The sequence below is a fragment of the Homo sapiens genome, chromosome 18 (genome assembly GCF_000001405.40).
Source record: "Homo sapiens chromosome 18, GRCh38.p14 Primary Assembly".
NCBI lineage: Eukaryota > Metazoa > Chordata > Mammalia > Primates > Hominidae > Homo > Homo sapiens.
The window spans coordinates 41,387,077-41,459,165 of record NC_000018.10 but is presented as its reverse complement, the minus strand read 5'-3'; the positions used below and the strand labels follow the sequence as shown (position 1 = coordinate 41,459,165).

General features: G+C 37.0%; 2 long non-coding RNA genes across 2 annotated transcripts, besides 1 other annotated feature; both read left to right on the top strand.

The window, feature by feature from the left end:
• The first annotated feature begins 21,510 nt into the window (after positions 1-21,510).
• On the top strand, positions 21,511-32,202 carry LOC107985168 (uncharacterized). Its single transcript, XR_001753427.1, has 3 exons — positions 21,511-21,795; positions 29,614-29,747; positions 32,130-32,202. It is a non-coding gene; the product is annotated as an uncharacterized LOC107985168 (long non-coding RNA).
• Positions 32,203-38,027: 5,825 nt separating this feature from the next.
• Positions 38,028-52,458, top strand: LOC105372084 (uncharacterized). The gene is made up of 4 exons (XR_935410.2): positions 38,028-38,073; positions 39,568-39,673; positions 50,725-50,797; positions 51,852-52,458. It is a non-coding gene; the product is annotated as an uncharacterized LOC105372084 (long non-coding RNA).
• Positions 67,396-67,445: a silencer, noted in NCBI's record as "silent region_9410". NCBI's record gives its function as "represses an Ori minimal core promoter by ATAC-STARR-seq in GM12878 lymphoblastoid cells {active_cell/tissue: GM12878}" and the evidence as "EXISTENCE:reporter gene assay evidence [ECO:0000049][PMID:35858748]".

Below are 72,089 nucleotides of genomic sequence, written 5' to 3'. Positions count from 1 at the left end.
CCATGAGTGCCTTGTAATCTCAGTCTTTACATGATCAGGATTCAGCACCTAGTAAGTACTAAATAAATCTTTGATGAGAGAGAATAATTGATCGAACTCCTAAAACAAATTAGAAAAGATTTGAGCGAACTTTTGATCTTACATCTGTATATATCTATTCATATCGATATATGTATAAACATTAAAACAAGGAGCGTTCCAGATATTTCTGAGGTTGAAGGAAATATTTTGTCCCTGATGTTGGAGGGGAAAAATCTAAAGTTTCTGCAGGTATAAAAACAAAGGCCATTTAAAAAATTGTTCTTAGCTGTACAACAACAGCATTCGCTTTATTGCAAGTGTTACTTTGCTTGGTAGCCATTCTTGTAAGGCCAAGAAAAAATGCAAATGTGGTAAAGGAAAAGAAGTCCCTGGCTTCATCGCCTCAGTGCACATTTTTAATCAGGTGGGTGATGCCAGTGAGGTGAGACTTTTACGGAGATATCTGCAGTGTAGCCCAGTCTCTGCCTCGTGATAGTTATTGCTTGCATTCACACTGGGTGGACACAGTACCCCAGCCAGTTCCTATATCCTCAGCTTCCCAGCACTGCTCATAACTAGCATATGCTCTGGCTGAATGACCTGGCTTCCTTCACAGCTAAATCAGTACTAAAGCAGTTTGAATGATAGATAGCAGCTTATCAATAATTGAAAAGAAAGGCTCAGAGATATCCCATTATCTGAATAATTAATGCTCCACTTGGGTTTTGTAATTCCTTAATAAAACTGACTGATTGATTTGCTTAATTAATTCCTCCTTTGACAGGCTTATTGCTTTCTTTGGAGACAGGGATGGGTAAAAAGAAAAAAAAAAGATAATTCAAGCCAAGAGGAAAGATTTAAAATCTTCATAAACGTTAACCCCCTCAGAGTATTATGGAAAGAAGTTCTCTAGCAAACCTTCTCCGGCAATCTCTGTTTTGCTGTAAAAGACCCCTATACCCCTGTCAACGGACAGCACATGGGTGTATTTGGAACTGCAGCTGATGAAACATTATGCTAAACTGTAAGGGCCCCAGCCACGTCTGTAGTAATAAACTCAGCTGAACCTTAAACACCTTTAAATAAATCCATCTGAATGAATGTTTAAAGCTGACTTCCATTTAACGTAACGAGCTCTGAGTAAGGCAGCAGCAGCTACCTTGATGCTGAGAGAGCTGCTGGCTCTGCCGGCACGGAGCATCCCTCTGGCTTCCGTGCACCTGCTCTGACTGAAGAACAGCGCCTGTCTCTAGAATTTGGTCCAATCCCCGCTCTGCTGCCGTCTTTGTTATGTTGACTGGGATCAACCGGAGAGGAATCAAACTACCACAGAAAATTAAACCAACAAATGGAAAGAAACAGGGCATATGGAGGGAGGACTGGAAGGCAGAGAGTGAAGTACCGAAGAAAGAGAAAAGGAAAACTGAGTCTATAAAGGGAATTCAGGCAGAAGGAAAATAAGGACATTTACCTGAATTTGGGAACTTATATACAATATACTGCTTGAAAAAATAATAAAATCATTCTTTAAAAAGCTTATAAAAATGTTTAAAAAACAGAAAATAAATTATGCAACTGAAAGAAGGAAACAAGTCTTACAAAAAGACATCCCAATGACTTGTCAATAATTTTTGTCAAGTGAAAGAATCAGGATATACAATGGAAGTTTCAGTACTGAATTTTATTTTAGTCATCTCTGGCGTCAAACATTGATTCCTGTGGTTTTCTCAAGAACCTAATTAAAGACACTTGATGAGGAAGAATGGGGGCCTCCTTCTCCTTGGTGATGAAAGGGGTCCTATTTCTAACCAGAGGTTTCCATGCAGGAACCTGGGTAATGGCAGTGTCTGTGGAGTAATGAGAACAGGTTTCTTTTCCCCAATTTTTTGTGAATAGAGGTGGAAACAGTACTAAATGAAATATGTTTTCTAATAAAGTAGCATCCAGTCCTGCAGTGTGGGCAACTCAACTGAATGGCTAGAGGACATTGAAATGGTCAGAGGTGATCCTTAGGTCCCTTAAAAATAACATTTCACAATTTTGACTTGTCACAGTGAAAGTTACAAGTTCTCATTCCAAGAATGAACAAACAAATGATTGAGAATATCTGAGCACGCATTCTGAGCACAGTTCCGGGAGCTATGACACATACCGTCTCAGTTAGTTTTCATAGCAGTCCTGTAAGATAATCCTCTTTAGTTGCATTTACAGATCAGAAATCTGAGACCAAAAAGGATCAGTCGCAGAGAAGTAAATGCCAAAATTGAGACAAGGCCTACATCACCATTTTTGACCCAATTTGTTTAAGTCTCATTTGTTTGCCCCAATTCTTTACCCTTTTACCCAACTTCTTTCTGTTCTTCTAGGCTGTTCTCTTCCCCAAAAACTTTACTGATTACACCAGTTTATATCAATCACTCTTCTCTGAAATGCTTTCATTCTTGGCATTAAATATCTTCAATTAAGTACTAGATTTTACTTTCTTCATATGTTTCTTTTTTACCTTTTTATCTAGTATATAAATACCTTTGCTATTTTGATTTCTCTGCAGAGAACAGAATGTTTAGTATGTTGTTGGTTACATAGATATCTCAAAATATTGTATGCAGTCAATCAATTGATAAGCAATTTTTAGATATTTCTCTTGCAAAAGGTAAAATTAAAATGTATTACCCGTCCCACAATACAATTGAGCAGGTTTTTACTGGAGATTCACTACATATTTGATCCTATGCTAAGTATTGTAAGACTTCCAAGAGCTTTTGTAAGAATAAGTTTCCACATTCCCATGTGTACTTTTATGTACTATTTTACAACTATTTCATGTGTTTCCCCATTGTATATACATATTATTGTGTGTTCCTATTCCTCTTTCTTTGGTATATTTGAAAGAACACTGAATTCCCATAGAATATCACTCTATTCTCAGGTAGCTGGTTTAAGATTGGCCATACTCCTAGCTCTAAGGGTTAGTCCAATCACAATAATCCAATTAGCATGTCCCATCACCTGAGCATGCAAATGTGCTTAAAGATGGGCATGTCACTTTTGCTAGAATCTCTTCTTCCTGACTATTTTTTAAAAAATATTTGATGATTTTATGTCTTACAATGCCCTGGGCAGAGCTACACCAAGATGAGAAACAAGAAACAACTCCTTAGCTGCACTGCTGACATTACCCACTATGTGGTCTTCCTGCATCTTATTTCTGCCTATACATGTTCAGTTTCCTTTCTAAAATCAAAAGCTAATCAAGTCTCCCCCATGCTTAAACACACTTGATAGCTCCCATTGTCTAAAGGATAACAACCTACTTCTTCAGCATGAGTTATCATTTCACATAACTCTAACTAATTCCCACAATACCCAGCCAGGGTTTCTCAACTAAGAGTGCTACTAACATTTTGGACAACATAATTCTTACTTTTGTGGGACTGTCCCCCACATGGCAGAATATTGATCATCCCTAAATTTCTAGCATTTAATGGCTTCAATGTGCCCCGTCACTGTGAAAACCAAAAGCACTGTAGACATTTCTAAATACCTCCTTGTGTTTGATGAAAAACCTTGCAACATCACTCTTCTTTCTCCAAATATGCTGGAGCCTGCATAGATTTGTCTTCCTACAGCACATTGAACAGTGCTGAACACACATTAGTCACTAAACCATTTACTTGATTGAGATGAGTTAAATAATCAAGAATTGACGTAAAGATATATCTTGACTACTTGTTATATATTGAATTGGACTGGACAAAACCCAATATCAAATAAATGTTGTTATATTTTATTCATAACTTCAAGTTACTTAAGTTCTTAAAGAAAAAAAATATCACCCCTATGCAAAGTGAATTGATTGTACAAGGGAATAATAACCCAAGACAATGATTTAAAATAACCCATAACTTAGTATAGGATTGAATGTCTGTTGGGTTAAAAAACTGAGTTTTTGAAGGGCTGTTTGAAGGCTCAAGGTGGCTACAAAAAGGTTTTAAGCCTAGAGTCCTCAGAATTGTTTCTGTCAAATAGGAATATGAGTCAGTCTTCCAAGATTTAAAACTAGGTATATATTTCTTATAATAACATTATACCATGCATGTTTTTTCCAAAATTTGCCAGTTCCATCAATATTGAAAACACAGACAGGAAATTTCTTTCTTCATGACATTTTGTAGATGTCATAGAAGATTCTTTCTCACTTTTTTATTTGTGCAAAAATATGCACAACATAAAAATCACCTTATAAACCATTCTTAATGTACAATTTGGTGATTTTAAATATTCATAATGTCAAGTAACCATCACCACCATCTATCACTGAAATTTTTATCTTGCAAAACTGAAACTCTGTACCCATTAAACAGTAACTCCAAATTCTCTCATACCTCAGCCTACATTTTGCATATTCATTCATCCTATAGATACTTGGGGTACTTCTACATTTTAGCTATTATAAATAAATGCTACTATAATCATGGGTATTCAAACATCTCTTTGCATCTTCTTTCAATTACTTTGGGTATAAACCCCGAAGAGCAATTTCTGGATCATATGGTAATTCTACCTTTAACTTTTTGAAGAATTGCTATACTGCTCTCTACAGTGGTTCTACCATTTTACTTTCAACTAACAGTGCCCAAGGGTTTCAAATACTCTACATCTTTGACAGCACTTATTATTATTTTGTTTTTACTTTTTTTTTTCCGAGTAGTAGCTATCCTGATGGGTGTGTGGTGGTATCTTGTTGCAGTTTCTTGTTTGCATTTCTCTAATGTTGAACATCTTTTCATGTGCTTATTAGCTATTTGCGTATTGTCCTTGGGGAAATGTCTATTCAAGTGTTTTCCCCATTTTTGAATCTGGTCATTTATTTCTTTGTTGTTGCATTTTAGGAGTTCTCTACCTATTCTCAATTTTAATCCTTCATCAGATATATAATTTGCAAATATTTGCTCTCATTCTATAAGTTGCCTGTTTACTATGTTGATAGTGTTTTTTATGCACATTTAAAAATTCATAAGTCCAATTTATCTATTTTTTTCCTTTATCGCCTATTTATTTGGTCTCATATTCAAAAAATAATTGACTATGTCATATTCAAAAAATAATTGAATCTAATTTTATGAAGCTTTTTTCCTGTGTTTTGTTTCTAGGGGTTATGTAATTCTAAGTTTTACATTTAGGCCTTTGATTCATTTTAATTTAATTTTTGTGTATGACATGAGGGAAGAGTTTGACTTCAATCTTTTGTATGTGTATCCAGTTTTTCCCAGCTCCATTTGCTGAAAAGATTTCCTTTTTTCCATTGAATGGTCTTGGCATTTTTATCATAAATCATTTGACCATATATGTGAGCATTTATTTCCAGGCTTTTTATTTTATTCCATTGGTCTATATTTCTGTCTTTATGTCAATACCACACTGTTTTAGTTACTTTAGGTTTGTAGTAAGTTTTAAAATTAGAAAGGTTGAGTCCTTCAGTTTTGTTCTTCTGTTTCAAGATTGTTTTGGCTATTTGAGATCCCTTGAGATTCCATATTGATTATTGGATAGGTTTTCTATTTCTGCAAAAAAAAAAATCATTGTGATTTTGATAAGGACTGCATGAAATCTGTAAATAACTTTGGGTGCTGTTGGCTTCTTAACACTATTAGGTCTTCCAGTTCATGAACATGGGATGTATTTTCATTTGTTTATGTCTTTTTAAATTTCTTTCAGCAATATATGGTGGTCCTTCACCTCCATTGTTAATTTCTAAGTTTTTTTTCTTTTTGATGCTACTGTAAATGGAATTGTTTTTATAATTTCATTTTTTCAGATTGCTCATTGTTAGTGTATATAAATGCAATTGATATTTATATGTTGATTTTGTATTCTGATACTTTGCTGAATTTATTTATTAGTTCTAACAGGTGTGTGTGTGTGTGTGTGTGTGTGTGTGTGTGTGTGATCTTTCTTGCCTAATTGCCCTGGCTAGAACTTCCAGTACTATATTGCATAGCAGTGGTAAAAGTGGTTATTCTTGCCTTGTTCCTGATTTTACAGGAAAAGCTTTCAATCTTTCACTATTTTGTGTGAGGTTTGCTCAGGGCTTTTCATATATGGCTCTTGTTATGTTGAAGTAGTTTTCCTTTACTCCTTTGTTGTTAAGTGTTTTAATGAAAAAAATGATGTTACATATTTTCAAATGCCTTTTCTGCATTATTAGAGATGATCATATGATTCCTTTCTTTCATTCTGTTAATGTGATATATTACATTAATTGATTTTTCTGTGTTGACTCATCCCTGCATTCCAAGAATAAATTCTACTAGGTCATAATGTATATAATCCCTTTAATGCTTAATTAAGCTTGCTAGTATGTGGTTGAGAATTTTAAAAATCAATATTCATAAGGCATGTTGACCTTCTCTTATAGTCTCTTGTTTGACTTTGGTATCATGGTTAATGCTGGCCTCATCAGATAAATCAAAAAGTGTTTCCTCCTCGTCATATTTTTGGAAAAGTTGAGAAGGATTGGTGTTAGTTCTTCTTTAAATGTTTGGTAAATTAACCAATAAAGCTAACAGGTCCATGGCTTTTCTGTGTTAGGAGATTTGATTACTGATTCATTCTTCTTACTCGTTATAGATCTATTCATAGTTTTTATTTATTTCTGGTTTAGAATTTGTTAGGAATTTGTTCATTTCATTCAAGTTATCCAATCCGCTGGCTTATAATTATTCACAGTACTGTCTTATAACCCCTTTTTATTTCTCTAGAACTGGTAGTAATGTTCCCATTTTCATTTCTGATTTTAGTAACTTGTGTCTTCTGTCTTATTTTTTCCTTAGTTTTGTTTGTTTGTTTGTTTGTTTGTTTGTTTTTGAGACAGAGTCTTGCTCTGTCGCTCAGGCTGGAGTGCAGTGGCACGATCTCGGCTCACTGCAACCTCTGCCTCCTGGCTTCAAGCAATTCTTCTGCCTCAGACTCCCAAGTAGCTGGGACTACAGGTGTGTGCCACCATGTCCCGCTAATTTTTTGTATTTTTAGTAGAGACAAGGTTTCACAGTGTTAGCCAGGATAGTCTTGATCTCCTGACCTCATGATCCACCTGCCTTGGCCTCCCAAAGTATTGGGATTACAGGCATGAGCCACTGCACTCAAACTTCTCCTTTGTTTTTACTAGAGAAAGTTTATCATTTGCTCTTCTGGCCTGCTCTGAATTGTAGTAGTGGCTCTACGAAACAGTGCTGCCCAAAAGAAGGCAAGAGAAACTCTGTTAGAGTCACTGTGCCAGGCCTGTTTTTCTTAGTTATATCTAGCTAAAAGTTTATCCATTGTGTTGATCTTTCCAAAAAAATCAACTTTTGATTTTATAATTTTCTCCATTGATTTTTCTACTGTATATTTTGTTTATCCTGCTCTATTACTTTTTATTTCCTTTTTTTTGCTTGCTTGTGTTTAGTTTGTCCTTCTTTTCGTAGTTCCTAATGTTTCAAAGTTAATTTGTTGGTTTGAGACCTCTGTAAAGCACTCTTGATTAGGTATCTAACCACTAACTGTGATGCTCTTACCTAGCACTGGGGAACCATCCATGACAAGGAACAAGGAGTTTACTCTCAGCCTAAAGATATATTTCTGCCTTTCTCAAAAACACAAACAAAGAAACAAACAAAAATATTATGTTAATTGAAATCCAATCTTCATTTATCCCTCAAATATTTATTAAGCTTCTATTATATGTCAAAATTTTATATTGGCTAGTGCTGGTGGGAGGACGGTTTCTCCAACCTTCTGGACCTTCAGCCTCCCTGCTGCTTTTTTTACATATGTGTTAGCCCTAATTCGTATATTACATTTGTTTATCCCTCTAATTGTTAGAGTGGCTCTGATTCCATGGCCATGACCAAACCCAGACTAATTCATAGACAATGGCCTGTATGGAAATTTCAAATGCATTTTTATTTGTTCAAGTGAAAACAGCATGGACATTATCTTAATCCATTTGCATTGCTACAAAGGAATGCCTGAGGTTAGATACTTTATAGAGAAAAGTGTTTTATTTGGCTCATGGTTCTGCAGACTCTAGAAGAAGCATGCTGCCAACACCTGCTTTTGGTGAAGGCTTCAGGAAGCTTCCACTCATGGAAGAAGGGAAAGGACAGCAGGCATCACATGGCAAGAGAGGAGGAAAAAGAGGGGAGAAGGTGTCAGACTCTTTCAACAACCAGGTCTCATGGAAACCAAGAGTGAGATTCCACTCATTATCATGAGGACTGTCATTAAGGAGGGATCCACTCTCATAGTCCAAACACCTGCCACCAGGCCCCAACTCCAACACTGATGGTCAAATACAACATGAAATTTGGAGTGGATAAACGTCCAAACTATATCAGAGGTTCAATCCATCCTGACAGGCAGGCATGTACCAAACAAACAATTTCCTGTGATGAAGTCGCTTCTTGGAAATTTTAGGAAAAGCTAATATGCAAGCATCCCTCAAAGAAGGCTTTCATTGGAGTGGCTAAGGCCTAAGAAAAACCAAAGAAAACCCAGCCAGGCTGGCTGTGAAATACCTGTTTTATAGAAAACTTACAGCGATTCAACTCTCATTTTTTTCAGCACTTCTGAAAGAACTAAATTGCACAGGGCAGAACTTTTTCCAGAATTAAAAATTAACTTAGATGTCAAAATAAAACCCTAGAATTTAATTTATCATAAAAGCTATATTCTCGAATAGAATCTAATGGACCAAAACAGATAAAGCAATTAAATGGGGAATGCTATGAATTAATCTTATTTAAAGAGGCAGTCAAGATGGAATTCATATTTTTAAAGATACAATAATCAGAAAAAAAGCCTTCCCAGCTCAGTTAGTGGTGCCATAATTTAAAATAATAAAACATTACAAGTGCCTAATTTATTCATTTTCTGCAGGTGCTATTTGTTAATTTTGACATTCCTTTCAGTTTTGATTGCTGATGACTTTCTTCTCTTTGGGAACATTTCACATTTTTTATGTTACTTGCTAAATTTTGGTGGTAATTGTGTGTATGCTAAGTAAAGTGGAAGGGTATTGAAGCACTGAAATAACTTCAAGCTTAAACTCAATGCTTTGAGAGGATTCTATCAAGTAGTCTTACTCAGTTCTCTTCAGTGCTTCAGTTTCTCCTCTTAAGTGGTGAAAATCTCAAGCAACAATATGTTGGTAAAAGAATTTGTAAATGACTATATAGAATCCCAATTATTCCTCTTATTGTTATTGATTAATGGAGTACCTATGCTTTGAGGTTTTATCTTGGATTTTGTTTACCATTGTTTTTGTGGCCAGATGACCTATGAGTCACAAGGCAGGCTGTCCAGGCTCTCTTCCTGATTCCATCACTTCCTAGTTCTGACATCCTTTACATATTCATTCTTTCTGTGTCTTGGTTTCTTCACCTGTAATGTAAGAACAATAATAGTACTTGTCTTATAGAGATTTTTGTGCTAATTAAATAAGATTTTATAAGGAAAATGCTTAGAATATTAGATGGTACATAGTGAATAACAATACATGTTAGCTATTGTATTATTGTTGTTATCTTAAAATCTTTTTTTGACTTAATCCTACATATGTCTTAAAAATGTAGATGATTATTTGTACCTTTAAAAAATTTTTATTCATACTTATAATAAATTGAAAAATGGACTAACAAAAATAAACAAGAAAAGTTCAAACTATTACTTAGCCATAGATCTTAACCTTCAAGAACTTCCCCATTGGAAAATATAATATATCCTGATATGGTTTGGCTGTGTCTCCAACCAAATCTTATCTTGACTTGTAACTCTTATAATTCTCAAATGTCATGGGAGGAACCCAGTGGAAGACGATTGAGTTATGAGGGCAGGTCTTTTCTGTGCTGTTCTCGTGATAGTGAATGAGTCTCACAAGATCTGATAGTTTTAAAAACGGGAGTCTCCCTGCACAAGCTCTCTTTTTGCCTGCCACCATCCATGTAAGACGTGACTTGATCTTTCTTGCCTTTCACCTTCTGCCATGATTGTGAGGCCTCCCTAGCCACATGAAACTGTAAGTCCAATAAACCTCTTTGTATTGTAAATTGCCCACTCTCAGGTATGCCTTATCAGCAGTGTGAAAATGAAATAATACAAACTAATTCATAACATTTTTTTTTTTGAGACAGAGTCTCACTGTTACCCAGAGTGATGAGCAGTGGTTCAATCATGGCTCACTGCAGCATTGACCTCCTAGGCTTAGGCTTAGGCTTAAGTGATATCCCCACATCAGCCTCCTGTGTAGCTGGAACCATAGGCACATGGCACTATGCCGGGTTAATTTTTTTATTTTGTTACAGAAACAAGGTTTCACTTTATTGACCAGGCTGGTCTTTAACTCCTGGGCTCAAGCTGTCCTCCCGTCTCAGCCTCCCAAAGGGCTGGGATTATAGGCCACTGAATCTGGCCATAAATCCTAGTTTATGAAATATCAAGGTATATAGTATGAAAAAAAAATAAACAGTGAGACGAAATGCTTTGCCCTCCCCATATAGAAAAATGCAAACCTGATGTACTTTTCTCCACCTACTCCACCCCACCAGGAAAGTCATGGAGATGAGGTCACACTAGGCAACCTTAGTTCTTCTCTTTCCTCTTTTTGTTGTCTTCCATAGTCTCTCTCTTCAAAGTATATTTGTTTTCCAAAAGTGCTATCCTAAAAGTGGTGCCTCCCCTGCTCAAACACAGAGTCTGATCTTTTGGACTTCAAAGCCATACACAGGTTTTCTGCACAAGCTGTCTGCACAAGCTGTCTGCACAAGCCACTTGACTACATCTGAGTCACTGATAACTCTATTTAGTATCAGTTCCTCCTATCAGCCTGATGGTCTTAATCACCTCCAGTCACATCAAATCTGTCACAGCCCCCATATGCTGTGGATCTTTCCCTTTCTTGGGTGTTACACCCTCCTCTGCATTAATCCAATCTTATCCATCTTGATGATGCTGGGGTACCTAACAATTTAGCAAAGCCATTTCTGGGCCTTGACTCTCTCAGAGCTTTCTTCTGTGAACCCATAGCAATGAAAAAGGGCAACCCGCTTGTTCACATTATTTTATCTCCCCCACTATGTTTTAAGAGCCTTTGGGATAGAGTTTATGTTTCATATACCTAATGAAACAAATTGCAGACTTATGTTTTACTGTTATTGTTGTTTAATTTGTGATGACTGATTTATTTAATTAAAATTTTTCCCTTTCCTTCTTCATTATACCCCCTCCTCAGATAATGTGTCTGTAGCTGATGGTAATGTGCTCTCCTATCACAATAAAAGTTTTTATTTATTGCAAGGAGATCTTAAAAGTTTTTACTATCAACATGTATTGACTTAATATTTACTCCTTGGAGTCACATTGAGTTAATGAAATTTCAAAGTTAACACTATGGGTAAATAGCAGCGTAACTAAAGTCAAATTTGTTGTTATGCAATAAATTTGACTTTCTAATCAGTTTGCTTCTGCTATAAGATTTAAAATGGTATTGAACAATGGTGAATAAAATAAATACATTGATTATGATAAGAGAACATTGACTCAATTTCTTTTCCAGAAAATGGGTAGAAATCTAGAAAATTCTATGAAGGCTAAATAACCTTTAGACAGTCATTGAAGAGACATTTCTGGGGTAACTAAGCCAAAAACATAATTACTTTAGCTTCTAGTTACAAGAGAAAATACTGGAACTGATTAGAATGATTAATGTTACCTGAGAATGAATGGTAAGTATTTACCTGAGAAACAAAGAAATAGGTAGCATAAAGTTGTTGGTCAGATTGTCAGACAATGTAATCTGAATAGACTCGTCTGAGTTGAATCATAGAAGATCCACCTCTTCATTAGTTAGATAATTATGGAGAAGAAGGCTTATTGGAATGAAAATAATTACCTTAAAAAATAAACTTACAGACTCAATACAGCTTGGTTGTCAACAGTGAGATAAGATTAAAATGAGGAAATATAGTTAAACCTATGAAACCTTGATTGAATTAAGTAGAAACATATATTTTATGAGAAAGCAACAGTACAGAGTCTCATTTCATTTGCAATATAATCAGATTCCTAATTATAATGCAATTCTTTTCGGTTTGCATGTGTCTGAGGTAGCCACTCTGTTAAATTGAACATCTGGAGTGTGGTTAGGAGTGAGGGAGTATTGTAGCTGCACCGTAGAAAAGTGAGGCAATGGTATGACAGAGATTGCCGTGTAAGCACATTTAATGGAGGGAGATGGGCAGACTAAAGGACTAAGTTTTTCATGCATGGGAACTTAGAAGACACAAATAGAGATAAATATGACCTATAACTCATTCTGGGGTAGGCACAGTTGGAACAACAATAGCAACAAAAATAAAACAAAAAATAAACAAATACGAATATCCAACTTAGTCCTTTAGAATCCTTAAGACATTTTTAAAAGTAGATATTTGTTTTATTATAGTAAAACATACTTAAACCATTTTAAGTGTACAAATTCAGTGGCATTTAGGCCATTCATAATGTGTGCAATCATCACTACTATACATTTCCAGAAATATTTTATTATCCCAAACAGAAACTCTATAGCTACTAAGCAATAATTCTCTACCCCTCATTTCCCCAACCCCAAGTAACCTTTCATTTTACTGTCTGTCTGTATGAGTTTGTCTATTCTGGGTACCTCAGATCAGTGGAACTGTACAATATTTGCCCTTTTATGTCTGTTTTATTTCACTTAGCATGTTTTGAAAGTTCATTTATTTTGTATCATGAGTTAGAATTTCATTCATTTTCTCAGGCTGAATAATATTCCATTATATGTTTATACCACACTTTGCTTATCCATTCATCTGTTGATAGACACTTGAGTTTCTTCAATCTTTTGGCTATTATGAGTAATGTGACCACGAGCATGGGTGTACAAATATCTGTTAGAGTCTCTGCTTTCAATTCTTTTGGGTATACACCAAGAAGTGAAATTTATAGATCATACAGTAATTCTATGTTTAACCTTTAAAGGAATCAACAAACAGTTTTCCAGAGTGACTGCACCATTTTACATTTCTACTAACAGTATACAAAATTTCTGACCTCTCCTCTGTTTAGCCAACAATTATTTCCCACTTTTCTGAAAATAACACCTAATAGGTATGAAGTGGTAAAATAACATAATTTTTAAACATTAATATGGAAGTCTCGAAGATATATTTTTAATATTTTGTCCGTGAAAAAAGCCAAGGTCCAAAGCAAGATGTGTTTTGTAAAAATATAAGCAGAATGCTCACATGTTATCCAGGGCCTTCTATAATTTGGCCTATCCTGCTTCCAAATTCACCAGAGGTAAGAATTTTTCATTAAGGAGTAGGAAACAACATATCTTTCGTATATTTATACCTTTACTCTGCTTCACATGTTCTGTGCTTTAGCTGGGTGGTTAAAACCTTTTTAATGCTCTACCACATAGAAGACCATGACACATTCCATCACTGTGATGATGATTCCCACAAAGAATGTCCTCTTGAGGAGGGTCATCAGATTGACACAGTGGAGACACAGAGGAAGAATGAGAGGACACAGGAGTTGTGTATGATTTCAAAAGTCCCCAGGTGACCTGACTTGAGGAGTCCCCATAGTCCTCAAGCATGGCTATTGCAGGGACTACACTGGTGCACTTGTCTACCAGCAGAGTCACTGCAGTAGACACACTTGAGAAGCCATCATTTTCTGGAATGAATTAGATAATCAATTAATGTCTCTGCTATTTATTAATAAATTTATACCTTGTGTCTCTTTTCTGGAGAGAATTCACAAGGTGTATTATCTGTACATTGGTAAAACTCACAGTCTGTGAAAGCAAGGAAAGTTGAACAACCTAAAATGACAACATATGATTACTCATTGGAATAATATGGTATAAACTAAGTACTGCACAAATTAAACTGAAAGGAAGGTGAATAAAGATGTGAGTCATGCTTCAATATGCAGATGAATATTGAGAGACCTTGAAAAATGGGAAGGATTCATTCAAGTGGAAGATGAAAAGGCAGGCATTCTGGCAGTGATGTAAAGCCTGAATAAAGACATAGAAACGGCAAGATGTGAAGGAGTGTTTGCAGGACTGTTAGAAGATAATTTTAAGGCCAGCCATGGTGGCTCGTGCCTGTAATCCCAGCACTTTGGGAGGCTGAGGCAGGTGGATCACTTGAGGTTAGGAGTTCCAGACCAGCCTGGCCAACACGGCAAAACCCTGTCTCTACTAAAAATACAAAAATTAGCCAGGCGTGATGGCACATGCCTGGAATCCTAAATACCCAGGAGGTTGAGGCACGAGAATTTCTTAAACCCAGGAGGTGGATGTTGCAGTGAGTAGAGATCATGCCACTGCACTCCAGCCTGAGCCACAGAGTGAGACTGTCTCAAAAATAACAACAACAACAACAACAACAACAAAAAAAACAGATAAATTTAATAGACTTAGAGTAGATACACCAGCAAGCTGAGCAAAACATATACAAGAAGTCAATTTATGAAGGTTCTTACTTATTTGAAATGATACAGCAGCAAACATGTTTGAGCTGGTGAGTTTTGGGTTGTGATACATCTCCAGTTTGCCTAAAATAGTGTTATTCAAAACTGCAGACCCTTTCTGCTTTATTCCTTGCTGACTGAGTGAATAAAACCAATTGCCATTCACCTGGAAGTGAAGATTATCTGATAAAAGAAATGAAAGTGGTATTTATAGCAATACACTTTGTTTTTTACTCTTTACTTATTTTTTTTTCTTTTGGTAACAGTGGGGTAATGGAAATGGGAGTTGTCCATTCTGAGAAGTTGACAGTGAAAGTTCTGAACATAATGTTTTGTTGCACTTTCTTATAATCACTTAAGAATGTTTTGACTGTGCACCACCATTAAGTGCTAAATGAAATCTTACTCTAGGGTCCAAAAGCTAATTGAAGATATATGGAAAAAAAATGCTTGGGTTTTTCTCATCGTACACACAAAAAACAACCTCTTCAGACACAAATTTAGAAAAACTTTGCTTTTCTAAGATAGATATTTTGTTCACTATAAAGAAGAATGATTAAACCCAGTCCTTGTGGAGGGGAGGTGGTGGGGAACACGCTAACCATGAAACCATAAGATAGGGGCTACCTTGCTTTCTCCTTAAACGCTTATTATCTGACAATAATATAGCCTTTATTATTTGATGACTTTTTAAATGAAACTCAGCTACCAAATAAAGCTGGTTTCTGGAAGAATAAATAACACAAGACTTCCCCATACACAGATGTGCCCTCCTTTCCACACATCTCAGGTATTTAACTGACAGTAGAAATGCACACCAATCAATCACTCACCTTAGCACCTGAGAGGCAAATTCTGAGAGTAGTCAGTACCCACCCACAGGGTAAGACGACATTGCTCCCTCCAAATATGGGCAAACTCTAGGCCTCAATTAAGGACTTCGGGACAATGAGGAATCTTTGTAACATAAAAGTCAGAAATAACACTCAAAATATGGAAGAGAAAACTTGTAAGTGTGTTTATTACAGCACATATTGATTTTAGATTCTAGACTTGCTTCACTGTCAAATTCATACATAAATATACAACATTGCATATATATATTTACATATAATAAAATAAATTATATTTTCAGTGACAATAGAGCATAGTATTACTGTTCCTGCAATCTTTTTCCACTTAAAGGTAGCCGGTGAAAGCCAATTTTAAATAAAGGAAAACAAGAACTGGAAATGTACTGTGGGAAGATTTCTGGGTTAATACACATAGGTAGATCTCTCTGATTATTCTAACAGTCATCTTGTATTCCACTGTGCTGTTTGCACCATAACATGCCTGTCTCCATTTTTTGGTATTACAAATGTGGCAATAGATATACTTTTGCTTATTTGTGTGAGTTTTTCTGTCAAATAAAGGTTAAGAAGAGGGGCTACTTAAGCAAAGAGATATACATTTCCATATTTGGATGGATGTAGTCCATTGTTCGCCAAGTAGACTTTACCAATCTACGATCTAGCTAAGAATTTATAATAGTGATTGCTTTCCCACATGCCTGCCAAACTAGGTATTAGCTATGAAATAAATTTTGCCAATATGGCTTTAAAATGAGGACTGTTGTTTTAATTCGACTTTAATTTTCTGTCTCTTCACTTTTTCCCTCAGCTTCAGCAAAACTGGCCTTCATTCAGTAGTCAAGCCTCCTGTGCCGATTTCTACTACAGGGTCTTTGCACTTATGGCTCCTTGGCCTAGAATATACTTTCCCAAATTTTACATGATGGATTTCTCCTAAGTGTCTTGATTTCTTGATATTTTTCCTAAAAAATCTTTTGGAGCTTCCCTATTGAAATTCCCCACTATCCCTAACTTGGTCCCTCTCTCCACCCTTTTAGTTTCTTTTGTGTTCTTAGAAATGACTGGAATCATCTTGTTTGTCAACTTGTCTTGTTTCATTGAACATATGCTGCTGATATAGTGCCTAGACTTAACATTTTTCCCAAACATATAATTATCTCCCTCATCTACATGTTGTGTGGAAAAAAATAATTATTTCCCTCAGTATCATTTATTGGATAATTCATCATTTTTTCTCCTATTTGAAATGATAGCATATTTATCTACTTAATTCTCTTGAACTCCTGAGGCTGTTTCTTAATTTGCTCCTGCTTCCCACCAGTTAGATATGTATTCCACAATAGAATCCTATTTTTCAAGTCATTGAACTTTTTAGTATTGTTTGCTATCTTATGAGGAAAACCATTGTAATTTTTAAATGTTTTTGGTAAATCTCATGCTTCTATATTTTAAATAAATGTTAACAGTCAATATCAGTAAGACAAATTGATAATAGAGAAAAACAGGATAAAGTACATATTTGTTTTTCAAAACTTAAAAATAGCTACAAGTAGAATTTATAAAGTTAAATGTGTACTTCCAAAATTCTGGGCAGGAAACAGAATATGGGAGGTAAAATACAGTTCATTTAGCAAGAGATAGAAAATCAAGAACATAGCAAGAATACATAACAAGCATTAAGCATATGATGTAAACTATAAATACCCATTTGGCCAATACAGTTAATAAGAATTTCATCTGATTTATTAGACCATAGCTTTCAGATTAGTATAATAAAATAAAGCTTTGACAAGTACATACCTAAACTAAGAGATTCAGAAGGTGCAGAAAGGAAAGCATACCATAAGAATAAAAGACAGAAAGAAAGGTGAGAAGAAGGAAGGCAGGAAGGCAGGAAGGAAGGCAGGCAGGCAGGCAAGAAGGAAGGAAGGAAGAAAGGAAGTAATGGAAGCAGGGAGGGAGGAAAGAAGAAAGGAAGGAAGGAAAGAAGGGAAAATAAGCAGTGATTTCTATACAAATATGAGTTCTGTAGACATCTGGGAGAATTATCATGCATCAAAAAAAATCTCTAAAATACAGGGTATAGTTTACCATGGGATTACCATTCTACTATAAAATAAGTAAAATATGTATGTTAAAAACTGTTATAGTGGGAAATTTTAATGCAACCCTCAGTCTTTAACAGATTAAGGAGACAAAATTATAAATTGATGTAATAGATTCCTGAAACTTTCTATTTTGGGTGGAATATAAAGACCAAGAGATCAACCAGATCTTATGCAAAGATTCAATTAAAACACAGCTTAAGATAAATAGCGAAAGTTAAAAAAGAAAAAAATGCAACTACATGAAAAATTATAAAACATTTCTCTAAATAATTATTTAATAAAAGTATGCACTCTTGAAATTTTTGATAAAAATGGGATGAAGCTAAAAATAAAAAATAATAGAAAGCAGAAAAACTAAAATTAATATATTAGTGTAGTTTCTTTGAAAACAGAGGCAAAATTCTGAATAACATAAGTAATAAAAATATAAGGACATAAATATTAAAATATAGCCACAGAAATAAACATATGGACAGATAATGAAATGAAAATAATAACAGAATTAAAAAAATGTATATACCATTATATTTGAATATATGGAGAAAATTAATAATTTTCAAAAAAAATTATAATAGACCTAGGTACAAATAGAAAATTTCAGCAGTGGAAAATTACAAAAGAAATGGAAAATTTTTTCAAATCATCAATTTCTAAAATGTTACCTAACTTAAATATCTCAATGAGTAAGTTATTTCTAACTTTCAAAAAAAAGTAACTTTTGTGTGATATTAGAAGATAAAAACTTTTAATTCATTATGTTAATGTAACACTAACCTTAAACCAGATAAACAAAAGATGTTTTTAAACAGCGATAATTAAAATTCATGTCTAAATGTTAATACAAATGAAAATAACCTGAGCTTAATATTAATGAAGAGATGCTTAGTGAAATGAAAATAAAATATTTCCTAAAAATGATATTTGTTTTAAAGCAAGAGTCAACATCACACATAATGGTGGAAGCTCTTGCCACATTTAAAAAAATACTCTTTAAAATAAGAATGCAAGAGAATGAAATAAAAGGCATCCAAATATGAAGAGAGGAAGTCAAAGTATCTCTGTTTGCAGATGATATGATTCTATATTTAGAAAACTCCACAGTCCCTGTACAAAAGCTCCTTGATCTGATATACAACTTCAGCAAAGTTTCAGGATACAAAATCAATGTGCAAAAATCAGTAGCATTCTCATACACCAACACCACCCAAGCTGAGATCCAAATTAGGAATGCAAACCCTTTCACAATAGCCACAAAAAGAATATAATACCTAGCAATACAGCTAACCAAGGAGGTAAAAGGCATCTACAATCAGAATTACCAAACACTGCTCAAATAAATTGGAGATGACACAAATAGTAAAATATTCCATGTTCAGAGAGAGGAAGAATTGATATTGTTAAAATGGTCCTACTAACCAAAGCAATTTACAGATTCAATGCTATTCCTATCAAACTACCGATGACATTCTTCACAGAATTAGAAAAAAACAGCTATTTTAAAATTTATCTGGAACCAAAAAAGATCCCAAATGGCCAAAGCAATCTTAAGCAAAAAGAGCAAAGCTGAAGAAATCACATTATCTAACTTCAAACTATGCTACAAAACTGCAGTAACCCAAACAGCATGGTATTGGTACAAAAACAGATGCATAGACCAATGGAACAGCATAGAGAGCCCAGAAGTAACACCACACACCTACAACCATCTGATCTTCACAAAGCCGACAAAGACAAGCAATGGGGAAAAGACTCTTTATTCAATAAATGATGCTGGGATAACTGGCTAGTCATATCCAGAAGATTGAAACTGGACCCTACCTTACACCATATACAAAAATCAACTCAAGATGGATTACAGACTGAAATCTAAAACCCAAACCCATAAACATCCTGCAAGATAACTTAGGAAATACCATTCTGGACATAGGACTGGGCAAAGACCTCAAGATAGAGATGTCAAAAGAAAGTGCAATAAAAACAAAAATTGACAAATGGGACTGTGCTGGTTGATAATGAGTATCAACTTGATTGTATTGAAGGATGCAAAGTATTGTTCATGGGTATGTTTGTGAGGGTGTTGCCAAAAGAGATGAACATTTGAGTCAGTGGACTGGGAAAGATGGACTCACCCTCAATCTAGGTGGGTACAATCTAATCAGCTGCCAATGTGGCCAGAATAAAAGCAGGCAGAAGAACCTGAAAAGTCTAGAGAGACTTAGTCTCCCGACCTACATCTTTCTCCTGTGCTGGATGCTTCCTGTCCTCGAACACTGGACTCCAAGTTCTTCAGCTTTGGGACTCGGACTGGCTTCCTTGCTCCTCAGCTTGCACATGGCCTATTGCAGACGAACCTCACCTTGTGATTGTGTGAGTCAATACTCCTTAATAAACTTCCCTTTATATATACATCTATTCTATTAGTTCCATCCCTCTAGAGACCCCTGACTAATACAGGGACCTAATTAAACTAAAGAGCTTCTGTACAGCAAAAGAAACTATCAACAGAGTAAATAACCTGAATGGGAGAAAATATTTGCAAACTATCTATCTGAAGTAGGTCTAATATCCAGAATCTAAGGAACTTAAACAAATTTGCAAGCAGAAAACGAACAACCCCATTAAAAAGTAGGCAAAGGACATTAAAAGACACTTTTGAAAAGAAGACATACATGCGGCCAAAAGCATATGAGAAAATGTTCAACATAACTATTAGACAAATGCAAATCAAAACCACAATGAGACACCATCTCATACCATTCAGAATGGCTATTACTAAAAGGTCAGAAAATAACAGATGCTGGTGAGGCTGTGGAGAAAAGGGAGTGCTTATATACTGCTGGTAGAAATGTAAATTAGTTCAGCCATTATGAATTATTTGAGAAATCACCAAACCACTTATGGAAAGTGGTTTGGTGATTTCTCAAATAACTTAAAATAGAATTACCATTTGACTCAGCAATCCCATTATTGGGTATACACCTAAAGAAATATAAATCCTTTTAATGTAAAGACACATGCTTGCATATTCTTTCATGTTCATTATAATAGCAAACTATTTCAGACTGAAAATAGGGATATGAAATCTACCTAAATACCCATCAATGGTATAGACTGAATAAAGACAATGTGGTACATATACACAATGGGATACTGTGCAGCCATAAAAAAGAATGAGATCATGTCCTTTGCGGCAACATGGATAGATCTGGAAGCCATTATTCTAAGCAAACTAACACAGGAATAGAAAACCAAATACCTCATGTTCTCATTTGTAAGTGGAAGCTAAACATTGAGTACATATGGACACAAAGAAGGGAATAACAGATACCAGGGCCTACTTGAGGGTGGAAGGTAGGTGAAGGGTGATATTTGAAAAACTACCTATTCTACCTATTGAGTAGTATGCTTATTACATGGGTGACAAAACAATCTGTACACAAAACCCACATGAGATTCAATTTATCTATATAACAAACCTGGATATATACCCCTGAACCCAAAATAAAACAGCTAATCAATCAATACATAAAATAAAATTAAATAAGAATGCAATAAAAGTTGAAAGATGAAAAATAAGATAAAATGGAAAATTAGAGAGAAATTTGTAAATATTGATAAATGATGTGATTATACATTTGGAAAATCCAATAAAAGTAATTTGAAAAACATTAAAAATAACAACATACAAAAAATCTGTATGTTTTCTTTATACCAAGTTATAGTATTAGAAAATATAAAGAGAAAATGTAATTTGTAAGAATTGCTTAAAATATAAAATACCTGGAAATAAATGCAAAAAAAAATAATTTTGTCTAGGATGTCAATGATAAACTACCAAAAATTGCTGGGAGACATGATTTTAAAAATTAGTAAATGAAGATATCTATTCCTAATGGTTGAAAAAACTCATTTTAGTATTATACATACGGGAATTATCTGTACAGTAATTTAAAAATTTAATGTAATTCTGCTCAAAATCTCAATGGCCATTAGGCGGTATGAACTGTAATAAAGTAATTATTAAATTTATTCCCGAAATAAAATAACTAAAAATATCCAATATTTTTGAAAAAGAATAGTGAGAGGCTCAGACATTAGGCATTAAAGTCATAAAAAGGTAGAACATTAAAACAACATGATGCAAACATGAAGATATAATTGTTATTCAAGCAACCATTATCTCTCTTCTCCTAGAACCTTCCACTTCTATCTTTGTCACCCTGCAATTTGTCCCTGACCCAGGCAGCTGGAAACATCATTAGAAGGTAACTACAAATTATATAATACTTTCATTTAAAAATGCAATCACCAGTCATATGTTGCTTAACAATGGGGATATATTCTGAGAAATATGTTGTTAGAAGATATTGTCCTCCTGTGAACATTATAGAGTAGTGCAACCCACCTAGTATAGCCTGCTATACACCTAGACTATAAGTTATAGCTTATGGCTCCTAGGCTACAAACCTGTACAACATCCTACTGTACTGAATATTGTAGGCAATTGTAACACAATGATAATATTTGTGTATCTAAAGCTATATAAACCTATCTACACATAGAAAATGTGCAGTACAAACATGACATCAATGATAAAAATTGGTATACCTTTATAGGGCACTTACTGTGAATGGAGCTGACAGGACCGGAAGTTGCTTGGGGTGAGTCAGTGAGTGACTAGTGAGACTGTGAAGACCTAGAGTATAACTGCACACTACTGTAGACTTTATCAACACTGTACACTTGGGCTACCCTAAAGTTATATAAAATTTATTTCTTCAGTACTAAATTAACTTTAGCTTACAGTAACTTATTCATTTTCTAAACTTAATTTTTTATAACTTTTTAGCACTTTGGTAATAACACAACACAAACACATTGTAGAACTGTACAAAAATATTTTATTTCTTTGTATCCTCATTCTAGAAGCTATTTGAATTTTTAAAGTTAGTGTTATTGTTTTTTTACTTTTTTTGTTTAAAATGAAGACAGCTGGGCATGGAAGTTTATGCTTGGAATCCCAGTGCTTTGGGAGGCCAAGGTGGGAGGATCACTTGAGTCCAAGAGTTGGAGACCAGCCTGGGCAACATAATGAGACTTCGTCTCTACAAAACAATTTTTTTTTTTTAATTAGCAGGGCATAGTGGCACATGCCTGTAGTCTCAGTCACTTGGGAGGCTAAAGCAGGAGGATGGCTTGAGCCCAGGAGCTTGAGGATACAATGAACTATGATTGCATCACTGCACTCCTATCTAGTTGACAGAGTGAGACTACCTCAAACAAACAAACAAAACAAAAAACCTCCCCAAATGAACTCACAAACACACACATTAGCTTAGGCCTATACAGGGCCAGGATCATCAATATCACTGTCTTCTCCCTCCACATCTGGTCCCACTGGGAGGGCCTCCAGGGGCAGTACTAGACATGGAGCTGCCATCTCCTATGATAACAATGCCTTCCTATGCAATAATTCCTGAAGAAATGCCTAAGGATGCTTTATAGTTAACTTAAAAAAAAATAAGTAGAAGGAGTATACTCTAAAATATCAGTAAAAAGTATAGTTTAGTAAATACATAAACCAGTAGCCTAGTTGTTTATTATCATTATTAAATATTATGGACAATACATAATCGTATGTGCTGGACTTTTATTCTACTGTTGGTGCTGTAGGTTTCTTTACAACTGCATCACCAAAACCACATGAGTAATACATTGTAGTATGACTTTAGGTTGGCTACAATATCATATAGACAATAGAATATTTTCAGCTCCAGTATAATCTTAGGGGCCCACTGCTGTATATGAGGTTTTTCGACCAAAATGTTGTTATGCGTGCATGACTGTATTTGACCACTTCTTGTACACTTAGACATATGAACTAAACTCATCCTCATGCCTCAGGTCTTAGCCATCTTGCTTACTCAGTGCCCTGCACTCACCTGCTCCTCCATCAAATGCTGGGCTGTTTCTACCCTCCTGGGGGCTTCAGTGTACATCAGTTACCTGGAATGCTGTTCTCCACCTGATTCACCTCTGCTCATCCCTAAGACTTCAGCCTAAACATCACCTCCTTTGATAGTCTCTCCCTAGCTGATCTTTAGTCTATCTAAAGTAGGCACCCTTCTTACTTTCTACTGTGCTGTCCTAATTATTTGCTCCTGACCATATTCTGCTCATTTACTTGTATGTCTAGTTGTTAGCCTGTATACTTGGAAGTCTGTCTGTTTAACTAGAAGTTAGGCTTTGTGAGGTCTACAAATTCAGAAAGAACCAGCAAGTCTTGTGGCAAGGCAGGCTTTCCTCTTGCTCACTTCTGTTGCAGAAGGAGATGACTGTAGGTGTATTAGTCTATTTCCACACTGCTAATAAAGACATACCTGAGACTGGGTAATTTATACAGAAAGAGATTTAATGGACTCATAGTTCGACATGGCTTGGGAGGTCTCACAATCATGGCAGAAGGCAAGGAGGAGGAAATCACATCTTACATGGATGGCAGCAGGCAAAGAGAGAGCTTGTGCAACGAAACACCCCCTTATAAAACCATCAGAACCCATGAGACTTATTCACCACCAAAAGAACAGAACAAGAAAGACCCGCCCCTATGATTCGATTACCTCCCACTGAGTCTGTCCCACCGCACGTGGAAATTGTGGGAGCTACAATTCAAGTTGAGATTTGGGTGGGGACGCAGCCAAACTGCATCAGTGGGCAAAGTCAGAAGACACATCCTGTACTGCTGGGACAGTGTGCCCAAGATGATCTAGCAACTCTTTGCTCCAGGGGGTCATCACTACAGCTCCTGTGGGCTCTGCCTCAAATTAGGGATGATGAGGATCAGTGTCCATTCTCTCAGGGAACGTATTTGTTCTCCTATTCACTTATCCCACCGTTCTCTGATCATTTTGTTTTAGAAAAGTCCTTTCTTCTTAAAGTCTTTAATTTTACTTGAGTCCTGTGCTCTTAAAAAAGAGTAAATGCTTAAGAAATCCCCTCACCCTTTTGTATTTAAAATCTCTGATTTATTGTCCCATCATCCTACCACCTTTCATCCCACTATCCTATAGCTTTGTTTCTTCCCTCCCTCCCTCCCACTTCCTCCCCCCCTCCCACATCATCCCTCCCTCCTTCCCTCTCTTCCTTCCTTCCTTCCTTCTTTCCTTCTTTCCTTCCTCCTTTCCCTCCCCCACTCCCTTGTCTTACTCTGTCACCCAGGCTGAAGAGCAGTGGTACAATCATAGCTCACTGAAGCCTCTGAACTCCTGGGCTCAAAGGATCCTCTGGGCTCAGTCTTCCGAATAGCTGGGAATACAGGTCTCCCACAACACCTGATTAATTTGTTTATTTGGTATGTTTTATTGTAGAGATAGGGTCCCGCTTTATTGCTTTGTTGCACTGGCTGGTCTCAAACTCCTAGCTTCAAGAGATACTGCTGCCTTGGCCTCCGAAAGACTTGGTGTTACAGGCATAAGCCACCATGCCCCAGCCTGGAATTGTTTTTTATTTGATATTTTTCTCTTTCCCTCTCAAGTACTGTTGATTTCTTTGGCCTTCTCCTTAAATCCTGTTCTCTTTTCATTCTTTTGCAATAGAGTTCACTATTCCTTGGAACACAGATCCCAAATCATTAGCAATTCATACAGTAAAGGAAGGAAGATATAATCTTTCAATCTCTGCCATATGACAGAAAATATGTTGAGTTCATCATTCTGGAACAAGAATAAAATGCAAAAAAGTGCTTTTTTACTAAAATTAGTCTATATATTTACTCTAGCTTGCATGTATCAAAGATTTTATAATATACATTTCCTTTAATCCAATCACTCCACTTACAGAAGTTGTTCCAAGGAAATACTATGATATAACCAAAATCTGTTTAAAATATACATATACTTTTAGTGTTACTTACAATGACTAAAACTCTGAGAGGCAAAAAAAAAAAAACCCAATCAAAAAGAGAGTTGGAACATTCATAGAATGGAACAATCTTTAATAATTTATGTGCAAAGAATATTTTGTGGCATGGAAAAATACCCATAATATATTAATAATATATAAATACATAATAAATGTAAACAGGATAATTTTAGTTTTAGAATAATGATTGATATATCTATAGTTTATATTTTTGTATTTTATATTTATCCATTTTTTTATATTTAAAATATAATTTTCTACTTTTGAAAGCATTCTTTTTGTTAAACTTCTAGAAAACATGTAAGGTGTTAATTGTTTCTGTATCTTCTACCCACAAAATATGCCCATCTACCAGCTCCACAAAGTTTTTTGCCTTGTCTCACATATATGAAAGGTTATTTTTCTCTCTTTGCCTCTATCTTTCGTTATCTTGTAGAAGTCCCTAGCAGCAGTGAAAACACAGTTGAGAAATAATGGTAACAGGCAACAAGGAACCTATCACCATTAAGATTCTTGAAATTGTATGAGAAGGGTTTAAGGTTGCTTGCAGCCTGGATGTAAGAGGTGGAGACACAAGAGGTCACATTTGCCTTTGTGCAAATCTAAAATCCATTGGGTTGATCCTGGAGTTGTTAAATCTTCTCTCCAAGTAGAAGCTGAGCCTCTGTATTTTTACTTGTCAAAAAGAACTATCCAAACCGTTCTACTTTGCCCTCATAGCAGTTCCTAGGTAAGTGAAGTCTACTCTTATCTACTAGAAATATAACACTAAATTTGAGATTATAGAGGTGGCATAGCAATACTAAATTAAAAAAAAAAAGAACACACCATCTCAAAAATTAGTTTAGGATAGATCAATAAATTAAATCTGATAGTCAAATTTTAAACATTTTAGAAGAAAATAAAGACAAATCTTTTTATGACTCAGGATAGGTATAACGTATTTTCTAAATAGCACTCAAAATGCTAAATTATAAAAGAAAAGTCAACAGATTCAATTGCATTAAACTTAAATTTCTTGTCCATAACAAACTCTCTTTTAACAAGAGAATAAAAGGCAATTCATAAACAGAGAGGAGATGTTTGTAACTTATGTATGTAAAATGTGTATCTAGAATATATAAATGACTTTTGCAAATAAACAAAAAAGGACCAAAAAAAAATCCAATAGAGAGAAACCAACAGAAAAGAAATGACAAATAACAAGCAAACTTATTAAAGACCAAATGTTTTAAAAAGGCAAAGGCCCCATGATATGGTTTGGCTTTGTGTCCCCATCCAAACCTTATCTGGAATTGTAATCCATAGGTGTTAAGGGAGGGAGTTGTAATACCCACGTGTCAAGGGAAGGACGTGATTGGATCATGAGGGCAGTTTTCTCCAAGCTGTTCTTGTAATAGTGAGTGAATTCCTAGGAGATCTGATGGTTTTATAAGCTTCTGGCATTTCCCCTGCTTGCACTCCCTTCTGCCTCCTTGTGAAGCAGGTGCCAGCTTCCCCTTCACCTTCCACCATGATTTCAAGTTTCCTCAGGCCTCCTAGCCATGCTTCCTGTTAAGCCTATGAAACTGAGTCAATTAAACTTATTTCCTTATAATTACTCAGTTTCAGGTAATTTTTTTTTTTTTTTAGAGACGGAGTCACCTTCTGTTGTCCAGGCTGGAGTGCAATGGCATGATCTCGGCTCACTGCAACCTCCTCTGCCTCTGGGGTTCAAGTGATCCTCCTGCCTCAGCATCCCAAGTAGCTGGGACTATGGGTACAGCCACCATGCCCAGCTAATTTTTGTATTTTTTGTAGAGACAGGGCTTTACCATGTTGGCCAGGCTGGTCTTGAACTCCTGATCTCAGGTGATTCTCCCACCTCAGCCTCCAAAAGTGCTGGGATTACAGGCGTGAGCCACCAGGCCTAGCACAGGTAGTATTCTTTATAGCCATGTGAGAATGAACTAATAAACCCTACCTATATCTGGAATTTCATTCAAATAATTTCTATTGAGTTCCCTACATATGCAACTACTGTGGATGAAAGAGAATAACCTGCTTCTTGCCCTCCTGTGGTTTACAATCTGCTGGGGAGGGAGACCAACACATTAATGTAAGATGACATGTAAAATGTTCTATAGCAGCTTTGTCCATTGGAAACATACTTCAGCCACATATGTAATTTTAAATTTAAATGTTCTAGCAGTCACATTAGAAGGGTAAAAAGAAACAAGTGAGACTGATTCCAATAATATATTTATTTTGACAAATAAATTCAAATTATTGTCCAAAATATTATCATTTTAATATGTAATCAATAAAAAATGGTTAATATGATATTTTAATTTTTTAAATATTAAGTCATAACAATCCAGTCTGCATTTTACCCTTGTAGCACATTTCAATATGGACTAGCCACATTAAAAGAGCTCAGTAGCAACCTGTGATTAGCGGCTACTGTACCAGACAGAACAGGTCTATAGCATGGTTACAACTAAAACGTTGAAAGGGTTGGAAAGGGATATTTTGAATTTGAGCGTTCAGGAAATTTCTCTTGGGGATATGGTGCTTCAGCAGTGGAGGGAAGAGGTGAGACACAAGAGGTCACATTTGCCTTGGTGCAAATCTAAAATCATCTATTTTAGATGCCTGCATGAGAGAAGTAAAGATAGTAGGAAAGGCAATGCAGGGAGTGGCAGAGCATGAACTAGAGAAATGCAGTGTACTGTACGCCCACTGTGGCTGAAGTGGGCAGTTTATGGGGTGAAGGGAGAAATCCAGACAAGGTGGGAAAGCTGGTCTAGGTGTAGAAGGCCCTGAATGACTAATTGGCGATTAATGATTATATTCCATATTTGTTGTTAGTTTTCTGAGGGTATTTTAGAATGAGACCTATGACAGTAGTGTGTAGCAAGGACAGAAAAGGAGGTAAGCCAGTAGCAGGAATGTCAATTATGACAGTCTGAGCCATCCCAGCCAGTGGAAATGAGGGTCTGGCCACAAGCATTCAGAGTACAAGCATGCGGGACATTATAGGCATGGATTTGGCAGAATGTGGCTCATGACTGGATAGAATGGGAAGGAGAAGTCCTCAATGCCCCTAGGTCAGGGACTGACCCACAGGGTAGTGAGTGAAGGAGAGGATGGGAAGGTTGCTTTTAAATAAATTAAGTTTGAGGTACATATCCGAAGAAAACTAATATTTTATTAGTGAGAACACAAAGGATGTTGGGAAAAAAATTAGTTCAATCTTTTACTTGAGGAAACAGACCAATACAACAGTTTGGTGTTTAAAATATATATATATATGTGTGTGTGTGTGTGTGTGTGTGTGTGTGTGTGTGTGTGTTTATAATTCTTAACAAGAGGACCTATGTCCAACTCTGTCCCAGTTTATGTCCATCACAATGAAAGGAAATGACATATAAGGTGGTTGCTTGTAAACTTACACATCCAAATTCTTGCTCATTCAGACTTTATTATGAATATCAGGTCCTAATATCTCAAGTCACCCAAATATCTCTGTTTATTTTGGGAAGCAACTAAAATGTAGAATTTCCCTTCCTGTATTCTTCCCTCACCCCCTTCCCTCCTGTCTTCCCTCCCTTCTCTTTCTTAAAGCATTGGCCCCTTTTATAGCTTCTTGCAACCCTCCCTCCTTGACGAAAGAACAAACTTTTCTAAAGAAAGCTAGTCCCTAGCATACTCACGCCCTTTAGAGATTTCATCAGCTGCCTATGACCTAGTTAACCACTGATTTCCCACTGAGGCAAATTTAGTGAAAGTCCCACAGGCCCTCTCACAGGGAAGCTCCTGTTCAGCTTGTGGTGTCTGAAGAGCTGTGAGCAAGTGCCCAGGGTCTTGGCGTCTGCCTCAGCATGGGTAATTTATGAGTCCCCAGCAAGTCAGCCAGAGGAGGAGAAATCCGGATAGGGGACCCTGCTAATTGGTCCTTTCAGTTCCTGGCAGGCACTACTGGTGGGAAGCTCCTGGGCTCAGACTTCTTATGTCCTTTTCAAAACGCAGGGAGAGAGCATAGGTCGACAAATTAAAAAAGAAAACAAGTTGAAAAACCCCTCAGCTCTAAGGAGAGGCTGTCATTGGCTTCACCCAGCTGTGTCGCCATCTCCTGACTACGGAGGAGCCATGGGACCAATATTGGCTTTTGTTTTGTGCAGGCTAAACAGAGAAAACACATCTCCTGCTATAGAGAGAGGAGTCGGGCCAGTTGATTTGGACCCACGTGTTTCTGATTCATAAGAAGTTCAGCAGCTATTTGGAGCTCAGGTGCGGCAAGGGGCAGCAGAGAGAGGTGAGCTGCCAAGACACAATTGAACCCTGGTCTGCAGTTGTGGGGTCTATACCAGGAGCCAGAGATAAGGATATCAAATTACCATCGAGAACTTCATGAGGATGTGGCAAGTCCTTTAAAAGGACTAATGGTGCATTGTAGCTCTGCCCTTGTCAATACTCGCATCTAAAATAATGAGAACGGCCTTTACCCTAATTGTACTGCTAATTCCTATTTTCCTGCCCATTTTCTACCACACATCCATACCTGTACCTACCCAGGTATTATTTAAATATGACCCAGCTTCAGCTGTACAAAACTGAGGGCAATTGAAGCAGGTAGGGTGTGAGCAGATGTCCTTATGGAATGATTCATTCACTTCACCCCTAGAAATGGCCTCTAGCTCAAGGACGCATTGAAGAAGCACATAGTTTAGGTTGCAAACCAAAGGATTACTGGCATTGCACCCTCTCTCTGAGTCCCAAATAGAGAGAGAGATGATTACAGTTACAACAAACACAGGTGGAAATAGTTGAATTTCCTTTAAAGCCTTTTAAACCTACACTGGCTACTGAGGAAAAAGAGAGATTGGAAGTCTGCATTGATTGGGGTTATGAGACAATTCAAATTAAAAATTGGGTTGGACTGGAAGGTAATTTCCCTTGCAGAAAGAATTAATTGTTATCTTTCTGATAGTATCATGGCCAAACAATTCTGGACTCAATATATGTGATTAAGTTAGAAGTTGTTAAATTTGAAGAAGATACTGAACACAATCTCCTAACTTTGCCTGATACTATTAGTAGAGCATATTATTATTTAAATAATATTTTTATATTTCTTATCTGATTTTTTATTTTGAACAATGCTAAGAGAAGGTAATAATAATTATTATAATACCTTACTTTTATTGATTAACTACAGTGTGCCAAGCACAGTGTTAAAAATTACTATTTTACCTATAATGGCCCCAAGACTAATAGGTATTAATTCAATTTAGTTTTGGATGCTTGTTGAGTGAAAGTTTATAAATATGTGCCAAGAGATTTGACTTTTCAGCTCAGGCCTTAACCATCTAACCAGTGCTGTGGCTCTAGGCAAGCCAGTTAATATTTCTAGGCCTCAGTTTCCTTTTCATAGACAACAACTTATATTCAGATGACCCTTAAGAGTGTATTATAAGCTTTCACATTTGTTATTCCACCTTTTTAGCTAAAAGGTATAAGATAAGTGTCTCTTTTACAGATAAGGAAACTGTGGCCCAGAGAGAATAAGAAACTTGTTTTAGATCACAGAGCCCGTGAATGTGTATGCTTCGACTTGAACTCCAGGTTTCCAATACAAGATGTTATGGAATTTCTCCTTCATCTTGCCCCCTTCAGTGTTATCACAAGGCTAATATTTTAAGATTTCACCCTGTGATGTTTGATGACCTGAGGAATAATATGCAATTTTGGTAGAACTATAAATAGTGAGGCGTTTGCTTTTGAAAGCATTGGCTTTGAAATGCTCTACTGGATTGAAAACTCCATCTCCTCTCTTTCTGGCTGAGGGCAGTCTCCTAAACCCTCTAAACCGATGTGTCTTTATCTAATTATGATAGTTATGGTAGAGTCTCCTGCAGAGTATGGTGGGACAGTAAATCTGAGGCCTTAGCTCAGTGCCTAGAATTCTTAGTACACATGATCAATATTAGTTTCTGCTCCTATCATACAGAGGACACGGTGAGGTAGAAACCAAAGAACCAAAGCAGGACTCCCCTCTGGAGGTGGGGCTCAGACACCAGGGCAAATTGAGGACCAGCTAAAACAATGCTGGCAGAAGCAGCTTTTCATAAGACATGCCCACCAGTGTGCCATGTGAGTTTGCCACTGCTACGGCAACTCCCAGAAGTTACCACCCTTTTCCATGGCAGTGACCCCATGACCTGGAAGTTATGACTCTTCCTAGAAATTTATGCATAAACCACCCCCTAATTTGCAGGTAATTAAAAGTGAGTATAAATAAGACAGCAGAACTGCCTCTGAACTGCTATTCTGGGCACACTGCCTATGGTGTAGCTCTGCTCCACAAGGAGAAGTGTCTCTGCTGCTGCTCCTTACTGCTGCTCCAATAAAAATTGTGAACGCCACCAGCTTATCCTTGAACTCTTTCCTGGGAGAAACCAAGAACCCCCTTGGTCTAAGCCCCTGTTTTGGGGCTCACCTGCCCTTCATGAGAGGGTTTTTGCTGCCTAGCCACATAGAGGCTGCCAGTTTTGGGGATGCAACCCATCATGTACCTCAGGGCAGGGAAATGAGCCAAAGGAGCTACCAGAGCTGTAGTTCCCCAGGAGGAAAAATTAATTCTTTTCTCTGTGTTCTTGAGATCATGACCATATTAAATTAAATTATTCCATTGCAGTTCCCAAAGAAGCAAAAAAATACCAGTCCCATCACTTTGCACCATTAGAGAAACTGCCAACATTTCCATAAGGTACTCTGGCTGTGGGCTTCTGTAGTGTTCATATATTGATTGTTTTCTTTTTAAACTATTGATTGAGTGTCTATAGAACATTGTAACATGTCCACTGATGTGCAGTGACATGGTGGGGGTCTTTTTTTAAATATTATTAAGCACTGGGCACATTCTTCCTGTCTGTGTGTATCCATAGCTGCAATTTTAATAACAGTAAGAAAGGAGAAGAAGAAAAAAAAAAAAACCATGCCTGACACAGTCCAGGATCAAGATTCTCTTCTCTTGCAATCTCCTTTGGAATTTCTCAAAGTCCAAAATGCAATCACTCCTTTGAGGAAATTTGGAATCAATCAATATATTTCATCATTGCTTTAATTATCCTTAAAGCTGTTTGAGGACCAATGTTTCCTGCGTTTGGAAAATAAATGAATAAACAGAATCTTCATTGACACCCAACTCATTCTCTCTTTCACTCAAGGTAGAGCTATGGGCAAATACACAATATAAATAAATTATTTTTTGTTTCTTTCTTCTCTCCTTCCTCTTACTTCTCTCCTCATTTTCCCCTTCCCTTCCCTTCCCTTCCCTCCTCTTCCCTTCCCTCCCCTCTTTTCTTCCTAATAAGGAAATTAGAAAGTGATTTTCTTAGGGCTACATAAGCAGCAGGTGACAAGGCACTGAGCATACAGACTGATTCTGGAATTCAGTGGGAAAGTAGAAAGTGAAAGAGAGATGAGGATGGGTAGAATTAGTGAGGCAGAGGGATTAAGTTCCAGAATTCATCAAATGCATTGTTCAGTGCATTCATGGTAGATAACAGGACACAGGCACTAGACAGTAAACATGGAGCAAACAGCACAGGAGAAAAAGTTGAAATTTTAAAGTATAGACCCTCTACTTTGGCGCCAAGCTTTTTGTTTCCTCACTTTGCTGTAAAATACATTTCATTTTTTTATACGTACGAACACACACATATATACATGCACAATACATAGCTTAGTTTCTCAGTGTAAGGCAAGTTCTCCTGACTTACCACCCAGGTCAAAAAAATGAAACTACCCACCCCAGAAGTCCATCCATGGACTGTGTCCTAACTCAGCCCTTCCCTTCTGCCACATGTACTGTCTTTTCTGACTTTCATAGTAATCACCTCCATGTGTTGCTTTATAGTTTATCACCCAAGTGTGGATCTCTAAATTAGCTTTATCTTGCCTATTTTTAAACTTAATATGTCTCTTTTTATCTATAAGTTCTCCTTTCAGCCTCTTCTTGTCTTTATAATTTATCTGCTGAAAACTCTTAGGTGTTTGACCTATAGAGAGTCTCCCGTGGTCTGTCTGCTGCTGAGAGGAGACTCTTGGTACAGTTCAACATGTTCCACTGTCCTCAGAATTTCCTACAAACTGGCAGTTGGGTCCAGAGAATGGATCAGACTTGGGCTCAATACTGTTGAGTCAAACTCCTTTATCTGTATATTAAGGTGGCATAAAGTATAATATATAGCTTTGCTTTATAGTTTTATTTAAAATTATCTTGATTAGGGAGTCCTGATGCTTTCAGCGTTCTCTTTAATTCATGTCCTGTTAAAATCAACAAAAAAATTAACTACTAAATAATTCACTCTTTATTGATTCAAAAGATATTAATTGAGGTCCTGCTAGATCCTGGGCATGCTTTCCATGAGTAATACAAATTCCATGTTCTCATGGAATTTAGTTTCAGATGGAGAGAGACAGATCATAAACAAATACATGAATGAGTAAAATGCTAGGTGATGACAAGTGGATAAAGAAAACAAAGCAGGGCCAGGGAAATTGCAGTAGTGTGAAAACACTACTATTTTATATAAGGTGGTCAAAGAAGGCTTTATAATCAAGTAACATTTGAGTAGAGGCCTCCTTCCACTGGAAGAATAAGTCTGGCTGATATTCATGGGAAAAGCATTCCAACAAGAGCAAAACTCTGAGGGAGCCTGTTCTTGAAGTTTTGAGGAATCACAAAAGAAGCATGGTCTATTAGTCCGTTCTCATGCTGCTGGTAAAGAAATACCCAAGACTGGGTGATTTATAAAGAAAAAGAGGTTTAATGGACTCACAGTTCCATGTGGCCAGGGAGGCCTCACAGTCATGGTGGAAGGTGAAAGTCACATCTTACATGGCAGCAGGCAAGAGAGAATGAGAGCCAAGCGAAAGGGGAAACCCCTTATGAAACCATCAGATCTTGTGAGACTTATTCACTACCAGGAGAACAGTATAAGGGAAACCGCCCCCATGATTCAATTATCTCCCACCAGGTCCCTCCCACACATGTGGGAATTATGGGAGCTACAATTCAAGATGAGATTTGGGTAGGGACACAGCCAAACCATATCACATAGTAACTAGTAGTGAATATGTAACTGAGTCCAGTCTTGCACTACTCTCCCCACAACAGCCAGTAAGTTGACAGACAAGGTTTTGGGGCAAGGAAAGCAACTTCATTTACACAGCCAGCTAACCAAGAAGATGATAGAATAGCATCCTAAAGGATCACCTTAAGTTAGTAAGTATTAACTTCAGACTCCTTTTCATGTTAAGGGAAGGGAGGAGAAGAGGGAGTTGAGGCTAAAAGGTGCCCTAAGACCATAGACATCTGGGCACTAGTGAAGATTCAAAGAAGTTGTAACACTTCTTTGTTCTTCGTCAGTTGACTTTGGTTGGGATGAAGTAGATCAGGTCATAGTGTTCCTGTTAGTCTTTAACATTTCCTTATCTCCTCAGGAGTTAGTTTTGAGAAAGGGACTATTATTTTGTTTTAAAGCTGCACTGCAAGCTAAATTCCTCCTATAATTAGCTGGTTTACAGGCAAAGTTAAGCAGAAACTTTTAATCTAAAAGATACTACTGCTGGCATGGCTCAGGGGATGGGGGGTTGTGCTGCTCAGAGGCAAAATGGAGTCAGTATGCTGAGCCTCCCTCCACTGTTACAAGTATAGGAGAGACCAGGAAAGGATGGAGTCAGAAAGCCAGCAAGTGAACAGATCATGAAACATTTATCATGTATTCATTTATCAGAGCTTCATTTAGAACTTCTTATGTTTATGAAGCCTAATTTCAAGTACATTTCTAGAGACAGGGTTGGAATGGAACATATTATGATTTAGGCTTATGAAAAATGTGTCCAGCAATACAGGGGGTTTGAAGACATTGATTGAGTCACTATTGAATATTCTTAACTTACATACAAATAACTATAATTCAGGGAAGCATGCAATTGGCATTGCATTATTAAAGATCTTTTAGAATTCACTATAAACTATTTTTCTGATATAACAATGAAAACTTTCAGAAGTAGGTGGCAGATGAGCTGGACCTTGAGAAGGGTTAGGATTTAGAAGTCAGAAATAGGGGAGGAAATTCTAAGTGGAGGAGATGCCAGGCATAAAGTTTCAGAAATAGGAAGATAGAACACATTCTGTGAGTGGACAATGGATCCATTTGACTGGACTTGTCAAAGTAGTCGCAGGTTGTAAAGTCAGGTTCAGGTTAGAACTTGAACGCTACGATAAACAGTTTTATGTTTTGAAAGATAGAAGCCTAAAGAAGACATTTAAGCTAGCAAATGGCTTGATTAAAATGGAATAAGAGGGACTGGAGAAAAAAAGGAGCAGTGTTCAAACGACAAATTCATATAATAATATTTAAACTAGTACACCAATCCAGAGGTGAAGTTCTAATGACCTGAGTCAGGGTAGAGGAAACTTAATGAAAAGACTGAAGAGGCACTGAACATAAAATGGGACTTCAGTTAATAAAGGATAGGAGTGGACATATGTGCTGTAATTTCAGCTATAAGAGTTAAACAACTGTATATAGGAGCATAAATTATGAAGCAGGTTATACAGGCATACATACTGTAATACCCATATATTTGCCAGTATATGTATTGTATATATTTGCCAACTCCTTGCATCTTCTGTCTTGTTTTGTTTCTTTGTTTGTTTTTGTTTTCTTTCTCTCTGGAATCCTAGTTCTTTCTCTTTTTTCCCCTAAATTTCTGAAGCTTCTTACTAGCATAATTTATCTTACTTGGATTCTAGATGAATCCTTTTAGAAGCTAGATTTTTCCACTGCTTCCACCAAACACATTTCAAAACATTACCCATCCTGAGTGCCTTTTTTAGAGCTCTCTTTTTTAAAGTGACAATGAACCATGTAGTGGTAATAAACTTAAATACTATAGTACTTTTCTTATGTAACATATGTGAACACCACACAGACATACATGCACACACACACACACACACGCAGACACACGCCTGCTGAGAATGCTTAGATTCACTAGAAAGTTCAGGAACTGATGAAGACAAAGAAAAGACATTCTGTGACTGTTACCTCTTTTTAATTCACACAGCATAGGTAACCATCCGTAATATGCTAATTCTGCAGGGGGACAAAATAGTTTGGTGGTTAAGAAAAGCAGCTCCTGGAGTGGTATTGCCTACACTACAATTCTGTTTCCAATCTTACGAACTGTGAAATTGGGCACACGCCCTGAATCTCAGTTTCCTTATTCTGTGAAGTAGAATATTTATGTTAGTTACATTGTTGTTCTGTATTAAGGATTATCTAAGGTTAATATATGACAACAATTAGAAGTGAGATGGGCAGGACAAACATTCAATCAATGTTAGATATTTTGTCATATCAGTAATCCTTAAGGCTCAATCTCTACCAAAAACATAGTGAGCTTCATGTCACTTTCATGTACACTAGGATACCTATGAAAAGCAACTTTCAGGTGGGTACAGTGGCTTACGCCTGTAATTCCAATACTTTAAAAAACCGAAGCAGGAGGATTGCTTGAGTCCAGGAGTTTGAGACCAGCCTGGGCAACATAGAGAGACCACCTCTCCATTTAAGAAAGAAAGAAAAGAAAAGAAAAGAAAAACTTATAATTCACTATGGTTGATGCACAAAATTAACTTCAATAGCAATCTTGTTAAACCCCCAATCACTCAAGACATTGGACAATTCATCGGTGGTTTGTCTAAGAGGTGCTATGATAGTAAGAGCAATAAACTGCTGCAAAGTATTGGTTCTGCCATTAAAGAGCTGTGCAACTGTGGACAAGACGTTTTACCACCCCTGTCCCCCATGACTTCAAGTGCCCCATCACTAAAATGAGGGAGTTGACTACTCTCTAAGATTGGCTCTCAGGCCAGTCTTGCTATGTTTTTATTGTTTTCTAAAGAATAAATTTAGGGGATATAGGAAAAACATCTATCAAAATGGGTTGCTTTTCAAATGGCTCCTTTCAATGAAAGCATAAACACACACACGTGCACGTACACATACACACATACGCATACTGTCAACCATATTCTTCTTGTTTATTGCATTACCCACTGCAAGAAGTTGAAGTTTTTTCCTATTTTTTCTATGTCAGTGTCAGGTGACACTGTACAAATTTTGCTACACAGACTTTCTGATCTCTTTGCCTTTTCACTTTAAATAAATTCAGGTTTGCAGGAGAGCAGATTACATTTGTCATATTTCTTCTCGTATATATTCCTGATCTGGAGGAACAACTGAAGGACAAGAAAAATGCATAATATATTTCTATCCCTCAGAAACAATGCTAAGAGAGATGTGAAGTAAGACATACACAACCCTTTTATAAATAGGATAAGCATACATGAAACCTAAAAGCAATAAGAGATAAAACCAAACTGAAAACTTATCCAAAACATTATCTAAATAACTGCAAGAGAGAACAAATACCACCCTGCTGTCTGTGATATCACAAAGGCTTATGTGTTGCAGGTAATCGCATCCTCCCAGAATTTATTCCACCTTAGCCATCCGTGCAGATCTAAAATTTGGCAAATGCCATCTCTACCTCACAGGAGGGTGAGTTAAATCAGTGTGGGGCCTCTACTTTGGAAACCTTTCTTTAAGAATCTTAACATTATATTGAGACCATGATAGAGTCATAGACCTTCAGGTAAAGAGGTTGGTTGCTCTATAGGCAAGTTAAAATCATTCCAGCCCTTAAATGTGAGTGTCTATGTCTTTGTTGCTCTTCCAAGCTCTACTTCAAACTCCTTGTCTCAAAAAGCATCTCATTCCATTGTAACCTAGGGCTGCTCATTAGAAGATTCTTACTTATCCTGGGCTGAGCTTTTTCTTCATGTCACCTTCATTGATCATAATTTCACACACCAGAACTGCACAAAGCAAGTCAAATTTAAATCCCACATGATAGAATCTCATGTATTTGAAGTAAACTATCTTGACTTCTTGACTTTTCTTGACCTGAACTTTGAGAATTTTCAACAGGCAGGGTTAAACAGGACCTGTGCTATGTGGAGGCAGGTTAGGAGTTACAGGAGGGACCAGTCCCAGGGTGGAATGAACACAAAGATGAATAAGCTGCATCTTGGCAAGAAGGCAAATTAATTCATAAAACTGGGTTTGCTTTGTTATTGCAGATCCTTTTTAAATGTGTTAGTTAAATAGTCTAGCCCTGTCTCAGTTTTGCTACAGAGTACTAAAGGAAGGAGATGTGTCATTCTGGGGGATAAAGCATTACAAGGAGGAGAACAAGACACAAGAAGACTTCATTGATTTTTCCATAATTCACCAGGCACCCTGAGAGGAAAGGAAATATCAGCAGGCAGATTGCAGGAGGTGCTGATTGTTTGCCTTTAACTACTACAAGGCAATCCTTCTGGGGCCAGCATCTTAGGTTATGACAGTTTTTTCTATATACTTAGAAAATATTTTTTATTTCAAAAGGTAGTTTGGTGGAGAGGTACAAAATTCAGTGCTAAAGCACCCACCTTAGCCAATGTAAAAGCATCAGAGCATTGACTCTAAGATTTTCAAGCAGGAATGTTCAAGATGTACCTAAACACACAAGCACACACACACACCACACCACACACACACACACACACACACACAGGCTTGAGAAATAAGAGAATTCTTTACATCATTTAGGGTCCAACCTACTCACTAGAAGGCTAAGTTTCACATACATTATCTTTCCCCCTTAAGTGAAAATCTCCTTCACATTTTGTTGTCTAATAACGTGCCCCAAAGCAGGGGTATCCTGAGAAACCTGGGCATACAAGTTTGAGGAGAGCTGGCAAGATAAATGTTGAACCATATTTCCATTTACTGCTTATTGAAGGGTACAGAGCCAGTTGGTCCCCTGTATTGCAAAGAAGTTGCCTTCTATGATTTGGATTCATTAATCTATCCCCATTATTTTTCTCTCATTGCATTACATTCTTCACTTCCCAATTAAAGATTGATTTATAGCAATGAGATTCTATTTGGAAGTGTAGATGACTGTGGGAAATGTAAATTGGCATAAATCACTTATTTTTCTCCTATCAGGTCATTCAAAAAATAGGAATAAAGGCTAAGTAGAAAACGAGATGTGTCCGGAAAAAACTGCCGCAGGCATTGAGAGTCTGGGCAAGACAGCGGGACAAAGCAATAGGTGAGAGTGACCCCAGGCCCTCGGCCATTGAACAACCTGCCTCTGAAGTATGCTCAGGTGAAGGTTCTGCTTCTGGCCCAAGCGGAGCTTCTGGCCCACGGAGTGGAAGGGAAGAGGCAGAGCGAGACCCCTGCCATGCTTCCTTGTGTACTGCCTTCCACCAGCCAGAGATCACAAAGGATCCAGGGCTCCTGAAGGTGATTGAAAAGAGGAGCTGATTTTTAAGCATTTCATTCTAAAACGTACATTTCCTTCTGTTTACATTTGCATAGATCTTCCTACTGATGTGGCAGCTTAAATGCTTTATTTACTTTTTAAAGCTCTGCAATTGGCTTTTAAGTTGTGGTTACAGCTTCTGTCCTTCTCCAGATGCGATCCAATTGTACACAAACACATAAACAATTAAAATGGCGAGATGAGGTGGGGAAAGGGGCAATAAAAATGGTCAGAGTCAATTAAGCCAGTGAAATAAAAAAAAATTAAATTGTGGAATGGTGTACACAATAACCCATATTTTATTATTTTTCCCTTACGACATTGTAAAAAATGCATAAGCCCTTGATGTATGTATGTTTCCTCAAGAAAGGTGCTCTATGGCTCAGAGGTGGATTGGCGGCATGTGATGTGGGCAGCTGTAAGGTAACAACATGTTTTCCCATAAAAAGCAGAGGAAATAGGCACATAAATTCCATATAAACTGTCAGTGTGTCAGCTATGCTAACACTAGGGAAGCTGGCGCCCTGGAGCTACACTAACTTATGCACCTTCATTTTTCAAACACACACTTCTTGAATTCACAAAGCTAAGCTGCAATCAGGCTACTTTCTTCTTTTCTCATCTAGCAGCCTCCCCCTCCCCATTCTTGCAGACACCTCTTGCTTTAAGAAAGCAAAGCCATGAGCCAGGAATAAAAGAGGGAAGAAGGTATCAGGAAGTGATCCTTACATACTGTTGCCATCTAGCATAGCTCATTCTGGGTGCTCTGTACTAATAATCAAACCACACTAAATTGAATTTGAAGAGCATCATGATGCTAAGTCTGTGACTAGAAATTTCAGGAGCAAGTGGGGACTGGAAGTTCTTTCCTCTTCTTCCAGCTCCCTCTTCTGCTCCCTCCCCATCTCTCCCCCTCCTGCTTCTTCTGCCATTTATTGTTTTTTGGGAGAAGATTTCTAGGATATAAAATAAACTTTGGCATGTTTGAGAATATCATTCAGGAGATAATAACATTTTCCCCTTGCTAATAATTCAATGTATAAAAGTATTGAAAGTTTATATTACAAATCCAAATTCAGGGTCATTTGTTGAAGTGAAGCAGAGCAAAAGCCTCTCCTGCCTCCTCCCTCGAATGATCTGGGTTTGGTGGGTATGTGCGGTGGTAGTGGTGGTGTCCAAATTCCTGACTCTTTTGTTTGGAACACTTTCAGTAGCTATTTTGTGAAATTCTAACAGAGTCTCATTACTCGAACTCAAAATTTCCTTTCTATCATGACAGCTGATGCTGTGTTTAATTCAAACATGCAGAGTTTCTGTGTCCAAGACCTAAACTTTCTATTTGAACAAGTTTGCTGAACTCCCTGGGCTTCGGTTTCTTTATCAGCCCACAGGAGCTCATCTTTATCATACAGTGTCATAAAGTTGTTGTGCTTACTCAGTAAAATACTAAATGTGAATAATACACATTGAAAAGTTTCATGTGGTCTTCATGTATAAGAAATTATTGAGTCTTCAACAAACTTTGAATTCAGGATTTTATTTTTATTACTTTTATATTTTTTTGAAACAAGATCTCACCCTGTCTCCCAAGCTAGAGTGCAGTGGTGCGCTCATGGCTCATGGCAGCCGTGACCTCCTGGGCTTAATTGATCCTCTTACCTCAGCCTCCGAAGTAACTGAAACTTCAGGCACATGGCATCACACCCAGCTAATCTTTGTATTTTTTGTAGAGGTGAGGTTTCACCATTTTGCCCAAACTGGTCTAGAACTCCTAGGCTCAAGCAATCCACCTGCCTTGGCTTCTCAAAATGCTGGCATTATAGGTGTGAGCCACAACATCCAGCCTGAATTCAGGATTTTAAAGGTATGTTTAGATTAGGTAGAATAAAAACTACTTGGCTTTTTCTTTTTAAATATAGAGTTCAAGGGTCCCATAATTTAAAACGTGTTCAATATAGTGTACCTTTCATCTAGATTTTTGACAAGATTAAAATGATGAAAAGCATAACACAAAACACTGTAAATTTTAAAATTTAATATAATAAATAGAATAAAACAAATAGGATGATCCCACAACCATCCTTTTTGTATTATCAGTGATGAGGTGGCTTTCAAATGTGTCTTCTACATTGATACCTAAACATCCCTGATCATATTCTGTGCATTGTCTGAGCCCAGACCCACTCTTGTTATGGTTTAGCTATTAATACAATCCTATAATTTTTTAAAAAAATGTTATACTAGTTGTTAGAATCAGTATCAGACAGCAGTAGACTTCCAAGAAACGCATATTGAAGACTGCCAACAAAATCATTTAGACACAGACCTAATTGCTTATTAATCACTCTGCATCACAAAAATGTTATTAACGTTTGCTTTATTATTATGCATACTGAGAAAAGGAAAAACAAAGATGCTACTGGCCTATTCTCATATATCTCAACTAAGTAACTGCACTAGGGTTTTAACTTTAATTTCAAGCTATGGATAATTTTATCTATAGTTTATCTTGGCATGCATTTCCAAGGTCTTTTGCACATTTAAGTTGTTTATTCATGATTCTGGCACAGATTAAGAGGGAGGCATAGTGTTTACCAACATAATTTAAGAATAAAACGATAGTAATAACCTTTTGAGTGAAGGAAAAATAAAGCTGAGAGAGGATAATTAATGAATCCGAGTGATCTGCCTACACTTCTCTGCCTTGCTCCACACTCTATTTCAACCTATTTGTGTAACCACGAAGCCGACTTTTTACTCTTAGAGTCAGCTTTGCATATGGGGTCTCTCATGTTCCTAGCAGGCATATCTTTTACTGCTGTAGAACCAAAATGACTTAAGTTTAATTATCTAGATACATTGCTTTCTGCAGTAACTTCACTATTGTTCTCACTGTACTCTACCACGTTATTAATGCCAGATTTTTCCTATTAGCTTTTAAACTGTTCTTTTACACTGAGTAGTTTGCCACCAAATGGTTACCAATAAAACTCATCAAATGCCTAAAGGTTATTTTAAACACACTGTGAGCAATGCTGGTTTCATTTTGCCATTTATTTTGTTGAGTCATTATTGGTATGCATTGTGTGAACTTATTGTATGCATTTTTTTGCTGCTGGAATGGCAGTATATTTTTAACGATCCCATTTTAATACGAATGTCCTAAAAAAAATCATTAAACCCAGGGTTTAACAAGGACTGTACTAACTTTACCTATTGCCTCCGCTGTGTCAAACATTGTTGAGTGATAACTTTGGGAAACTAATATATTTGGAAATCTTGGCTTCTATTTCTTTCAGAGCTATAATGCATACTAAAGGATGCTATAAAAGAACATTTTCTTTGCAGTAAGTGTTCTCTGCCTCATATTCTCTAGTAGTCAGATAACCAAAGAGCTCAGGCGCAGAATAACCTTCTTTATAAATGTCAAAAAAATGTAGGCATATGGTACACATTTTAAGAAAACTTTTAAGTCATTGAAAATCTGATTCAAAAACTATCATAAAAACCAAAGGCATGTTCTTACCCATATTGTTACTTATGAATATAAACTTCAGCTATGGCCATGCCACTTCTAGCTAAAATTTCACCAGGATTTATAAACTAAGCAAAATTGAAGTGGGTCAATATGAATGAAGGCTTTCAATGGAAAAGGCAAAGACAAGCAAACAAAAGTAATTAAAATTATGATAAGAAAATATGTGATGTGTTTGCCACTTTGATAATTATGTTGTGTAACACAACAAACTCACTTTCCCAGGAGATAAAGAGGAGTGATAGGAGAACTTGATACATCACTTAGGTTGTCTAAAACTCTCCTAATCCATAGTATCATTCATATATATTTTATCCAGGTATCTTGGGAAATAGACTGGCCTGATGTGATATAACAAGGCCATAATTGCAAGGCTCAGGAGAAGTTTAGGGTTATTACTATCATATGGAAAAGGTATGTGTTGTGGGGAAGAAGAAATAAGCTAGCTCAGCCAACAAGAATGTCATTCATCCATTGCTCCATCTGTTCAGTCTTCCAGCCATTGATTTAAATCAAACAAATATTTGTGGAGCACTTAATATGTGCCATGCCCTATAAGTGCCTTTCAAGTTACACTAGCAAACAAGACAGACATAATCTGTATTCACAGGAAAGTTAGAGTTTGCAAAGTGAATTTTTTCCTTGATGGGTAATATAATCAGACATAAACATGCTAGGGTTACAAGAATTCTTCTAGCCATGCTGTAATCACACTTTACAGCAAGAGATATGAACACTAGCATCTCTTAGAATTTGGCTCTCAAATTTTGTTATGTTATAGAAAACTGCAACCCAACCCAGGATTAGCAATCAGAGTAGAAAAGGTAATGAATGGTAGAGAGGGAGATGACAATTTTCCTTAATGGTTCTAATGCAGTGAGAAACACTGCTTTACTTGGAGGAGCTGGTAAGAACTAGTCAGGCATATCTATCCGAGATATACAGGCCAAGGTTCCCAGCGTGGCCTCAATAGGAGGGTAAGAGGAGTGAACTGGGAGGGTAATAAAACAGAATTTAAGGCAGGCAAGCCATAGATACTTGCTTAACCTGAGTATGATACTGGGAGCAGTGGGTTGGGCAAAGGGAGTATAGAAGAGAAAAGGCTATAGCTGCAAGAAATCCAGATGCTATGTCGATTTGTATTAACAAGTTATTAAACCTCACCTTGTGACTGAGCTTGTTGACCAATTCCGCTTTCCTGACAATTGGTTAGAAAGCATATATATAGTTTGCGTTAATGTGCTACCCATTGATCTGGTTAGTCAAAAAACAAAAGCTGTAAGAAAGAGGAGGCTGGGCACGCTGGCTCATGCCTGTAATCCCAGCACTTTGGGAGGCCGAGGCAGGCAGATCATGAGGACAGGAGATCGAGACCATTCTGGCTAACACCGTGAAACCCCGTCTCTACTAAAAATACAAAAAAACAAAAAACAAAAAACAAAAAAAAATTAGCAGGGCGTGGTGGTGGGCTCCTGTAGTCCCAGCTACTCGGGAGGCTGAGGCAGGAGAATGGCGTGAACCCGGGAGGCGGAGCTTGCAGTGAGCCGAGATCGCGCCACTGCTCTCCAGCCTGGGCGACAGAGGGAGACTCCATCTCAAAAAAATAAATCAATAAAAATAAAGAAAGAGGCTTCATCTTTCCACCTATTTTTACCATGTCAAAGATGGCTCTCAAGTCTGATTAGGGAGGACATTTACTCTATGGCAGTACTAAGAGGGCTATTTAGCGAGTAATATACTAGAGGGTTAAGTGTCAAGTGCTGGCTTCAGAGACATGGAACTGGTTTAAATTGCAGCTTCAACACTAGATATTCATGTGGCCTCGATAAAAGTTATTCTTACTAAGCCTTAGTTTCCTCGTCTTAAAAAGTATATCTGGGATAATTTGTGTTTCACATGGTGCCGAAATTCTTAAACAAGATAAATTTTCTAAAATTCTTGTAATAAAGTAAATGGCAACTATCATTAAGCCTCCCTCCCTTCCATTAATAATCAAATGCATCATTTAGGTCAGTGTTATGCACAAATTAGTTCAATAAATTATTGGTGAATTGAATGGCTAGGGTAATCTCCTTGCTCTTACATTCTTTTACTAGCATATATTAACATAGTCACACTTCTTGTTGGCTGACAGGTAATAGAGACATGCAACTCAACCACCTTAAAAATTGATGTATTTGTCGATAGCTGGAGAGAAGTGTCTTCTGACAGAGTAGGTACCATCAGTTTGTAAATCACCAAAGAATGGAGTAGGATAGAATTCTTGATCAGATTTTCATGGCATTATCATATAGATTACAACATAAAGAAGAGTTTGAATATATCTGAAGAAGTGTTTCAGGATTTACATAATGAATTAAAATAAAGAGGCAGACTTAGGTCTGAATCCTTTAACCAACATTTATCCATAGCAGGGTCATGAACTTCAGTGAGTTCTGTCTGCACTGATGGGACGTCTTGTTAATGGCGCTAATGAAGGGAGAATATCTAAAATCTAGAAATAACTAAATATTCTTAACCTTTAGAAGGGTAGATAAAATGAAAGAGGCACAGTTGCTCAACTGTCTCCAAATTCAGTAAAATCTCAGATACCTTAGGTAAACTTTATAGCCTAGCCATTGGCCAGATTGTGGAATTAAAAAAAAAAATGTTGGGGCTTCATAGTCATGAAAACTTTCATTTAAAAATGCCTCCCTGTTTCTTTTGCTGTGCAGAAGCTGTTTAGTTTATTATAATTAGATTCCATTTGTCAATTTTTGCTTTTGTTGCAGTTGCTTTTGGCATCTTCTTCATAAAATCTTTGCCAATGCCTATGCCCTGAATGGTGTTGCCTAGTTTTGCCTTCCAGGGCTTTTATAGTTTTGGGTTTTACGTCTAAGTCTTTCATCCATCTTGAGTTAATTTTTGTACATGGTATGAGGAAGGGGTCCAGTTTTAATCTTCTACATATGAGTAGCCCATTATCTCAGCACCATTTATTGAATAGGGAATCCTTTCCTCATTGCTTGTTTTTGTCAGGTTTGTCAAAGATCAGATAGTTGTAAGTTTGTGGTCTTATTTCTGGGTTCTCTATTCTGTTCCATTGGTTTATATGCCTGTTTTTGTAACAGTATCATGCTGTTTTGATTACTCTAGCTCTGTAGTATAGCTTAAAGTTGGGTAGTGTGATGCCTCTAGCTTTGCTCTTTTTGCTTGGGATTGCCTTGGCTATTCAGGCTATTTCTGGTTCCATATGAATTTTAAAATAGCTATTTTGCATTCTGTGAAGAATGTCAATGGTAGTTTAATAGGCATAGCATTGAATCTTTAAATTGCTTTGGGCAATTTGGGCATTTTAATGATAATGATTGTTTGTACTCATGAGCATGGAATGTTTTTCCATTTGTTTGTGTCATCTCTGATTTCTTTGAGCAGTGGTTTATAGATCTTTCACCTCTTTGGTTAGCTGTATTCCTAGGTATTGTGTGTGTGTGTGTGTGTGTGTGTCATGACAGTTGTGAATGAGAGTTCATTCCCAATTTGGCTCTTGGCTTGACTGTTGTTGGTGTATGGAAACTAAAAAGCTTCTGCACAACAAAAGAAACTGTCAATAGAGTTTGTCTAAACTACAGAATGGGATAAAAATTTTGCAAACTGTACTTTCAACAAAGGTGTAATATCTGGCATCTATAAGAAACTTAAATTTAAAAGATGAAAAAAAACAACCCCATTAAAAAGTGGGCAACGAACATGAATACTTTTCAAAAGAAAACATACATTCAGCTAATAATCATATAAAAAAGGCTCCACATCAGTGATCATTGGAGAAATGCAAATCAAAACCACAGTGAGATGTTATCTCACACAAGTCAGAATGTCTATTATTAAAAAGTCAAAAAATAACAGAAGATGGAGAGGTTATGGAGAAAAACGAACACTTATACACTGATGGTGGGAGTGTAAATTACTTCAACTATTGTGGCAGACAGTGTGTGGTGATTCCTCAAAGACCGAGAGGCAGAAATACAATTTGACCCAGCAATCCCATTACTGGATATATATCCAAAGGAATATAAATCATTCTACTATAAAAACACATGCACACATATGTTCACTGCAACACTATTCACAATAGCAAAGACATGGAATCAACCTAAATGCCATTGGTGATAGACCGAATAAAGAAAATTTGGTACATATACACCATGAAATACTACACAGCCATAAAAAAGAATGAGATTATGTCCTTTGCAGGGACATAGATGGAGCTGTTGGCTATTATCCTTAGCAAACTAATACAGGAACAGAAAACAAAATACTACATGTTCTCACCTATAAATTGGAGCCAAATGATGACAACACATGGACACATAGATACTGGGGCTTATTGGAGGGTGGAGGGTGGGAGGAGGGAGATGATCAGGAAAAATAACTAATGAGTACTAATACCTGGGTAATGAAATAATCTATACAACAAACCCCCATGACACAAGTTTACCTATGTAACAAACCTGCACATGTACCCTTGAACTTAAAATAAAAGTTAAAAATAAAAAATAAAAATGCCTCCTTTCCTAGACAGCTAATGAATGGTCTTGTGAACCCTGGCAAATTCTCTTATTTGGACCTCCCAAATAAGCTCTTCTCTCTCAAGCAATAATGTTGGTCACATTTTCTTTCCTGGTTCTTGAATCCTGTTAAAAATTGTCTAGCTTATAGGAGACATCTAACTGTAGGTTTTATGTGAATCAAAAATTGAAGTTGCTAATGTGCAGGGATGTCTCTCTATAGGGAGGAGATTTGCATTTAAATCTGTGTCTTATGCAAGGATTACTAATGCATGGACTTCTGACTGCAGGGAAGCACACTTTTGCAGATTATTTAGGGATGTGAGTACCTCTCTAATGCCCCTTATAATATATAGCCACCCTCTAATCCAATACATAGAGCTAGATTTAGATTTGAGATGGGACATGACTTGGATGACCTGCTTTTCTTTTCTACAGAGGAGGTGGTTGGGAGTGGTTTCTTCATTTGTGAGATGCTTCCTTTGGTAAAGTGGTTGTTCCACCATGGGTACAGTGATGACCTTACTGTCTAGATGGAAGATGAGCTGACTTACACAAGCACATGTGATCATATGTGAGATCCAGGAAGGGGTGACTTCAGTCAAAATGGATAGACTGAACTTGAAGGGGAAACCAGAGGCAGTAATGAACACTTCTCAGAGTCCATTTATGGCTAGAGAATAGGTCCAAATATCAGTAGGAGTCTTTTTTTTCTGTTTTTTCTTTTTTTTTTTTTTTTGAGATGGAGTTTCACTGTTGTTGGCCAGGCTGGAGTGCAATGGCATGATCTCAGCTCACTGCAACCTCTGCCTCTTGGGTTCAAGAGATTCTCCTGCCTCAGCCTCCCAAGTAGCTTTCAACAGATGAAAAAGACTTCAAAAAACATGGAACTAAAGAGCAAAAAGAGTAATAAGAAGCCTTCTAGAGGAGACTATGGGTTGACTTCATTGAGGACTTTTACTCTTGATTTATGGTGTAGTTACAAAGTCACAGTGGTAGGACCCTGTCATCTCTTTCATTTCCATGAGTCATTTCCTTTGTTATCTGATAGTTAAAGTCAAGTGCCTAAATAAAAAAGTAACATTCTCTTCACTTGGAACTCACCAGATAGATGTATAAATTTTCAGATTTGGTTTCATGCAATTGTAATATATTGGTAATATATTGGTTAGAAACACTTTAAGCATCCAATTTGAATGTCTGCTAAGTTTATTCATTTAACATTCTGACATTCGTAACAGGTATATAGAATCTTCCCTTTGAACATGGGAGATAATTTGCTATAGTGGGCAACTTAGTTAATATTATCTGAACCATTACTTGCTACATAATTACGTATTTCCTTATATTTTTACTAGTGAAACTCTATTGCTCTTTTATTATTAATAAAGCTTTCAAATGACTAAGTCTAATCCCTGCAGCAAGATTTTAAGCATTTTGAAAGAGAGGCATTATTTTACGCTTCTTGATATCTATAAAGCATCCAATTTTATAGCGTGTGTTCAATATAAGTTTGTTGTGAATAGCAGGTACTTAACATATGTTTGTTGCACATGGCTGGTACTTAAGATATAATTGTTTAATGAGTATCTAGAAATGAAAAGAACTTAGGTTCAAATCCTGCCTCTGGCATCAAAATGGATCAATGAAGTCTAATCCATGAATAGAACTGATTGTGGCTCCTAGTTTACTTTTTAATTAGTCTAGTAAAAAGATTTATGACTGAATTCCATGTGTTATTTCATGTGTTATTGACTAGTAATTATTATATTATTGGCTCTACATAGGTGCCTATGTATGAAAAATGAAAGTTACATTGAAATATTTATATTCTTTATGATCTCAGTAGTATTCACACCATCGTCTTACTTAAATGACCCTCTATAGCCTTCAGAATAGAGTTCATTCTTCACCTCTTGTATTTGAAGAGCTTCCTTAACTGACCCTAATCCTTCTGTTCAAACTTAACTTGGCTGTTCTCCAACATATATGCTCAACCTAGCCCCCATGGAGTCCTTGCCATTCTTTAAACACATATGTTTACTTCCATGCCACATCATTATGTATGAGTAGCATGGTGCATTGGAATAATATTGACTTCAAAGCAACATGGGTCACTTATAAGCTGTGCCCAACTTTGACAATCTAACCTGATGAATATCAACTTTCAGGGTGGTAATGAAGATCAGAGACAAGATATTATACATATAAGCATAGATATGAACAAAACTTAGCCTGATAAATACAAATCTATTTATAAAGTCAGCAGGTAAGAAATAGATCATATCCAGATGATTTAGCTCTGTGGCTATCTTAGTAAAGGGAAAGGACTGCACACACAACTCCCCTGTCTTTTTTTTTTTAAATACTAATTACTTCCCAACTCAGACCAAATATCAAATCTTCTTAAAACAATGGCTTGAATTGTGCATGTTTATATTATCGATTCACATTGCTGTAACTTCTAAAGTTAACAAGAGCCCTAAAACCTTAATAGGTCATCATAAATGTTTTTTATTTGAATATTGACAAGAAAGATGCTCCAAAAGACACTTTGGCTGTTCCAACTGTCTAATTCACATACCTTCTATCAGAATGAAAAAGTTTCTAAAATTGTATAAATCAAAATAACAAAAGGAAAAAAGAGGGAAAAAGAAAAGACTCATTTTTGAGACCTTGACAATCTTAATTTCATTTATCTAGCACCTAGAATTATTCAAGATATTCCTTGGATTTCTGCTGCTTTGTTTCAGACATTCATTTTTTGGATAACGTAAGAAGACTGTTGTTTGATCAGTTGTAGCAAAACAGAATGGAGTCCTTCAGGTAAGTTGAAGCAAGAAATAAAAAACAAAACTCCCTAAAGTATATAAGTCTCTAAATAAAGCATTTTTAGGTTCTCAAGTCTCTGGGTGATGGCCCCAATTCCCAGCTAGACTGTGTGGAGAGACCTGTCCTGAGCACAGGAATTCTAAAGAAGAAAATGAGACTGCCTAACTCCTGACCTCTACCTTACCCCCTTCCCTTTTAAAGATGGGGCTGAGTCTCCTCAAATAGACTCTGGCCCAGATGAGAAAGAACAATCAATGTCTCGGCTACAGGAGGTTTCTCTGGGGTTAATCTTACTAGTTATTGAAAGGCACACAAGACAATTGCTATTCACTCTTTTCTTAAGGGAGGAAAGTCTCCATATCTTACCATTGTCTGGGGAAAAACTAAGGTCAGCCACAGTACCATTTCATTGCCATCTTACTTCAGGGAGGTGGTGAGGTACAAACAGAAGCAAGCCAGCAAACAAACAAAGGCAAGGCAATCAATGCCTCTCAGTTGGAACAATTTGTGGCAAAATTACAATAGTCCTTGTCACCTAGATCTCTATTACTCTCCTCTTTTCTTCCTTTTTAAATTCATTTTTAAATGCTTTAATAAATAACTAAAAATCTGTAAGTTGGTAAACTGCTTAAATTATTAATTTGAAATCCAGATTAGTCTATGGATAAGCTCTAATTAACAGCTAATATAGGACTACAAATGTCAATGTATTGCACATTATAAATTTTATTGTTTTGTTAAGAGTTTTTTGCATCTGGTGAGTGGAATAGATTTTAGAAAGAGAAAGAGAGAGAACCCAGACATACATATACATGTCTATAATCAGAGGCATTTAGAATAAGCAAATTTCCAACCCTGTCCTTTAAAAGTGGAGCATACTGTCCTCGTCGTCAGCCAGGGTGTTTGGCTGTGAAGCCAGAGACAGGAATATTTAATTACTATCAGCAAACAGAAACCTAGCAAAGAGTATTTGTGTCAGTTAGATGCCAACGAAACTAAGCCTTTCTGAGATGGAGAGGATCGATTTAATTTTTTTCCCCTTCTCCAGATTTTTGCTATGACAGAATGACATACTCTTCATTCAGCCACTCAAGCAAAAGAATGACTGACGATCCAGTGAAGGTCAAATAGTTTTCCAGCCAGTTGATGCTGCTTCACACAGACTTAACCCTCTTTACCCAGAAAGACTGGGCCAAAATTTTGGCTCTGAAGACCCTAGAAGCTGTCCCTCCAGAGAAAACCTCCTCTTACTTCCTCTGTCCCTAAAAAATACAGTTCATGAGAAGTTTCCAGTAGGTGGATCCGTTTCTCAGAAGGTTCCACCCTTTTCCTTGTATGCAGTTAAAACATCTTGTGACTTTCATTCTACTTTGCTGGAGTTCTCCTGGTCTCGCCTCCTTGTTGGGCTCTGGCTTTATTTCTCATCAATGTCAGTGTGCCTCAGGGAATTAGTTTTTCTCTTTCCCTGAATGAACAAATGCTTTCCCTAAATGAAATCTGGAAATATATGACCTTTCTAACAAAGTCATAAGGGAGGACTCTCCAGGAGGCAGGAGTATTTACATAAAACAAAATCTCAGAGGGACTGGCGAGTCCTTCAGTTTGAAACTTTATTAGCAGGATAGAGATTTTTGCCTCTAACCTCTGATGCTTCAGGCTGCACATTTTGCAGTATAACTTCACATTCTTGAGAGTGACACCTAAAGGAGAAAGCCAGGAAGGATTTTGCCAAGTATCATGTAGGGTGCAAAAATGTGAGAAAGGACAATAGACAGGTGAACACAGTAGATCGTGACATTTTGGGTGCTATAATCCCAGACATCATTAGCTGAAGTTAGTGGGTTCTTAAAGTTTAAGAAAATCAACACGTGCCACAGCCAGCCTGCCTGAGAGCAAATCCCATTCGGCTGTTTGGCCCCTAGGACACTTTCCAGCCTCTTGGAAGATAACCCCTTCTATTTTTAAGCTCCCGTTTCCTGCTTTTTTTCCACTTTGAAAAATGTGAAGAATTAGTGGATTAAAAAAAGAAAAGTGTGTCGAGGTAAAGTAATACGTAACGTTTCATTAAAGCACTTGCACAGACGTGAGTGAGCTGGTTCAAGTCTTTGTTTTGTCTTTTAGAGAGTAGAATAAGTGTTATAACTGATAGATAAGGAAAGAGAAACCTTGAGTGGTTATATTATTTGTGCGGCATCACCTTATAAGTCTCTGAAAAACCAAGAATGTGGGTACAGCCTCCTTATTCCTTAGATAGGATTTATTCTACATGTTGGTGGTAACTTGCTATTTTCAAGTCTAATTAAATATTACTGAGTAAGATATCACTTTTCACATGAGTTGTTATTAAATGTAGTTACACACAACACTAACAAAGGAATGTGTCTCCCATTGAAAGATCAAGAGGCCTGGCGCGGTGGCTCACGCCTGTAATCCCAGCACTTTGGTAGGCCGAGGCGGGTGGATCACGAGGTCAGGAGATCAAGACCATCCTGGCTAACACGGTGAAACACTGTCTCTACTAACAATACAAAAAATTAACCGGGCGTGGTGGTGGGCGCCTGTAGTCCCAACTACTTGGGAGGCTGAGGCAGGAGAATGGCGTAAACCCGGGAGGTGGAGCTTGTGGTGAGCCGAGATCCAGCCACTGCACTCCAGCCTGGGCAACAGAGCAAGACTCCGTCTCAAAAAAAAAAAAAAAAAAAAAAAAAGAAAGATAAAAAAGATAAAGAGACTTGGGAAGATCACAGGCATGCTGGACGGAAGTTACCAATGGCGTAAATTCTGTAATTAATAAACAATAATTCTACCACTTAAAAAAGTAACACGACCTTCCTTCAGTAATAGAGCTTACCAAATGAAAACCTCAATTTCACTATTAAGCTGGGATTGATTGAATCTATTAAAATAGACCCTGGAAGTGAAGGAAGTGTTGAATTTAAAGGGAGGTGCTTGTGCCCATTGCTTTGGGCCTCTGTAAATGTGCTAGACGAGTCAATAAACCTGGAGTGCCCCACTACTCTGGTGGTAGCCACAGAGCCTAGGTAAATTGGTGTTATGTAATTTTAGGTGGACCTGTCACAGAAAGCATACATAGAGATGTGGGTTTCAGTTCCATCTGTGACATTTTCTAGCAGTGAACTTTAATTATTTAATCAACCTCAGCTTGTTTTCAGCGTTTTAAAATAAGGGGAAGAAAATCTGTATGTCAGTTGGAAGAGTAAATAAAATAATTCACATATAGGATGTAACATTTAATAGATACGTGGTGGGATAATACCATTATTTTATTTTCTCTGTGCGTTCTCCCTTATTTCACAAAGACAAAGCAGGTGAAGCATCTAAGGAGTGCCTACACCACAAGAGCAATCAAACGGCCTTTTTTAGACTTGCCTTTAAATACAGTACTCGGATCATGACTCTTCCACCAATTGACTCAAATCATGTGTCATTCACTTTATTAGTTACCCACACCATCACACCATAAGGCAGAATAGCTGAGAATGTGAAGGTCAGTTCAATTCCAAATAATGTGTTGAGTCAGGGGGGCAATGTACTTTATTTTAATCCAAGTGAAATCAGTCTAAAATAATTTTGAGTTAAAAAAAAAAAGAAATCACAGGAAATGAGACCTGATTGTTGGAAACTTCACAGTACATTGGATGCAGGCAAGAACTAAGGAAAAAAAACCATGGCTTGATGTTATAAAATATCTGAGACTCACATATGAGAATTCTGAATTTTATTCCAACCCCAATCCCTGTAGCAGATAGCCATTATATTCTTTCACTTTGTTTCTACTCAAATCTGCACTTTGGGTAGCCATGTGATGCCCTACCAATCACATGGCTGCTATTAAGTTTCCATTAGAGCATCCATATTGCACACCTCCAGGTAACATCTTTTACATTGCCTGTGTATAGTTTATAATATAAACGGTGCCTTTTATAAATATGTGAGTGCTAGCCCTGGTATAATATGACCCTGTCCCTGTCCACAATTGATTGATCCAGGGATTTATATCTGATCCAAGAATTAAAAGATACCCGGAGAGAAAACCCATTATTTCCAGCTGCTAAGACCCATTAATCTGGCAGGTTTCTTGCTCTTCCTGAAGTCTGAATATTCAATACCTGCTTGGATACTCTGAGAAACCCTAGTATCCTTCTGATAATTTATCTGTTGTTGCATAAAGTAGCAATATTCAATAATTCAACTTGAGTGAAACAGTGAGGAAACTTTACTGATAAAACCACTAAACTCACAGGAACATCTTCACACATACCAGGTGGGGCCTACTCATTTTTCAAGACCCAGATCATTTCAATTGAGGATACGGCTCTGGGTCCAAACATGCTGTACTCAAAACCTGATTTTACCAGGAGCTGTAGTGGCCTTAGGCAAAATATTTAATTTCGGTGTCTCAGTTTTTTTTTCTTCTGCATAATGGGAAAAATAGTAGTACCTCTAGCATTGCTGACAGGATTCTAGAAGTTCAGAGTCTAGTAAACCCTTGATGTTAGATGTTATCATTGACCTTTAAAGTCATCTGGAATTTTCTACAGATGTTACCCAAACCTCCATTTTTCATGATTACTTTTTTATTTTGTGCCATCACTCTCCTCTGAATCTCTCCTCCATTCAAGCTCTCATTACATTATTTTACAATTATATCCACCTCTCTATTTGTATTTGTGACCTCCTTGAGGAGCAAAGTCCATGTCTCATTCAACTTTCACCCTTAGTATATAGCTAGAACAATATGTGCCAAACAATAGCTCTCCATGAATACATTTGAGAGAAATAATGAATAAAATGGCTAAAAATTACTATGCAAAATCACATTCTGCTGTTTGAAATTGTGAGTTTTTTTCTCTCTTGTCATTGACCCAAACATTTCTTTATTTATTTATTTATTTATACACTTATTTGGCAAATATGTGGGTAGAAAACTACAGTGTGGTATATTCTGTGAAAATATAAAATGAATAACTAGCTCTATCCTCTAAAGCAGTTTGCAATCCAAGAGAGGATAAAACAGGTACCCAAATTGCTGTAATATAAAGTGGAAGGTGATGGGTTTTATAATAGAAGCACTAGGAAATTGCCATAAGATCTAGAAGATGTAGAGATCATTTCAGGCTGCAAAGCTTAAAAAAAAAAAAGACTTCAAGGAGTAAGTGCATGAGAGGTTTTTCTTAGAGAAATGAATATGCTTTCAATATAGTGAGAAAATATTTCCTCAAATGGAGAAGGTCTACAGGTTAATGAATTTCTGCTAAGTATGACTGTTACTGACAGTTCCTGTCTGTCAAATGGACTTTGAAAAATGCAACCACAGTGTTTGACTTGGGTTTGATAAAGGTATAGGTCAGGCCAAGAGAGCTGTGTTAGCTTTAGTTTCTACTCTCCCAATGAGCCACTTTAACACTACCTAAATCTCTCTGAAGATTGAACAAATTGGTCTGTTTTAGTTTCCCTCAGAACAAAAGTCAATATTGCAAAAATAATTTTCACATCCATTATGAACAAAGATGATGCAACTGACATTCTCTTTGAGTTGTTTCCTCAATATTGGCCATAGTTCTTTGCAGGGAAAAAAATCACTATCTGAGATTCTTCCTAGGAATAATATCATCCAACAAATATTTATTGAGCACCTACTATGTACCATGCATTATGCTGTCCATTGGATTTTTTTGATCAATAATTTTTGATTGAGGTATGATTTATAGACAATGAGATGCACAGATCTAAAGAATATAGTTTCATAAGTTTTGAAAAATGGATATATTTATATATTCTATGCCTCTATTAAGAAATAGATAATTTCCATTACTTCAGAAATTTTTTCTTCCCTGTCAATCTCCATCCTGGCTCAAATACAACTACTTACTCAATTTCTTTTATCATCTATTCATTTTGCCTATTCTAGTACTTATTGGAAATAGAATCATACTGTACTCACTCATGTCTTATTCTTTCAATATATTGTTCTCAAGATTCATCTACATTGTTTCATGTATCAATAGTTCCTCTTCATTGCTGCATACTATTCCCTTGTGTATGAGTAAAGCACAATATCATTTTAGCATATTTTTCTATTGATGTACATTTGGATTGTTTTTACCTTTTATCTATGACTATAGTTCCTATGTATATTTCTGTACATTTTTGTGGATATGTGTTATCAAGTATTTTGTATAAATACCTAAGCTATAATTGTTGAGTCATTGGAAATATGCATGTTGAGCTTTGTAAGAAACTGGAATATCTATTTCCAAAGTGTTTAAACATTGTTAGACTTCTACCAGCAATATTTAAGCAAACTGGTTGCTCAACATTTGTATCAACAAACACTACTGTTGCCAATATTTTAATTTTAGCCATTGTTCATTTAATATTTCCCTGATAGGTAATTTTGGGTGTTTCTTTTTGCTTTTATTAGGCATTTGTATACCTTCTTTTGTGAAGCACTTGTTGAGATCTTTTACATATTTTTAAAATTGGGTTTTTTATATTGACTTTTCCAAGTTTTTTATATATTTTAGACAAATCTTTTGTCAAATATATGCATTACAAAATTTATTTTCCCAAAATGTGGCTTACCTTTACATTTTCTTAAGTGTTTCTTAATGAGCAGAAGTTTTTAATTCAGACAAAATAAACGTATCAGCTTTTAATTATGGTTAATGCTTCCTCTGTTCTGTCTAAGAAATCATTGCCTATGCTAATAACCTCCTGTTTTCTTCTAGAGCCTTATGGACTTATGTTTAGGACTATGAGCTATCTAGAATTATTTATTTATTTTTTTGTATAATGTGAGGTAGAGACTGAGATTCCCTCTCTCTGCCCTCTCTCTCTCCCCCCACAAATAGATATGTGGTTGTTCCAGAATATTTTTGGGGTGTTTCTTTTTCTGCATTGTAGTACTTTAACACCTCACAATCAATTGAAGAAACACTAAGTGGGTCTATTTCCAGATTTTCCATTCAGCTCCATTAATCTATTTATGTTTCTTTATGCAATAATACATTGCCTAGAATAATGCAGATTCATAATGGATCCAGAAATCATGTACCATCAATTCTCTAAAATTGTTTTTTCTCAAGAATACTTTGGCCACATTAGGTCCTTTGCATTGGCATGTAAGTTTTAGATAAAGCTTGTCATTTATTACAAAATACTTGCTGTGATTTTTGTTTGAGATTGCATTGAATCCATAGAACAATTTGTGGAGAAGAGGCATCTTAAAAATATTGTTGACTTCCAGTCCATGAACATTTATTTAGAACTTCTTTAATTTCTCTCAACAACATTTTGTAATTTTCAGCACATAGGTATCGCATATGTTTTGTTAAGTTTTCCCCCTTTTTATTTTGTGGGGCTTGATATCACAAATGGTATTATTTATTTAATTTTTGTTACCAATTTTTTTTTGAGATGGAGTCTCACTCTGCTGCCCAGGTAGGAGTGCAGTGGTGCAATCTCGGTTCAAGCGATTCTCCTGCCTCAGCCTCCCAAGTAGCTGGGATTACAGGCATCTGCCGTCACATCTGGCTAATTTTTTTTTTTTTTTAGTATTTTTGAAGAGATGGGGTTTCACCATGTTGGTCAGGATGGTCTTGACCTCCTGACCTCAGGTGATCCACCCGCCTCGGCCTCCCAAAGTGCTGGAATTACAGGCGTGAGCCACCGTGCCTGACCTTTGTTACCGATTTTTAAAATACTCATAGAATTACAATTGAATTATATATATAACTTGTGTGTTTCAATTTTGTTAAATTGACTTATCACTTCTAGTATTTTTGTAGGTTTCTTACTATTTTATATTTTCTTCAAATCTGTTTGTCTTTTATTTATCTGTGTTTTATTGATCATGATAAGACTTCTAGCACAATGCTGAATAGAAGTGGTGAGAACAAACTCTTTTTCTTATTCTTGGTTTTAAGTAGAAAACATTCAGCCTTTCACCATTAAGTATGAAGTTAGCTGCAGTTTTTGCATAGATGCCCTTTATCAGGTTGAGGAAGTTACCTCTGTTCCTAGTTTGTTGATGGGTTTTTCTCTTTTAAATCATAAATGAATGCTGGATTTCCAAGTGTTTTTCTGCGTTTATTGAGATGGCTGTGTGATTTTTCTTCTGCTTTTGTTAATGTGGTGTATAACATTGGAGTGTTTTTGAATATTAATCAAATCTTGTGTTACTAGGATCAATCTCACTTTGTCATTATGTTTTAGACTTTCTAAATATTGCTGAATTCAACTTGATAATGTTATTAGTAATTTTTTTGCACAAGTTCAAGAGAGATATTAATCTGTAATTTTTTTTCTTATAATGATCTTTTCTTGATTTAGTATCAAGGTTATGGTGACCACATAAAATGAGTAGGGAAGTATTCCCTTTTACTCCAGTTTCTGAAAGAGTTTGAAAGTTTATATTACCTTAGCTTTAAGTTCACTGATTTTTTTCTTCTGTAGTTTCTATTAAGTTTTAAGCTAAATACAGATATATATATACATATAGATGTATAGAGACATAAATATAAATATATTTCAGATATCATATTTCTCAATTCCAGAATTTTCATTTGCTTCTCTATATATGGCTTCTATTTATCTATTGAGATATTCCATTTCTTTCTCTGTCATGGTTTTTTTCCGTATAAATTCTTGAACATAATTATAATAGCTCCTTTTAAACCCTTAGTCTGCCAATTTCATCATTCCATGGTCGGTGCTTTATGTTTTTTCCTTCTCCCTCCTGGTTATAGGTCATACTCTCCTGGTTTTTTACATGTTTAGCATGTTTTGACTGTGTGTTGGGTATTCAGTTTCTATGCTGTTCAATAACTGAAGTTTTTCATTTTTCTTTGAAGAGTGCTAAGTTGAATTCAGGCAGGAAGTTAGTTTGCTTATAGATCAGCTTGCTTCTTTAAAGCCATGGTCCCCAACCTTTTTCCACCAGGGACTGGCTTCATGGAAGACAATTTTTCCATGCACATAAGATGGGGAATGGTTTTGGGATGAAACTGTTCCACCTCAGATCATCAGGCATTAGTCAGACTCTCATAAGGAGTGCACAGCCTAGATCCCTTGCAGGCACAGTACACAATAGGCTTCATGCTCCTGTGAAAATCTAATGCTGTGGCTTATCTGACAGGAGGCAGAGCTTAGGTGGAACTTCTTGCTTGCCTGCTGCTACCTACTGCTGTGCAGCCCGGTTCCTAATAGGCCACTGACCAGTACTGGTCCATGGCCCAGGATCGGGGACCCCTGCTTTAAAGGCTTAAAGTTTGAATAGAGTCTAGAGTAGACTTTACTCTAAAATTGTATAATCTTTGCTCCCAAGGTTGCTCCTTCTGAAGTCACTACTCAATACTTCAGCTATTCAGTAATTTCTTTCCACTGTTGCTATCACACCTCAGAATCTCCTGGTCCTGTGTGATACCCAGAAATTGCTTGGGTCACAGCTTCCCTATAGTTATTCTTCCCATGGCATTTGTTTTAGTCCAGTTTTGTAGAGCCTCACCCTGCACATGCTCTGACTACCATTTGTTTAAAGTTTCACAGGGACCCTATGCAGGTTTCTGGTGCTTCTTTGTTACCGGTACTATGCCCTGTAAATTAGTCACCATATAGTACCAAATTCTGATTTTTGTGCTTTACTTTGCAAGATCATCATGCTCTGCTTGAATTTTTCCCCATGCTGGGTCTGGAAAATGTGTCTAGACAGAAATATTGGACAATTATGGAGCTCTCTTCCTTTCTTCTCTTGGGTGTGTGGTCATGTACTTCCCTTTGTCCTGTATCTGAAAACTGTATATTGCATATGTTTTGTCCAATTTTATCCTTAGGAAGGCAAATCTTGTACCAGTTACTCCATTACGGTTATAAGCAAAGTCTCCATTGGATTTTACAAGATGTCATGTCAAAGTAGCAATGTGCTCCAGGGCTAGCGAATGGCAGATAGACTTACCATCCACAAATAACCTGGTGGGCATTACAATGAACTTATAACAGGTAGTTTAAAAGAAAATATGGTATCTGGGTAAATTATCACATAAGAAATTTGTATTATTATTATACTGTTTTTCATTTTTGGTTCTACCATGGAAAAGCAATATGAGAGTCCAAAATATAGCAAAACTCATGTGTGCTTTTCAGATGGCTGTTCTCTCTAAAATGTGAAAGGTAGCTAGGTCCAGGTATATGTTGCTATACAACATTTAAGATCACAATGATTTTATCATCTCATATCTGTCTAATAGTTATTTCCATAAAGATGCCAGAAGTAGTCCTGACCCAGGAATCCTTTAGAGAAATGAGGTTTGAACCCTCTTGTTTGGGGAATATTTATTTCTTCCAGAGAAAAGTAACAGTCTGATGTTCATTTGTTTAATTCAGCATACTGCATTCCAGGTTTTATACCTTGGAAATGCTCCTTTCTCACTGCTATTTCTCTACATGTACAAAAAATTAAGTAGTGTTATTCCTAATGACATTTTCTTGCAAATTGGCTTTTATGGCAAAACAATTATTTCCCAAAACAGAACCACTATATTTACACCTTCAGATTCTACATATAATGCAGATTTTCTCAGTATCATGAGTTTCAAGAGAAATAGAGTGAAGAATGCAGAATTTTGGTGCCAAATAGATCTGGATTCTAATCTTGACATGCCAATTACAAGTTACGCCACTTGAGGCAATTTCCTTTACCTGTCTCAGACTTAATATCTACATCTGGAAAATTGGAGTAATGAGAATACATATCATATAGCATCATTTTAACAAATAAATGAAGTCATATATGTAGCAAAGTGCCAGACACTTGCTTAATACTAGTGTTTACTATAGTTTAATATATTAATATGAAAACATAAAATTCCATAACAAATGGTTAAATTGAGAAATTATATACAGTCACACATTGCTTAATGATGGGGATATGTTCTGAGAAATGCATTGCTATGCAGTTTTGTCCTGTGAATATCATAGAGTGTCCTTACACAAACCTACATGGTATAGCCCACTACACCCTTAGGCTATATGGTATATTCTGTTGCCTCAGGCTACGAACCTGTACAACATGTTACTGTACTGAATATTGTAGCCAATTGTGACACAAAGGTAAGCCTTCATGTATTAAACATAGAAAAGGTACTGTACAAATGTAACATCAAAGATTAAAAGGTGATACACCTGAGAAAGGTACTTACTATGAATGGAGCTTGCAGGACTGAAAGTTGGTCTGGGTGAGTCATCGAGTGAATGTTGAGTGAATGTGAAGGTCTAGGACATTACTGTACACATTTATACTACTGGTAGTACAGTAGGTTTGTTTACCTCAGCATTACCATAAACACATGAGTAATATATTGTACTACAAGACTATGAGAGTTATGATGTCACTAGGCAAAAAGAATTTTTCAGCTCCATTATGGTCTTATGAGATCACCAATGTAAATACTGTTTGCCATTGACCAAAATGGCATTATGCGTATGCGACTGTATATATATATGTGTGTGTATATATATACACACACACATACACACACATATATATACATGCACAGATATATTCAAGAGCCAAGCAGCGTCTTAAGCAATACCAAGTGTGATGGTGAATTTTATGTGTAAACTTGACCATGGGGTGCCCAGACATTTGGTCAAGCATTGTATCTGTGAGGTCTGGTTGTATCTGTGAGGTTGTTTCTGGATGAGATTACTTGAATCAGTAGACCGAGGAAAGAAGATTGTCCTCCCTAATGTGGGTGATCTTCATCTAATAGTTGAAGGTCTGGTGAAATAAAAAGGCTAAGAGGGAACTCCTCTTGCCCAACTAAGCTGTGACGTCATTCTTATCCTGACTTTGAACTCAAAACGAGAAATCAGCTCTTTTTAGGTTTCAAGCCAGCTTTCAGAGTAGAACTTGTATCACTGGCCCTCCTGGTTCTCAGGCCTTTGGACTGGAAGTTTACACTAGAACTACATCATCTGCTTTCCTGGGTCTCCTGCTTACTAACTGCAGATCATGGGACTTATCAGCTTATCAGCTTCCATTATCATGTAAGCCAACTGCTTACAGTAAATGTGTGTGAGTGTGTGTGTGTGTGTATGCACACACAATTGGTTCGTGTCTCTGGAGAACCCTGATTAATACACCAAGTCTCTATAACTTTGGACTCTCACAAGTTACAACATAAGAAAAATTCTGCATTTCCAGGTATCAAAGACCCACAGTCTCGAGGCCTACATCCTGATGTTTGCTTAAATTCTTATCTTACCTGCTGTTACTCTGAAACTAAAAAGGATAATGACATATTTATTTACATGTGCTGAACAGTCATGAAGTAAGTAGCCTAGAGGGGGGGAAATAAAACTGCACCAAGAAACAATTGTTTTTCTATTCCAGAGGCCCACAAGATGAATTTATAATGTGAACAGTAGGGGGCCAGCCCATCTCTGACTTAAAATGTGTTTGCCTTGGGTATTACTCAGCCTTTTATGATACTAAATTGTCTTAGTCACCTTTAAATATAAAGCAGAGAACATTATAAAGGCATTAAGGTGAAGTCCAGGTACAATTATTCCTCAGACACATTTAGACTGCCCCATCAACAGGCGGTTAGCACTTGCTACAGTGGCACAAGTTACCAGAGAAACTACAGGGCAGAAGCGGATGCTAAAAAACAGGACATGAAGCCAAACACGAAATGCCACAATAACAAATAACCTTTCTTTAAAAATTTTTTTGAGATATACCCTGCTGATGAAGAAAAAGATAAATCTCTGTTGTCTGATTAAGTTTCTCGTATCAACTAATGGCCCAGGTTCTGCATCTGAGCCCTGCACCTGAAAAGTAGGCACGCTCTGCCCCAACAAAGCATCCATGTTTAGAGTTTAGCTCATGGATTCCCTCCTTGTTTAAAAGCAAAAAAGTAAGCATTCAGTTCCATCTATTTACAAAGCATTGTTTAAAGAATTTTAAGGATGTAAATGTGATCAAGATATAATTCAGTCTCTCCAAGCAGCTTAAAATTCACTGAAACATTTTAACCAGCATTTGTTGATCATCATCATGTGCCAGGCTTTGTTCTAGGTAAAGGGGCTGCATAGATATATATGACACATTATCTGTTCTGGATAAATGCTTGCACTCTAAGGGAGAGACACACGAGATAAATGAGTTTTATAAAATAGAAGTACATACAAGAAGTGAAAAATGGAGAGTGGGTAATTCAGTCTGGAGGGAGAGATAGATTTGTTTAGAAATTAAAAAAATTAAGATGAGAGAGTGGGAAGATGTGCTTCATGGATCCATCACCTTTCTATAATTCATGTTTTTGTTTTAAATCGTATACAGTGTGCAATTAAAGAGTCATGTTGCTTACATCCAATCCCAGCAAGTGGAAACTGGAAATCCTCTGCCGCTTGACATGCCTCTTCTAGTTTCAGACCTAAAAAACCTTTTCCTCTAAGCTTCTTCAGGATGCACGGCCTTTTACATACAATTTACCTCTAAAAACCACTGATCCTTCGTAGGTGCTTAGTGCTCAGACTAAGCGTTTCTGGAGTCCATTGTGATCATGTGTGGGATCAGTAGGAACATCAGGGCCCTGGTGATACAGAACACTAGTTGTCACTGCCTGGCTTTATTTAAAGGAAATGAGGTAGGCTTCCTCTGTAGAGCTCTGAAAAGGTTGACTATATAGAGGTCTTGTATATTTTTACTTGATCAAGTATTTCTCACATTTTTTGTTATCAGAGTACCATTCCAATCTCTTAACTTGCAGTTGTGTGGAAAACTGTTTTGTAACAAAAGATCTTCATTGGGGGATTGAGCAGCATTTAATAAAGTCTATGTTTGTATTTTGCCTTAAAAAAAAAAAGAAATAATTTACTTTTCAGTAGCTAAGGAAAGAACATTTCCTTAGAGTATGAAAGGAGGCATGGAATACCTCTAAATAGAGAATATATAAAATGACGATTTTTGAGTACCCATTATTCTTTGGCCAAATTCACAAATAATAAAATGTGGATATGTGTAGTAGGGAGAGATAGGTGTATATTAAATATGTTCCTGGCCTCAAGTGATTGTTAGGAATTACAAGAGTTCTCAGAGCTTAGTTTGCTCCCAAAAAAATAGGATATATAAAAAAATTATGCACCAAAATTAGTGGACTTCTTTTTCAGGTTTCACTTTATGTAAGATTTATAGATAATTTAAATATAAAAAAACATGTAAACATAGCTGGGAGGTATAAGACAAGTGGTGATATGAAGATTCTACTTACCCCTGGGATAAAAACTGGCTAAATATTAAAGATTTAAAAGTAAAAGTGCCCAATTTTCTGCATCAGGCTCATTTAATTATTGGTTCCTCAAACTATCCAGAAAGATATCATTTAGAAGTATATAACTCCTTATTTGGGTGCACAAATGGGACATTCATTTTACCGTCAACTCAACCAATCAATATATATATTTTAAATTCAATGCTTCATATATACAAAGCACTATCCTAATTGTCATAAGGACACTAAAATAGGCATAAACTTTGCCCCCCAAAAAAACTTGTCACCGGCCGGGCGCGGTGGCTCACGCCTGTAATCCTAGCACTTTGGGAGGCCGAAGCGGGTGGATCACGAGGTCAGGAGATCGAGACCATCCTGGCTAACACAGTGAAATCCCGTCTCTACTAAAAATACAAAAAAAATTAGCTGGGCGTGGTGGCGGCGCCTGTAGTCCCAGCTACTCCGGAGGCTGAGGCAGGAGAATGGCGTGAACCCGGGAGGTGGAGCTTGCAGTGAGCCGAGATCGCGCGACTGCACTCACTGCAGTGAGCCCAGCCTGGGCGTCCAGCCTGGGCGACAGAGCGAGACTCCGTCTCAAAAAAAACCCAAAAAGACAAAAAAACTTGTCACCCAGCTAAAGAGTTAAAGAAAATCAGATATGTCTCTACATAAACACACAGATATATACACATACATATATACATACTTTTACCTTGAAACTAAAATGAATACACACAACACACACACACACATATATATATATATATATATATATATATATATATATATATATATATGCGTACAACACACAGAATTACAAGAGGGGGTGGATGCTTTTATGAATGCGTTTGTCATGATACCGGCTGCAAAGCTTAGAATTGCAGTTGGACCTTAAGGGGAAGTAGTATTAAAAGGAAGCTCTGAGTGTTCTTAAGGATGAGGCATTGAATGCTTACCCTGACTTGAAAGGACAGTCTCTGTACGGGACTACTGGGAGAGGGGCTTGGATGTAAATCTTCAAATACCTTGGAATTAGGGCTGAGAAATATAAATTTTATCCTGTGAGCAATGGGGAGAACTTAGAGGATTTTGAGCAGGGGAGTTATTTATTGAAGAGGACACTTTTGGATGTGGAATCTAGGTGAACTATGCAATGTGATAGTCAGAGAAGCAAAAGCAAGCAGTCAGAATAATGAGGAAAAAAATACAGATTTAAAACTATGAAGGTCAGAACTAAAGGCTCCAAAGCAAAGTGCCTGGACCTGTCTCACTCTTGGAGTTAATCTGAGGCTTCTGAATGTCATTTCCTTTCCACTTGTGATACTTCTTTTTCTTTTTTTTTTTAATACTCTCATAGATTTGATTATAAAAACCTACATTCTACATTCCTACGAAGCACAGATTTTGGAACAGACATTTTTTTTTTCTGATCTTTTCATACCGAAAGACCCAAACCAATTCCCCTAGACAAAGATTTACTTAGATCTCCAGCCCTTCCCACTAAGCTCCCATACTATATTCCCGAAATACTTGCCTAACTGAAACTCACACATTTAAAGGTTGGGATTTTGTAGACAGTGGGATTTAAGAAGTTTCTCTGTGTTCATTCCCCCATCCCTGGTTAGCCAAGGTCATGCTTTCTGGGAGTGAGGCTATAATCTGTCTGGAAACAATCCAAGACTGCTGAGCTTTCAGAAAGAAATAGTGAGAACCTTACCAACATGCACATATTGCACATAGTCCTTATTTTAAAGAGAATGGGCTTAACAGAAGTCCAAATCCTCTGTTATATTCTCATTCATTAATCTGGTACTATAGTTTATAAACAACAAGTGACAGGGAAAATGACACTGCTGAGGAAGTCTGAAACAGAGATGCTGGACTTCAGGTCTATCAGAGCTTTACAGAAGTATGCAATCTAGGCAGAAAAGCATTCAAGAAATAACTATTCAATGAGTCCTGCATTTTCCTCTGGTCAAAAAAGGAAGCTCTCCCCTTTTCCGTCCTTGCCCTCCTCCTTTTTTCTTTCTCTATCCTCCGTCTCCCTTCTTTTATCTTCCTTGTTATCCTCCTTTTCTTTCTCCATGCTCCCCTTTCTTCTTCATGTCCCTCTTTCTAATGAAGAAAATAATTTTATTGTCTGGTTTCACTAAACAAAAGGTTGAGTACGGAGTGCATTTTTCTGGCTGTTGCCTTTTCTTTCATATCCTTTAGCAAAAAAGGACCTTTCCCTTTAGAAGCCCAAAGGTGGAGCTGTTGCAAAAGGAGAAAGCCAGACAGGCCAGCCGCGCCCGGCGGGGCCACCAATGCGCACACAAGCCACACACACAAACGCAAACACGTACATGCTGGGTCTGCACCGAGGAGCTGCAAATCCTGGAGGCTTTGCTTCCAAAATATAAACATTTCCCCCTTTTTTTTCCCAAAGAGAAATAAAAATCCTGATTACAGCAGATGCATTACTGCCAAATTGTGCAAAAAAGAAAAAGTATTAAGTGTCCGCTTAACCCCCTTTAATTGTTAATTCCATGTACTTTACTAGATTCTTGTATTATCAAAATAACTGCAGGGAGAAAGGATTCAAATTTATTTAGGTTCATTAATACCACCATTTATCAGTGTAATGTCCTATAGATAATGATTGGAGGATCATTCTATTTTTTCTGTATAGTGTGCTGAAATATCTATCGGGATGGTTACATTTCAGTGGGAAAGACATAAAACGAATGCGCATTTCAGCAGCTGGAGAGAAGGCCTCTGCTTTTACATTTGGTGACATCTCACAACATTTTCCATAGAAGTGGCATTTATCTTTTTGGGTGTTAATATGATATTTTGCTTTCAACATCCTGGGAAAAAGCAGCAAATTTTGAAAACCCATTTTATGGAGAGAAACACACAGAAATTGCTGTGTTGTTCCTCCCAGAGATAAGACAAATTATCTCTATCGTGTTTCATAGATGCTTAGCTTGTGGCTTTGTCTAGCAGTTTTGGCTGCTCTGCTTGAAAAACAGAAAACCCCCATTCAATCATTCGCCTCTTCCTTTGCCTCTATCCCTAGAGCAGAGGCCTTCAGCTTGATATCTCAAAAGCTGGTGAAGCAAACATTTTAGCCAATTTCAAAGTGTCCTCATTTACTCTGAAAATATGATTTTACCCTCATGACTTTAACGTTTACTTTGAACTTGGAGTTGCTGGAATAAACAGGGACAAAGTAACCTGAGATGTTTTACGCCACTGAGAGAAAAAGGTATTGATCTTTTTTGCCTCTGGAAAAAAAAAGGTTTCAATAATTTCCAGATATACTGGAGATTGCATTGCTATCTTTAACTAAAACATGCCACAAGACAGAAACCAATTATTTATTCTCTTTAACCATAGGTCCACCTTTGTCTTAATGTATTCTGATGTCCCATTTGCAAATTGGCAAGTTTGTTCTCAGTAACACTGTAGGCGTACGTGCGTGTGTGCATGCTAACATGCTTGAATGCAGGCACGGTCGTGAATTTATTCTTGGCTTTGCTACTGGTGACATTTAAATATGGGTTTATGCCAGGTAGTTAAAAATATATAAAAGGCTGAGTTATACCAACCCAGCCTATCATGTGTGTCCCCAAGATGACTGAGAAGGGAGTTTCCAAAGTGGTTTTATTTATGCAGCTTGGGTGCGCTACGAAATAGGACTTAGGAAACAGGGGCTAAAGCAAAGTAGAGTAAAATGAGATGCCTTGAAAGGGAAAGGGTTTCGGATGCGGAAATAAAGCAACCTCATCCTATTACAAGAATACTTGAACTGGCTCAGTCCCTTCCTTATTTCTTACTCTCTTCTGGCTGTTTCAAAAGGTGCATCTTATTGCACGTCTCTGGGGCTTTTCCTCTGATCCAGACCTGGCCTGCATTCTGTTCTTTCCTTTCAGACACTGCTGGTCTCGAAGACATCTCCTCAGCAGCTTCTGCCATCTGAAGCTGTCTGCCTTCAACTCTGTCGTGCAGGCTTAGGCTCCTTGAAACTGTCATCTTAAAACATATTTATTACTTCCTCATACTCGGGCTTTTTGGTGCCACATTCCTTCTGCTGTTTGATTACACGGGGCAGAGGCAGTGTTATTTTACCATCTGAATTAGTGCTAAGAGGTGCTGTTAGTGAGAAGCCTAACGAAGAGGTAGGCATAGCATAGGGCTGCCTCCCAGAGAGTCCAGGGAAGGGTCGGGCTGCTGATGTTAGGTGATAACTTCATGCGGCTCTGAGGCTGGTGGCAGGGGCACCCAGCCTTTCCTTTCCTGTTACTGTTTATGCCGTGCAATGCATCTGATGTGAAATGGATCCAATGTGAATGTGTCTCCCTCTCATCTGTCTGATAATGTACCCAGATACCTCAGGTGGCAAGGCTTTTTAGACCATTGCCTTCATTGGCTCCATTCTGTGCACTAGTGGACTCACTCAAAGAACAGAGGGGAAGTTGTTTTAGAGTCCAGGGAAGATGGATGTTCTGCAGTCATTTCCCAACAAAATGGTAGACTTGCCAAAGCCTTACAGACAAGATTGATCTAATCCACCATGAACAGAGAAACCCATTTGCACATTTGTATTTGCAAAACTCTCGTTGGTGTCTCATGACCTAGTTCCAGTTAATCCCATGGCACTGCATGGTCCTCTCAGTAATTCCGGTAATAAAATCACATTTCAAGGACCCATGAGAGATATACTGAACCACAAAGTTAGTGCTAGAGTGCATCCTGTAATGACAGAAGTCATATCTCACAGACAATGGACAACGATCAAAACCGATTTGACTTTTTTTTTCCTTTAAACTTCTCATGGCTCCATATCTTCATTTGTACCATTGCTTCTTTGACTATGGTTGCCCTTTGATGGATAACATTAAGTGAATGAGGGGGAAAGTGACTGCCAAATGTGTCCCAGTGCAATTTTTGACAGATGCTCTGATATGAGCTGCTGTAATAATGGACAAGGAGGGAGAGAGCTCCGAAAGGATTTTAGAGTTCAGCTTTGGTTCAAGAAGTATCATTAGTCACATGTGAGAAATATTAATGTTTTTCGTTAATTCCAAAGAAATTTCCAGATTTATGTGGATTTCCATGCTTTGTATCATGGTGGAAATTCAATGAAGACTGAGAAAGGAAAAGAAACTGACATTTTTTGAGTGTCTACTAAATGTCAGGCACACTGATATGTCTTATATACATCAGGCTGTTGAATCTAAAAAAATCATCTCAGCAACCATGCAAGGCAGATATTGCTATCCCCATTTTACACATGTAGAAACTGAGGCTCAGAAGGTTAAAGGACTTGACAGAGGCCCGGCCAGTAGCAAATAATAGGTGGCAGGACTGAATAATGGAAAAGCAACACTGAGATCGATGTTACCTTTTGATAAAAAAAGTATACCTTGGGGTGCCAGTCTATCAGGAAAGCAGATTCACAGGTCTATGCTTGCAGGCATCCTGACAAACAGATCATCATCAAATCATTAAAATCTCAAGAGATCAAATGATAAAAGGTACGGACAATGAGGTGCAATCAAGCAAAGATACCTTGATGAATTCTACTTGTTCCTCAGGGTTGCAGGAATAGAGAAAAGCATCACAACCTCCCTGGATCTACTTACTCATTCCTCTGTACAAAGGGCCAGCTGAGGACCAGGGCAATCCGGAGGAGAGTTCACCCAGAGCACTCTCCAGGAGCCATTTCTGAAGTGGAATACAATGGTTTTGCCCTATTCTTGGCTAATCCTTCCTAGCAAAGGCAGAATTTATATTCGATGGGGAAATAAAAGGTTAAGTTACTAACACCCTCCTGGACATGAAGGATGGAGTCAGGTTTCAAATGTCATTAAATTTTCACCAAAGATGAGAGGAAGTGGAGGACTTAATGTTGAATTGCTGTGATTTTTAAATCTCTGTTCTTATTCTTTATGTCTTAAGAAAGAGATGGGTCAATGCCCTCAGAAGCAAAGGAAATAGAAAAAAGTATAATGAAACACTCAGATAACTAAATAAAGCATATGGGAAATATAAATGGTGTTTTCTGAGCAATGGGAGATCCAAATGACCCTTTTTGTTTTGAGATTTATATGTCTGCATATCACAGATGCCCTATTGCTTTATTCATACTGTTAAGAAGGAAAGGCAGTGCCAAACCATCAGCAGCTATCATTAAATCATTATAGAAACACCACTGTTAAAGAGATAAGACTTTTAAAAAGACACATATACACATACACAACATGGTGCAACTTTATTTAACCAGAACCCAGGGACCTCACTTTTTGTATTGCCTGGCCAACACATAGATTCTTCAAAGCTGCTATTTTAAAGAAATAAATACACACAAATAAAATTTATTATTTATTTATTTTTCCAGCCTGATCACTATTTGGGGAACTGGATCAAAGACACATTTAGAATGGGTTTAGGGGCACCAAATGCATCAGAATGAGATGCATTTTTTATACCAATGCTACATTCAAGGATGCCAAACTGATCACTACATATGTATCTATTGATTAAATAGATTTTAAGAAGAATTCTGATCAGGGACACTCTCATCTTCTTTGAGTCCAGACACCATTTTTGAGGGTTTCTCTCTGCTAATTAGATTGCATATACTTTAAAATTGTCTGGAGGGGCTCTTGTATTCAGTGCCAATTTCCACCAAACATTCTATAATGTGTCCTAAATCAAGGCAAGAATAGGTGGTAAAAATATAATCTGCCATCAGACAACTACAAAGAATTGTGATTTCAGAGAGTTGCTTCATCCTAAAGAAATGGTGTCTTCTTATATCAGATTTGTAAGGCAAATACTGTGCTTATGTTAGCAAACATTATGGTGACATAAAAATCCTAGGTCTCTTGTCTCTTTTGTTAATGAACTTTCCTTAGTCATTAAGATTACCCATCTTTATAAATGGCTATGTATAAATTAGCACGATTTGAAATAAATTTTACACATCCATTGAAGGGCAG